This window comes from Saccopteryx leptura, chromosome 1 (assembly GCF_036850995.1).
Source record: "Saccopteryx leptura isolate mSacLep1 chromosome 1, mSacLep1_pri_phased_curated, whole genome shotgun sequence".
NCBI lineage: Eukaryota > Metazoa > Chordata > Mammalia > Chiroptera > Emballonuridae > Saccopteryx > Saccopteryx leptura.
In genome coordinates this window covers 15,998,827-16,070,915 of record NC_089503.1, presented here as the reverse complement: position 1 = coordinate 16,070,915, position 72,089 = coordinate 15,998,827, and the positions used below count along the sequence as shown (strand labels likewise).

At 36.4% G+C, this 72,089-nt stretch overlaps 7 protein-coding genes across 7 annotated transcripts in view; 3 read left to right on the top strand and 4 right to left on the bottom strand.

The window, feature by feature from the left end:
• The window catches only part of LOC136387941 (olfactory receptor 5L1-like), a 3,545-nt gene extending 317 nt beyond the window's left edge, over nt 1-3,228 (top strand). Inside the window, exon 2 of the mRNA XM_066360044.1 lies at nt 2,224-3,228. Within this exon, the coding sequence (XP_066216141.1) occupies nt 2,275-3,228 (954 nt within the window). The 5' untranslated portion in view covers nt 2,224-2,274. The remainder of the gene's footprint in view (nt 1-2,223) is intronic.
• A 7,810-nt stretch (nt 3,229-11,038) lies between these two features.
• On the top strand, nt 11,039-11,962 carry LOC136388662 (olfactory receptor 5L1-like). Its single transcript, XM_066360485.1, has one exon. It carries the CDS (start codon nt 11,039-11,041, stop codon nt 11,960-11,962), a length of 924 nt encoding a protein of 307 aa, XP_066216582.1.
• A 13,841-nt stretch (nt 11,963-25,803) lies between these two features.
• On the top strand, nt 25,804-34,105 carry LOC136387940 (olfactory receptor 5L1-like). Its single transcript, XM_066360043.1, has 3 exons — nt 25,804-25,822; nt 28,723-29,697; nt 34,055-34,105. The coding sequence occupies exons 2-3, from the start codon at nt 28,774-28,776 to the stop codon at nt 34,103-34,105; spliced, it is 975 nt and encodes a 324-aa protein (XP_066216140.1). The 5' UTR covers nt 25,804-25,822; nt 28,723-28,773.
• A 134-nt stretch (nt 34,106-34,239) lies between these two features.
• On the bottom strand, nt 34,240-35,207 carry LOC136388661 (olfactory receptor 5W2-like). The gene has a single exon (XM_066360483.1). The coding sequence runs from the start codon at nt 35,205-35,207 to the stop codon at nt 34,269-34,271; it is 939 nt and encodes a 312-aa protein (XP_066216580.1). The 3' UTR covers nt 34,240-34,268.
• A 5,829-nt stretch (nt 35,208-41,036) lies between these two features.
• Nucleotides 41,037-41,975, bottom strand: LOC136388660 (olfactory receptor 5AR1-like). The gene has a single exon (XM_066360482.1). The coding sequence runs from the start codon at nt 41,973-41,975 to the stop codon at nt 41,037-41,039; it is 939 nt and encodes a 312-aa protein (XP_066216579.1).
• Nucleotides 41,976-54,065: 12,090 nt separating this feature from the next.
• LOC136388659 (olfactory receptor 5AR1-like) lies at nt 54,066-55,897 on the bottom strand. The gene is made up of 2 exons (XM_066360481.1): nt 55,804-55,897; nt 54,066-55,556 (listed from the first exon to the last, which is right to left on the bottom strand). The coding sequence occupies exon 2, from the start codon at nt 55,535-55,537 to the stop codon at nt 54,599-54,601; it is 939 nt and encodes a 312-aa protein (XP_066216578.1). The 5' UTR covers nt 55,538-55,556; nt 55,804-55,897; the 3' UTR covers nt 54,066-54,598.
• Nucleotides 55,898-65,408: 9,511 nt separating this feature from the next.
• LOC136388657 (olfactory receptor 5AR1-like) lies at nt 65,409-66,562 on the bottom strand. Its single transcript, XM_066360480.1, has one exon. It carries the CDS (start codon nt 66,553-66,555, stop codon nt 65,617-65,619), a length of 939 nt encoding a protein of 312 aa, XP_066216577.1. The 5' UTR covers nt 66,556-66,562; the 3' UTR covers nt 65,409-65,616.
• Nucleotides 66,563-72,089: the final 5,527 nt, after the last annotated feature.

Below are 72,089 nucleotides of genomic sequence, written 5' to 3'. Positions count from 1 at the left end.
TTCTAATTAGAGAATGATTTAATTAACCATAATCCTGTGCACTTGCTATTTCAAATGTTTTTTGTCTTTCAGTATTGAGAGACAGTAGATGGTAAAATTAGAATAATTTCCTGTGGAACACCAGATTTGATATAAACAAATGATAGTCTCTCTCTCTCTCTCTCTCTCTCTCTCTCTCTCTCTCATTTCTTTCTACCTTTCTTCACACCAATTTTTGTCATGGTATCTAGCTCTCTTACTGTCACCCTAATTCTGAGGGTTAAATTTATGAGCCCACTAGTTGGTCATGGGGAATCAGGACATGTCGACTTTCTCTGCTGAGTAAATAAGATGAATTATTTTGATTTGTTTGGGTTTATTAAAAAATTGTTTCTTATTATCAGCCTAAAACGTTAAGAAGAAGTGTTTCCAAGTTGATTTTTCTGTATTAACTCTGAGTGGGAAAATAATGCAGTTTTTCTGAGTTAAGTAATGAGAAAACTATGGCTTCAGCAGGTGATTTGTTTTTAATTCTTTAAAATTTCATTACATATATATTTATGACATCATGAGTATACTCCTCTAAGAACGAGGGCAGAGAATACAATTTCTCACATTCCTTATGTCTTTCCTTTTCTTTATATCCCTGCCCCCACAAATGCACAGCTTCCCTCATTATCAACTTCCCTTACGAGAGCGGTACCTTTATTAGAATTGATTAACGTGCATTGACACATTATTATCCCCCGAGGTCCATAGTCTACCTCAGGGCTCACTCTTGCTGTTGTACATTTCATGTCTTTGGACAAATGTATGATGACTTTTATCCACCATTATTGTATCATATAGAGTGGTTTCACTGCCCTTAATATTCTCTATACTTCACCTGTTTATAGCTCTTTCCCCCCTCCCCAATTTCTGATGCAATTGATCTTTTTACTGTTTCCACAGTTCTGCCTTTTCCTGAAGATCATATAGTTGGAATCTTAGAGTATGTAGCCATTCCAGATTTGCTTCTTTCACTTAGAAATGTGCATTTAAGTTTCTTGCTTGTCTTTTCATGGCTTGAGAGCTTATTTCTGTCAGTGCTGAATCTTATTATCTGGATGGACCACAATGTATTGTATATTAATATTCTTTAAGGACAGATCTGATTGGTAAATCACAGTTATAGAATATACAGTGTAATTACTTCCCCCAGCCAACTACAAGAGAGAAGTACATGAGTTCTAACTTACCTTTTTCTCTATGTGGTTAAAAGATTTATCTTTTAGGGTATGTAATCAAATTGAAGTGATAACATAAGGTATTTCTACCAAATACACTCAGACCTCAACATATACCTTTTATTTAATACACATATACAGCAAATGTACTAGTTATTTAAAAGAAAATAACTATCTTCTCAAAATTATTTCAAATAACAAAACTTTCTGCTTTATATATAATATAGCATAGTTTAACAACTGCCCTAGTTTTTCTCATTATGAATATTATAAACAATGCTGTAATGTTACCTTGGATAGTTTTTCACAATTTGTGAATGTAACTAAACATTTCTAATAACAACTTACTAGGAAAAACCTCATAAATATATCAGATAGCTTTGATTATTGTCAGAGGTAAGGATATATGTTGTCAAATTGTTTTCTAGAAAAATTTTTACAAGAGTTGTATCTTTCTGATTCATTTCAATATTGATCAATAGTATTCTATTCAATTAAGTCACTGTTAATTTGACAAGTAGAAATGATGATGGACTATAGTATATATTTAAAATATTTTTTTATTCAGTTTTGTTCTAAATTTGAAGAGTACTGATGAGCCACTAACCTCAAGGAGACCTGTCACACTTTCCAGGGAGAAAACTGTATAGGACCCCACCGGCTGAAATTTTAGACTGACCTAAAAAATTAGTGTATGCAAGATCACAGTAACTTAGCAGAATGTGTTACATTTTTCTGGGATAGAAGTTGATCTCGTGTGGCTACAAAGTATATCATTGGATCTATTTCAAAGTCCATCAGAAACACTTATGTTAACTCACTAACTCAATTTATTGTGTTAGATAACAGGAATCATACATGTTTCTGCTACTTCTTTAACTTTGGTCCGTGGGATCTGCTGACACTGTACATTTAGAATTGTTTGCCAATTGTATTTCAAATACACAAAAACATCAGTATGAAAGTTTCTCTTAAGTTAACATAAATGTGCCATTTTTTCCTCTTATTCCCATTTCAGAACACACACAAAACATATCTTTTGTTTTTCTAAACTTGACATGTGGTGGCAATGGGGGAGGAGAACTGCACCACTGTGACAGAGTTCATCCTTCTTGGATTATCAGATGTCCCTGAGTTGAAAGTCTTTCTCTCCCTCCTGTTCCTTCTCATATATGGAGTTACACTTTCGGCTAACCTGGGCATGATCACACTGATTCACATCAGCTCTCGACTTCACACCCCCATGTACTTTTTTCTCAGTCACCTGTCATTTGTGGATTTCTGCTACTCTACGGTCATTGTGCCAAAGATGCTGTTCAATATCTTCAGCAAGGATAAGACCATCTCCTTCCTCGGATGCATGATACAATTCTACATGTTTTGCACATGTGTAATCACTGATGTGTTTCTGCTGGCCATGATGGCCTATGACCGCTTCTTGGCCATATGTAGCCCACTGCTATACATGGTGACCATGTCCCGCAAGCTCCAAATACTGCTGGTCTCTGGCTGCTACATCAGTGGGACTGTGTGTTCTCTGATCCACTTGTGTTTAGCTCTTGAGATTCCATCCTACAGATCAAATGTGATTAACCACTTCTTTTGTGATCTACCCCCGATTCTTAATCTTGCTTGCTATGATGTTTCCTTAAATGAACTCATGGTTTTCATTGTGGCCACTTTCAATGAGATCATCACCATTGTGATCATCTTTACCTCCTACTTGTTTATTCTCATCACCATCCTCAGGATGCGCTCCGCAGAGGGAAGGCGCAAAGCCTTCTCCACCTGTGCCTCCCACCTCACAGCCATCATTGTCTTACAGGGAACAATCCTTTTCACGTACTGCCGGCCCGGTTCTGGCAACAGCGTGGATACTGACAAGATGGCTTCAGTATTTTACACGGTAGTGATCCCCATGCTAAACCCCCTGATCTACAGCTTGAGGAACAAAGATGTGAAAGAAGCTCTCAAGAAAGTGTTGGAGTCCAGATTAACTCTGAGATGCTCTGTTCTTAGCTGAATTCAGGGTTTTATTAGACACTTTAAAGAGGGCTTATTGGGGTGCATGTTAAGGAAAAGTAAAATTGGGAAAGGTTTTACATGATAGGGATCTATGCATGATTTTCTGTTTTCTATATTTCTGCCGTATTAAAGCCACTTGAGCTCCTATCTGACTGTGGTCACTATTAGCTTGGTACCCTCATCTGCTTTTCTTTGCATCCCAGCACTGGTCATGCACTGGATATTCACAAGGTGACCTCTGTGTGCTACATATTAATTATGCCTATATTGAACTCCCTAATTTACAGTCTAGAAAACAGATATGTCAAACATATCTTTTTGGAAAGTGATTAGCTAAAAAGGTCTTTCTTAAGGATGAAATGGGGTCTGACCCCTTTTCAGATATGTCTCTTTTTGATGTTTGGTTCTCACTGCTGGAAAAGTCAGTTTAATATGAATTTCCTCAAATCTGTGGGTAATCAAGATAAGGTATGATGCCATGGACAATGCCTTCTTTTCTTTCATCCCCAGGAGTAGAAGGACTGAGAGGGAGTTAATTGGCTAAGGTCACAAAGCTGACAAGAAATAATATAATAGAATTATAAAATTAGCTCAGTTTCACTTCAAATTTAGTTTTTATCTTGAACCTTCTCCCGTCATTATAATTTCCTTAAGATAAATAATAATAATAACAATAAAAATCCCTGTTATCCTAACCATCTATAAAGGCTATTAAGTTAAAGTATTTAGAAAATATTTAAAAGACAATGAAATAATTTTTTTATCTTAAATCTCTGTTCAAACAGTAATGCAATACTTGTAACTTGCTGAAAATTGCATGTTTTAAATCTGTTATTTTATTTTCATGCTGTTTTGAAGTATATAATAGCTCATTTTATATAATACAGGAATAAGATTAGAGAAGAGGATTTAAATAAAAACACTTGCCTGACCTGTGGTGGTGCAGTGGATAAAGTGTCGACCTGGAAATGCTGAGGTAGCCAGTTCGAAACCCTGGGCTTGACTGGTCAAGGTACACATGGGAGTTGATGCTTCCAGCTCCTCCCCCCTTTTCTCTTCTGTCTCTCTCTCCTCTCTCTCCCTCTCTGTCTCTCTGCTCTCTAAAAATGAATAAATAAAATAAAAAATAAAAACACTTATGTAACCCATTACTCTGTCCACATGCAGGTTGAAAAGAATACTTTCATGTTTCTTTCTTGACAGCAACCTAAAATAAAATGACTATTTGTGAGAAAATGAATCTGTGTTGTTTTTCATAAGTGGATAAGTATTAATTGATTACAGAGCAAACAACATTTGAAATTTACTAGTTTTGGGGATAGGTTATAGAATTGCCTAGTATGCAGCTATTAACCGATGACCACTATTAAAATTTTGTTTATAATATGGTCTAATTTTTTACAGATATGCAGAAAGTGAATATATAGTTAAAAATGTAATACTAATGTAAATACCATCTCATTATTTGTTTTTATTCTATTAAAACATTAAGTTAATAAGGCTACCATTTAACTTAAACTGTATATATTGGGAATTTCAGCTCTTTCAATTTGTTTTGACTAATGTAATGCTATAAACACAGCAAGGGAAATGGAGTCCTTCTCTCCTCGGCCGTGGAAAAGCCCAGGTCCTTGATCCCCAACTCCCATTTATGCAGTTTCTCTGCAGGTGTCAATAGCACCACGTCTGTTCTCCAGGGTGAGGGCAGGGAGGGACTCCTCATCTGGTGTGAAGACTATGACGTGTAACATAAACCTAGAGCTGCTAATCTGGGGACATCTGCTGATATAACTGAGCCAGAATGAAGTTATTTCAGATGCTTTCCCTTTTGTAACTATAGAACAAAAAAAACCATTATTTCATTTACCTAGATTTTTCTTGGAGAATTAATAAACTCAGTGAGATTAAAACATCTTACATAAGGATTTGATTACATGTACCACCTAAATCGCTCAACTTCATAACAGAAGACACAAAACTCACATCCAAGAAGCTCAGAGAGCACAAAGCAGAGAGAAAGAAAAGTTAAAAAAATTGAATACAGGAACCATTGTGCATTTGTCTCTTTACAATGTGGGGTTGGGGTACACACACATATAGTGAAAAATTTGCATATAAGTTTTGGTTCCCCCAAAACATAAATACCTTCATTACCTGCTGGTTCCAGGTCCATTGTGGGGACCAAAATCTGCAGATTCTAATGTCCCCTGTATAAAATGGCATAGATTAATATATATATAGTTGGCGCTCTGCCTCTGTAGATTCCAGGATAGGTATTTATTTGGAAAAAAACAGTGTGTAAGCAAAACCACATTGTTCATACTCATGCTGTTCAGGGTCAACTGAGTAATGAACAGGACTGTTCAACCTCATCTTTGTTGACATTTTGTATTGATAACTTCTGCTGTGAAGTACTATCCTGTGATAGTAGGCTGCTTAGCAGTACCCATAGCCTCTACACATTCGATGCCAGCATCACTGTCTTGTAGTTGTGCCAATCAAAATATATATTTCATCATTGTCAAGTGTCTGCTGTGTGTTTGGTTGTGGGATGTGGTTGGTGGGATTAGGTTCAAAACCAACTCTACTTTAGAAAAACTGATGTAAAGAGAAAAAAGTAAGCACTTGTCTGATAAAGGATTTGTATCTAGAATATAGACAGGATTTTAAAGATAAACAGCACACCTCTCAAGAAAACAAAGTATAAAGAAACATAAATAAATTGTGAAACTAACCAGGTGGCTCAGTGGATAAAGTATTGTCCCTAACTCTGAGGTCCTCGGTTTGAACCCCAGTCAGGACATGTGTGAAAAGCAGTGAGTACAGAACCAAATGGAACACTCAGTGGAACAAAGAGCTGATACTTCTCTCTCTGTCTGTAGTCAATGGAAAAATTAAAAAAGAAAAGAGCAAGAGATATTATAAAGTAATTTGAATTGAATGCAAGTAAAACATAATCTACAACATTTTAAAAGATGCATTTTATGATCATAGATTACATCTTTTAAAATGTGTATAATTTTGTTAACCAGTGTTACTCCAATAAAGTCAATAAAAAAGGGAAAATACATTTTGAAAGAGGGAAATTTAGAGCTTTAAAAGAAAAGAAATATTTCAAAACTAGAACCTTAGATTTCATATTTAGAGACTACAATAACAAAGAACTAAAAACAATCAAATGAACAACAACAAAAATCAAATAAAAGGATGGATATAATAAAGATTAGAGTATAATCCAATAATACAAAGGTGATAAACAATATACAAATCAATAAATGTAAATTTTGAAAAGATCAATAAAATGGACAACAATTTATCTGAATTTACAGAGAAAATGAGATGACATACTAAATAACGTGATCAGGGGAAACGGACCTTGTACATATTGAAATGATTTTAATAAATATTGTAAACAAGTTATGCCAACTAATTAGTCAACTTAGATGATAAGAACAAATACCTAAAATGATAGATTTACCAAAAACTGACAGTAGAAGAAACAGAAAATCTAAACAAATGTATAACAAGAAAATAAATTTGATTTATAATTAAAATATTCTACCATCTTATCAATATCCAACAGAGATGACTTCACTGGTTAGTTTAACTAGACATATTTATTAGAAATAATAAGAATTGTTGTTTAACTTATGTCAAAAATGGAGGAGATCTCTTTCCAATTCATGTTATTTAGCCAGTCAAAAAAGAAATACAAGGAGAGACAACACAACATAAGATCCCTCGCAATTGTAGATAAAGAATGCTTAAAAGGTTACCAAATAAATCTGATAATACACACTAAATATTATAAAAGAATAATAAATCACAACCCACACACATACCACCACCACCAGCACTAATAATTGAATTCATCACAGTCACAGGATATACAGTCAAAACAGGAAAACAATTTTATTTTTATATAGTTGCAAAATATCTGAATGTGAAATTAAGAAAACAAATTGATTAATAATGACATGAAAGAATACTTAGAAATAAATTTAACAAAAGAACAATACTTAAATCCAAAATTGCAAAACATGGTGTTTGTCCTTGTATAAGGTAGACATATACATCAATGTAATAGCATTGATAATTACAAAATAAACAGATTAACAGTTGAATGATTTTTGACAGAGCTACCAAGGCTATTTAATGGGAAAGGATCTTCTTTTCAATAAATGATAAAAAGCAATTGATTATTCATATAAAAAAGGTGGAACTGAAACCTAGACTTCACATCATATATAAACATTAACTCAAAATGGACCATGGATATAAATTTAAGAGCCCAAAGCACTGATATATCTCAGGTGAAAGGTTTATGTCCATAATATATAAAGAACATTTACAAGTAGAGCACAGAAAGTCAATAGATAAAATATTTGCGTAGACTTTTCACCAAAGAAGAGTGAGTTTAAGGTGCCTCAACTAAAAGAGAAACAGAAAAATTAAAAATTGAAGGCAGCTTTCAAAACAGTAGTCCAAGTTATTTCTGCTTCGACCCATGCTTTTATATTCATGAAAGTAATACATGTAATATGGGCTGGTGAGGGTTTCTTTTTAGTTGTGAAGGATGTTTTATTTTCAGTCCATTCAAGTTACAACTCATTGCTTGTGCCTCTACCATCTCCTTTGTAAGACAGACCTAGAAATAGTATTTTTTCTCTTGATGGTTATCATGATGATTAAATAATTTAATATTATCTAATATTTAGAATAGGTTCTAACACATACAAGGGCCTGAGAAGTGCGGACTATTAATAGCTATCTGACCAGCAGGTTATCTCCTTCCCAGTATTTGAAGGGATTCCGATGGGGCTTTAGTCAATGTTCCTTGCTGGAGTTTAGGGGACTTTGTAATATTATAAGAAAGAAAGAATTGACAAAAATATTCATGTTATTTTATTATGGAAATGTGATCTGTGATCCACATATATGACAGTAGGATGGAATGTCATATAGCACCATGAAATGTGGAAGGAGAGATGTTTGGTTTTGAAAAATTATTTTTCAAATTAAGGCATTTAAAAAAATTCTAGATGATATTCCATAGAGATTAATTATATGTTTTATACCTCATATAGTATTAGTTCGGTTTTACTTTATTTTTTTAGCATTAGAGATTAATAATTGACTTGGAACTTAGGGGACCCGTTCCCCAGGGGATAAAATTAGAGTATAAGTCTCTAGTCATGCACCATATTCATCCTACCTATTCAGCACGACAGAGGAACTGCCTGTCACTCAGGTTTGTGAGCTACAACTAGGCTCTGGTTACTTGGAAATGGAAATGGCTATATTTATCCAGAAAACAATTATTTAAATATACGTTTAAATCATATGTCTTCTTTTCTTTTAAATTTTTATTTATTGATTGTTTTAGAGAAAAAGAAGGGGGTGAAGAAATATCAATTTGTTGTTCCACTTATCTATGCATTCATTGATTCATTTTTGACTGTAGCTTGACCAAGGATAAAACCTGCAACCTTGGTATATCAGGACACCATGTTAACCAACTGAGGACCTGGCCAGGTCACTCATGTGTCTTCTAATTAGAGAATGACTTAATTAACCATATTCCTGTGCACTTACTGTTTCAAATGTTTTTTGTCTTTCAGTATTGAGAGACAGTAGATGGTAAAATTAGAATAATTTCCTGTGGAACACCAGATTTGATGTAAACAAATGATAGTCTCTCTCTCTCTCTCTCTCTCTCTCTCTCTCATTTCTTTCTACCTTTCTTCACACCAATTTTTGTCATGATATCTAGCTCTCTAACTGTCACCCTAATTCTGAGGGTTAAATTTATGAGCCCATTAGTTGGTCATGGGAATCAGGACATGTAGACTTTCTCTGTTGAGTAAATAAGATGAATTACTTTGGTTTGTTTGGATTTATTATAAAATTGTCTCTTATTATCAGCCTAAAACGTTAAGAAGAAGTGTTTCCAAATTGATTTTTCTGTATTAACTCTGAGTGGGCAAATGATTCATTTTTTCTGAGTTAAGTAATGAGAAAACTATGGTTTCAGCGGGTGATTTGTTTTTAATTCTTTAAAATTTCATTACATATATATTTATGACATCATGAGTATACTCCTCTAAGAATGAGGGCAGAGAATACAATTTCTCACATTCCTTATGTCTTTTTTTTTCTTTATATCCCTGCTCCCACAAATGCACAGCTTCCCTCATTATCAACTTCCCCTACAAGAGCGGTATCTTTATTAGAATTGATTAACGTGCATTGACACATTATTATCCCCCGAGGTCCGTAGTCTACCTCAGGGCTCACTCTTGCTGTTGTACATGTCATGTCTTTGGACAAATGTATGATGACTTTTATCTACCATTATTGTATCATATAGAGTGGTTTCACTGCCCTTAATATTCTCTATACTTCACCTGTTTATAGCTCTTTCCCCAAACTTCTGATACAATTGATCTTTTTACTGTTTCCACAGTTCTGCCTTTTCCTGAAGATCATATAGTTGGAATCTTAGAGTATGTAGCCATTCCAAATTTGCTTTTTTCACTTAGAAATGTGTATTTAAGTTTCTTGCTTGTCTTTTCATGGCTTGAGAGCTTATTTCATTCGGTACTGAATCTTATTATCTAGATGGACCACAGTATATTGCATATTAATATTCTTTAAAGACAGATCTGATTGGTAAATCAGACTTATAGAATATACAGTGTAATTATTTCCCCCAGCCAACTACAAAGAGAAGTACATGAGTTCTAACTTACCTTTTTCTCTATGTGGGTAAAAGATTTATCTTTTAGGGTATGTAATCAAGTTGAAGTGATAACATAAGGTATTTCTACCAAATACACTCATACCTCAACATATACCTTTTATTATTACACATATACAGCAAATGTACTAGTTATTTAAAAGAAAATAACTATCTTCTCAAAATTATTTCATATAACAAAACGTTCTGCCTTATATATAATATACCATAGTTTAACAACTGCTCTCGTTTTTCTCATTGTGAATGTTATAAACAATGCTGTAATGTTACTTTGGGTATAGTTTTTCACTATTTGTGAATGTAACTAAACACTTCTAATAACAACTTACTAGGAAAAACCTCATATATATATCAGATAGCTTTTATTATTGTCAGAGGTAAGGATATATGTTGTCCAATTGCTTTCTAGAAAAATTTTTACAAGAGTTGTATCTTTCTGAGTCATTAATATTGATCAATAGTATTCTAATCAATTAAGTCACTGTTAATTTGACAAGTAGAAATGATGATGGACTATAGTATATATTTAAAATATTTTTTTATTCTGTGTTATTCTAAATTTAAAGAGTACTGATGATCCACTAATCTCAAAGAGATCTGTCTACTTCCCAGTGAAAAAACTGTATAGGACCTCACCAGCTGAAATTTTAGACTGACCTAAAAAAATTAATGTATGCAGGATCACAGTAACTGAACAGAATGTGTTACTTTTTTCTGGGACAGGAGTTGATCTCATGTGGCTACAAAGTATATCATTGGATCTATTTCAAAGTCCATCAGAAACACTTATGTTAACTCACTAACTCAATTTATTGTGTTAGATAACAGGAATCATACATGTTTCTGCTAATACTTTAACTTTGGTAAGTGGGATCTGCTGACACACAGTACATTTAGAATTGTTTGCTAATTGTATTTCAAATACACAGTAACATCAGTATGAAAGTTTCCCTTAAGTTAACATAAATGTGCCGTTTTTTCCTCTTATTCCCATTTCAGAACATACACAAAATATCTTTTGTTTTTCTAAACTTGACATGTGGTGGCAATGGGGGAGGAGAACTGCACCACTGTGACAGAGTTCATCCTTCTTGGATTATCAGATGTCCCTGAGTTGAAAGTCTTTCTCTCCCTGCTGTTCCTTCTCATATATGGAGTTACACTTTCGGCCAACCTGGGCATGATCGCACTGATTCACATCAGCTCTCGACTTCACACCCCCATGTACTTTTTTCTCAGTCACCTGTCCTTTGTGGATTTCTGCTACTCTATGGTCATTGTGCCAAAGATGCTGTTCAATATTTTCAGCAAGGATAAGACCATCTCTTTCCTTGGATGCATGGTACAATTCTACATGTTTTGCACATGTTCAATCACTGATGTGTTTCTGCTGGCCATGATGGCCTATGATCGCTTCTTGGCCATATGTAGCCCACTGCTGTACATGGTGACCATGTCCCGGAAACTCCAAATACTGCTGGTTTCTGGCTGCTACCTGTGTGGGATTGTGTGTTCTCTGATCCACTTGTGTTTAGCTCTTGAGATTCCATCCTACAGCTCAAATGTGATTAACCATTTCTTTTGTGACCTACTCCCGATTCTTCGTCTTGCCTGCTATGATGTGTCCTTAAATGAACTGATGGTATTCATTGTGGCCACTTTCAATGAGATCATCACCATTGTGATCATCTTTACCTCCTACTTGTTTATTCTCATCACCATCCTCAGGATGCGCTCCGCAGAGGGAAGGCGCAAAGCCTTCTCCACCTGTGCCTCCCACCTCACAGCTATCGTTGTCTTACAGGGAACAATCCTTTTCACATACTGCCGGCCCAGTTCTGTCAACAGTGTGGATACTGACAAGGTGGCTTCAGTGTTTTACACAGTAGTGATCCCCATGCTGAACCCTCTGATCTACAGCTTGAGGAACAAAGATGTGAAAGAAGCTCTCAAGAAAGTTTTGGGGTCCTGATTAAATCTTTGAGATGCTCTTTTCTTAGCTAGATTCAGTGTTTCATTAGACACATTAAAGAGGGCTTATTGGGGTGCATGTTAAGGAAAAGTAAATTGGGAAAGATTTTACATGTTAGCGATCGATGCATGTTTCTTTTGTTTTCCATATTTCTGTCATATTAAAGGCACTTGACCTTCCCATCTGACTCTGATCACTATTAGCATAGTAGTATCCTCATCTGCATTTTTTTTGCATCCCAGCACTAGTACTGCAGAGTTGTATCTTTCTCAGTCATTATTAATATTGATCAATAGTATTCTAATCAATTAAGTCACTGTTAATTTGACAAGTAGAAATGATGATGGACTATAGAATATATTTAAAATATTTTTTTTATTCTGTGTTATTCTAAATTTAAAGAGTACTGATGATCCACTAATCTCAGAGAGATCTGTCCACTTCCCAGTGAAAAAACTATAGAACCTCACCAGCTGAAATTTTAGACTGATCTAAAAAATTAGTGTATGCAGGATCACAGTAACTGAACAGAATGTGTTACTTTTTTCTGGGACAGGAGTTGATCTCATGTGGCTACAAAGTATATCAGTGGATCTATTTCAAAGTCCATCAAAAACACTTATGTTAATTAACTAACTCAATTTATTGTGTTAGATAACAGGAATCATACATGTTTCTGCTAATACTTTAACTTTGGTCAGTGGTATCTGCTGCAGTGGATATTAACAAGATGAGCTCTGTGTGCTATATATTGATTTTGCCTATATTGAACTCCGTAATTTACAGTCTAAAAAACAAATATGTCAAACATATCTTTTCGGAAACTGATTAGCTTAGAAAATCTCTCTTAAGGAAGAAATGGGGCCTGACCTCTTTTCAGAAATGTCTATTTTTGATGTTTGGTTCTAACTGTTGGAAAAGTCAGTTTAATATGAATTTCCCCAAATCTGTGGGTAATCAAGATAAGGAATGATGCCAAGGGCATTGCCTTCTTTTCTTTCAGCCCCAGGAGTGGAAGGACTGATAGGGAGATAATTGGCAAAGGCCACAGAGCTGACAAGTAAATAATATAGTAGAATTCTGAAGTCAGGTCAGTTCCACTTCAAATCCAGTTTTTACCTTCAACCTTCTCCCATCATTATAATTTTCTTAAGATGAATAAGAATAATAACAATAAAAATCTCTGTTATCCTAACCATCTGTAAAGGCTATTAAGTTAAAGTATTTAGAAAATAATTAAAAGATAATGAAATATTTTTATTCATCTTAAATCTCTGTTCAAACAGTAATGCAAGACTAGTAAATTGCTGAAAATTGCAGGTTTTTAATGTGTTTTTTTATTCTCATGCTGTTTTGAAGAATATAATAGCTCATTCTATATAATACAGAAATAAGATTAGAGAAGAGGATTTAAATAAAAACACTTGTGTAACCCATTACTCTGTCCACGTGCAGGTTGAAAAAAATATTTTCATGTTTCTTTTTTGACAGCAACCTAAAATAAAATGACTATTTGTGAGAAACTGAACCTGTGTTGTTTTTCATAACTGAATAAATAATTAATTGATTACAGTGCAAACATTTGAAATTTATTAGTTTTTGGATAGATTATAGGATTGCCTAGTATGCACCTATAATTAAACCATGACCACTATTAAAATTTTGTTTAAAATATGGTCCAGTTTTTTTCACAGCTACACAGAAAGTGAATATAAATATTTAGACAATGGAATGCTGATGTAAATATGTAAGTACCATCTCATTATTTGTTTTTATTCTATTAAAACATTAAGTTAATAAGGCTGGTTTTTAACTTAAATTGTATCTATTGGGAATTTCAGCTCTTTCAATTTGTTTTGACTAGTGTAATGCTATAAACACAGCAAGGGAAATGGAGTCCTTCTCTCCTTGGCCGTGGAAAAGCCCAGGTCCTTGATCCCCAACTCCCATTTATGCAGTTTCTCTGCAGGTGTCAATAGCACCACGTCTGTTCTCCAGGGTGAGGGCAGGGAGGAACTCCTCATCTGGTGTGAAGACTGTGACATGTAACATAAATCTAGAACTGCTAATCTGGGGACATCTGCTGATATAACTGAGCCAGAATGAAGTTATTTCAAATGCTTTCAACTTTGTAACTATAGAAGAAAAAAAATCATTCTTCATTTTCCTAGATTTTTTCTTGCAGAATTTATAAATTCAGTGAGAATGTCTTACATGAGGATTTGATTACTTGTGCCATCTAAATCACTCAACTTCATAACAGAAGACACGAAAATCAGATCCAAGAAGCTCAGAGAGCACAAAGCAGAGAGAAAGAAAAGTAAAAAAAAATTGAATAAAGGAACTATTGTGCATTTGACCCTTGACAATGTGGGATTGAGGTACCCACATACGTATAGTGAAAAATTTGCATATAAGTTTTGGTTCTCCCAAAATGTAAATACCTTCAGTACCTGTTGGTTCTAGGACCCTTGTGGGTACCAAAATCTGCAAATGCTAACTAAGGTCCCCTGTATAAAATGGCATAGATCAATACATATAGTTGGCACTTTTCCTCTATAGATTTGGGACAGGTATTTGTTTAGAAAAATCCTGTGTGTAAGCACAACCACACTGTTCATACCCATGCTGTTCAGGGTCAACTGAGTAATGAACAGGACTGTTCAACCTCATCTTTGTTGACATTTTGTATTGATAACTTCTGCTGTGAAGTACTATCCTGTGCATTGTAGGCTGCTTAGCAGTACCCATAGCCTCTACACATTAGATGCCAGCATCGCTGCCTTATAGTTGTGCTAATCAAAAATATTTTATCGGGATGACGTCAGAGTAATGGCGGGGTAGGAAGCGATACCGATAAATCTCCCCCAAAACTCAACAAGATCTTCAACCAGAAACAGAAAAACCTATACTTGGAGCCTCCAGATGCTTCGCAATACACCCAAAGGTATGGTCGAGTGAAAAATTGGCTAAATATATAACCAAACCCCGAAGGAAATAGGGAGTAAGAAATGCTCCGCCTTCCTCACTAACCTAAACAGGGCGGCTTTCTCTGGTAACTGTGAATATAGAAACTGAGGCGGGCAAAGGGGGTGAATAGATCCAGGCCGCAGCACAAACGGCCGAACCAGGCTGTGGCACGGAGATCCAAGCCGAGAAAAAACTGATCCTGTGGCAACCCGGGCAATACAAGCTAACACTCGCGCCAAACCCAAACAAAGAAAGACAAGCGGGGCAGCCATTTTACCCGGTCTCCTGGTCGGCATGCGCGCAGTTAGTGGGCGAGAGATTTCTTCCTAAGCCCCGGGAGTGGGTGCCCGTGTTGCCCCACGGAGAGGCAGGGTCAGAGGCCTTTCTGTGGGCCAAGGGCAGAGTCTCTGGGCAGCCCCAGCGCCCTGGGAAAGCCACGCACGGGAGGGAGTGAGAACTAATTCCAATGGTGGAGATTTTCCGTGGTGGAGGGGGTTTCACTCAGAGGGAAATGCGGCAGGCATCATATCCTGGTCTGCACGCGCAGATAGTGAATGAGAGTTTCCTCCGAGTGCCTCAGCAGTGCGCGCCCATGTTATCGCACAGAGGGGCAGAGTCAGGGGCCTTTGTGTGGGCCAAAGCAGAATCTCGGGCCGCCCCAGTGCCTTGCAAAAGCCGTGCACGGGGACGGAGCGAGACTCAATTCCAACGCTGCAACTTTTCCATGCGGTTGGGGGTTTCACTCAGAGCGTGAGACTGCTGGCCGGATATCCTGGTCTGCGCGCGCAGCCAGTGAGTGAGAGTTTCCTCCAAGCACCCCGGAAGTGGGTGCCCACCTGTGTTACTGGACAGAGTGGCAGACAGAGCCAGAGGTCTTTGAGTGGGCAGAAAGCCCGCCTGATTATGCTAGCAGCTCTGACTGTCTGAGCCTTACCCAGAGCCCTGTGCTGAGTGGAAATAGAGTGGGGAGTTGCCAGCTCTTTGAGCCTCTTACTATCCAGGCAGAGGAAGCAGCAACCCCATAGCTGGATTATCAGGCTACTAATTGAGGAAGGAAAGACTAGGAGAAAGGCTCCAGGAACACGGACTCTCTCACTGTCGGAGCCTATAAATGCTAATGAGCCTCGACTGCCAACGAGACTAAAGCACAATACATGACATTGCCATAGAGACTTATCAACTGCAAACCTCTACCTGAGCGTGCCAAAGGGGCAGAATCCTAGGGGTACAGAGTCACCAACCAGGAAGAGGGAGAGAAAAGAAAAAGCAAGAAGATAACTTCTCAAAATCAAGAATAATCTGCAGACTTTATAACATATCCCATTTTATTATATTTGTTTGTTTGCTTCTCTTATCTTCATTCTTGATACTTTTTTTCCTCCTCCAATTTGGCCGATTAACTCTCCGCCGGTCTTACTCTCTCCTCTCCTTGAACTACACTACCCATAAGTGTTACATCTCCCATTATCTTTTCTCTTCTCTTCCTTTCTCTCTATGAGGGTTGCACTCCAAAACCCTTAACTCTCTCTCTCTCTCCTTTCTTTTTTCTTCTTTTAGTGGTTCCCTCTTTTTTTTTCTCTCTCTCTTTCTTTTCTCCCTCTATATTAGTTTCTTCCTTTCTCCTTTACATCTCCTCTCATTCAAACCTCAATAACAAAGAAATTATCTTATCGGGGACTCAAACTTATGTTTGTGGCATTTTGGGGGGTTTTTACTTCACCTTTTAAACTCACTAGCAGTGCTCCCATCCCTGGCTCTCCATTTTATCTAGTTCTTGTTCCACTAAATACAATAGTAATTTTTTAATTTGTCCCCCCATTTTTCCGTTTTCCTCTTATTCCTCTCATCATAACTCTTAGACAACCAACACCTAAAAGCAAATCATTTTATTCTTGACCCAAATTTTTTCCTTATTTGCTTTTTGTGGGTCCATACGCTCTTTTTTTTTCTTTTTTATTTTTCGTTTTCCTTTTTTTTTTTTTGCCCCTTTATTACTTTTCCCCAATTCAGGCCCTCCATCACAGGCATTGTTTGTTATAATTCACAGTTCACCACAAGATTTTCTCAAGAAAGAGGGGAGAGAAGAGGAGAGGAAAAAAGGAGGGGGGGGAATAATTTCCTTTTTTAAAAATTTTTATTTTATTTTATTTTTCTTTATTTCATTATTAATTTTTTTTTAAAAAACTTTTCGATTTTTTATTTTTTTTATTATTTTTTTAACTTTTTATTCTTTATTAAATCTCATTAATATTATCAACAAAACCACCCTCAGATGCCATTAAGGAAGAGAAAATCGAATATCATGCTTACAAAAGAAAGAGAGGTAACACAGCTAGATGAGGAAAAATCTATGGAGAAAAAATTTAATATATTGGAAACCTTGGAGCTAAATGACAGAGAATTCAAGATAGAAATCCTAAAAATCCTCTGAGATATACAAGAAAACACAGAAAGGCAATTTAGGGAGCTCAGAAAAACAACTCAATGAACACAAAGAATATATGTCCAAGGAAATTGAAACTATAAAAACAAATCAAACAGAGATGAAAAACTCAATTCACGAGCTGAAAAACGAAGTAACAAGCTTAGCTAATAGAACAGGTCAGATAGAAGAGAGAATTAGTGAAATAGAAGACAAGCAACTTGAGGCACAACAGAGAGAAGAAGAAAGAGACTCAAAAATTAAAAAAAATGAGATAACCCTACAAGAATTATCTGACTTCATCAAAAAGAATAACATAAGAATAATAGGTATATCAGAGGGAGAAGAGAGAGAAAATGGAATGGAGAACATACTCAAACAAATAATAGATGAGAACTTCCCAAGCCTGTGGAAAGAACTAAAACCTCAAGTTCAAGAAGCAAACAGAACTCCGAGTTTTCTTAACCCCAATAAACCTACTCCAAGGCATATCATAATGAAATTGACACAAACCAACAGCAAAGAAAAAATTCTCAAGGCAGCCAGGGAAAAGAATACAACATATAAAGGAAGGCCCATTAGATTATCATCAGTTTTCTCAGCAGAAACTCTACAAGCTAGAAGAGAGTGGACCCCAATATTTAAAGTCCTGAAAGAGAGGAAATTTCAGCCACGAATACTATACCCATCAAAGCTATCCTTCAAATATGAAGGAGAAATAAAAACATTCACAGATACAGAAAAGATGAGGGAATTTATCATCAGAAAACCCCCACTCCAGGAATTACTAAAGGGGGTTCTCTAATCAGATACAAAGAACAAAAAAAAAAACAGAGCCACAAATAAAAGATCCAAGAAGAACACAATAAAACCAAATTTAAACTGACAAAATCAAAAAGAAAGAGGGGGAGAAGATGGAGATAAACAGTAGCAAAGGACGATGGAGTGCAAAAGTACTCACAAAATAGTTCGCTACAATGAACAGGGTAGGGACCCTTTTCATTACTCAAAGGTAACCACCATTGAAAAAACCACCACAGAAGCACATGAGATAAAAAAGATAGCAACAGAGGAAAGACGTATGGAATACAACCAAATAAAAACAAAAGATAGAAAAACGAAAGAGAAGGATCAAACAAGACACAAAACTAACAGAAAGCAAGATATAAAATGGCAATAGGGAACTCACAAGTATCAATAATTACACTAAATGTAAATGGATTAAACTCACCAATAAAAAGGCACAGAGTAGCAGAATGGATTAAAAAAGAAAATCCAACTGTATGCTGCCTATAGGAAACTCATCTAAGTAACAAGGATAAAAACAAATTCAAAGTGAAAGGCTGGAAAACAATACTCCAAGCAAATAACATCCAAAAAAAAGCAGGTGTAGCAATACTCATATCGGATAATGCTGACTACAAGACAGGAAAAGTACTCAGAGACAAAAATGGCCATTTCATAATGGCTAAGGCGACACTGAATTAAGAAAACATAACAATTCTTAATATATATGCACCAAACCAAGGAGCACCAAAATATATAAGACAGCTACTTATTGATCTTAAAACAAAAACTGACAAAAATACAATCATACTTGGAGACCTCAATACACCGCTGATGGCTCTAGATCGATCATCCAAACAGAATCAACAAAGACATAGTGGCCTTAAACAAAACACTAGAGCACCTGGATATGATAAACATCTACAGGACATTTCATCCCAAAGTGACTGAGTATACATTTTTCTCCAGTATACATGGATCATTCTCAAGAATTGACCATATGTTGGGCCACAAAAACAACATCAGCAAATTCAGAAAAATCGAAGTTGTACCAAGCATATTTTCTGATCATAAAGCCTTGAAACTAGAATTCAACGGCATAAAAGAGGAAAAAAATCCCACAAAAATGTGGAAACTAAACAACATACTTTTAAAAAATGAATGGGTCAAAGAAGAAATAAGTGCAGAGATCAAAAGATATATACAGACTAATGAAAATGACAATACGACATATCAGAATCTATGGGATGCAGCAAAAGCAGTGATAAGAGGGAAGTTCATATCACTTCAGGCATATATGAACAAACAAGAGAGAGCCCAAGTGAACCACTTAACTTCACACCTTAAGGAACTAGAAAAAGAAGAACAAAGACAACCCAAAACCAGCCGAAGAAAGGAGATAATAAAAATCAGAGCAGAAATAAATGAATTAGAGAACAGAAAAAGTATAGAAAAAATTAATAGAACAAGGAGCTGGTTCTTTGAAAAGATCAACAAAATAGACAAACCCTTGGCAAGACTTACCAAGGAAAAAAGAGAAAGAACTCATATAAACAAAATCCAAAATGAAAGAGGAGAAATCACCACGGACACCGTAGATATACAAAGAATTATTGTAGAATATTACGAAAAACTTTATGTCACTAAATTCAACAACCTAGAAGAAATGGATAAATTCCTAGAACAATACAACCTTCCTAGACTGAGTCAAGAAGAAGCAGAAAGCCTAAACAGACCTATCAGTAGAGAAGAAATAGAAAAAACCATTAAAAACCTCCCCAAAAATAAAAGTCCAGGCCCTGACGGTTATACCAGCGAATTTTATCAAACATTCAAAGAAGACTTGGTTCCTATTCTACTCAAAGTCTTCCAAAAAATTGAAGAAGAAGCAATACTTCCAAACACATTTTATGAGGCCAACATAACCCTCATACCAAAACCAGGCAAGGAGGGCACAAAAAAAGAAAACTACAGACCAATATCTCTAATGAATACAGATGCTAAAATACTAAACAAAATACTAGCAAATCGAATACAACAACATATTAAAAAAATAATACATCATGATTAAGTGGGATTCATCCCAGAATCTCAAGGATGGTTCAACATACTTAAAACGGTTAACGTAATACACCATATCAACAAAACAAAGAACAAAAACCACATGATCTTATCAATAGACGCAGAAAAGGCTTTCGATAAAATACAACACAATTTTATGTTTAAGACTCTCAACAAAATGGGTATAGAAGGAAAATATCTCAACATGATAAAGGCCATATATGATAAACCATCAGCTAACATCATATTAAATGGCACTAAACTGAAGGCTTTCCCCCTTAAATCAGGAACAAGACAGGGTTGTCCACTCTCTCCACTCTTATTTAATGTGGTACTAGAGGTTCTAGCCAGAGCAATCAGACAAGACAAAGAAATAAAAGGCATCCATATAGGAAAAGAAGAAATAAAGATATCACTTTTTGCAGATGATATGATCCTATACATCGAAAACCCCAAAGAATCCACAAAAAGACTACTAGAAAAAATAAGCCAATACAGTAAGGTCACAGGATACAAAATTAACATACAGAAGTCAATAGCCTTTCTATATGCCAACAATGAAACAATTGAGAACGAACCCAAAAGAATAATCCCCTTCACGATTGCAACAACAACAAAAAAAATACTTAGGAATAAACATAACAAAGAATGTAAAGGACTTATATAATGAAAATTATAAACCATTGTTAAGGGAAATCGAAAAAGATATAATGAGATGGAAGAATATACCTTGTTCTTGGCTAGGAAGAATAAATATAATCAAGATGGCTATATTACCCAAAGCAATATACAAATTTAATGCAATTCCCATCAAACTTCCAATGACGTTTTTTTAAAGAAATAGAGCAAAAAATCATCAGATTTATATGGAACTATAAAAAACCCCGAATAGCCAAAGCAATCCTAAAGAAAAAGAATGAAGCTGGGGGCATTACAATACCTGACTTCAAACTACATTATAGGGCCACGACAATCAAAACAGCATGGTATTGGCAGAAAAATAGACAATCAGACCAATGGAACAGAATAGAAAGTCCAGAAATAAAACCACATATATATAGTCAAATAATTTTTGATAAAGGGGCCAACAACACACAATGGAGAAAAGAAAGCCTCTTCAATAAATGGTGCTGGGAAAACTGGAAAGCCACATGCAAAAGAATGAAACTGGACTACAGTCTCTCCCCCTGTACAAAAATTAACTCAAAATGGATCAAAGGTCTAAACATAAGACCTGAAATAATTAAGTACATAGAAGAAGACATAGGTACTCAACTCATGGACCTGGGTTTTAAAGAGCATTTTATGAATTTGACTCCACAGGCAAGAGAAGTGAAGGCAAAAATTAATGAATGGGACTACATCAGACTAAGAAGTTTTTGCTCAGCAAGAGAAACTGATAACAAAATAAACAGAAAGCCAACTAAATGGGAAATGATATTTTCAAACAACAGCTCAGATAAGGGCCTAATATCCAAAATATACAAACAACTCATAAAACTCAACAACAAACAAACAAACAAACAATCCAATAAAAAAATGGGAAGAGGATATGAATAGACACTTCTCCCAGGAAGAAATACAGATGGCCAACAGATATATGAAAAGATGCTCATCTTCTTTAGCTATTAGAGAAATGCAAATCAAAACGGCAATGAGATACCACCTCACACCTGTTCGATTAGCTGTTATTAGCAAGACAGGTAATAGCAAATGTTGGAGAGGCTGTGGAGAAAAAGGAACCCTCATACACTGTTGGTGGGAATGTAAAATAGTACAACCATTATGGAAGAAAGTATGGTGGTTCCTCAAAAAACTGAAAATAGAACTACCTTATGACCCAGCAATCCCTCTACTGGGTATATATCCCCAAAACTCAGAAACATTGATACGTAAAGACACATGCAGCCCCATGTTTATTGCAGCATTGTTCACAGTGGCCAGGACATGGAAACAACCAAAAAGCCCATCAATAGATGACTGGATAAAGAAGATGTGGCACATATACACTATGGAATACTACTCAGCCATAAGAAATGATGACATCGGAACATTTACAGCAAAATGGTGGGATCTTGATAACATGATACGAAGCAAAATAAGTAAATCAGAAAAAACCAGGAACTGTATTATTCCATACGTAGGTGGGACATAATAGTGAAACTAAGAGACATTGATAAGAGTGTGGTGGTTACGGGGGGGAGAGAGGAATGGGAGAGGGAAAGGGGGTGGGGAGGGGCACAAAGAAAACAAGATAGAAGGTGACAGAGGACAATCTGACTTTGGGTGGTGGGTATGCAACATAATTGAACGACAAGATAACCTGGACTTGTTATCTTTGAATATATGTATCCTGATTTATTGATGTCACCCCATTAAAAAAATAAAATTATTAAAAAAAAAAAACAGGAAAAAAAAAAACAAAACCCTATCTCACAAAGGGGCAATTTCCAAATAAAGCTCCACTGTTTAATGTTTAAGAAAAAAAAATATTTTATCGTTGTCAAGTGTCTGTTGTGTGTTTGGTTGTGGGAGGTGGTTGGTGGGATTAGGTTCAAAACCAACTCTACTTTAGAAAAACTGATCTAACGGGGAAAAAGTAAGCACTTGTCTGATAAAGGATTTGTATCTAGAATATAGACAGGATTTTAAAGTTAAACAGCTCACTTCTAAAGAAATCAAAGTAAAAAAGAACATAAATAAAATTGTGGAACTGACCACGTGGCTCAGCGGATAAAGCATTGTCCCCACCTGTGAGGTCCTGGGTTCAATCTCCAGTCAGGTCATGTTTGAAAAGCAATGAGTACAGAACCAAATGGAACAACTCGGTAGATCAGTGAGTTGATGCTTCTCTCTCTCTCTCTCCCTTTCTCCTTCTCTCTTTGAAGTCAATGGAAAAAATTTAAAAAAAAGAGCAAGAGAAATTATAAAATAATTTGAATTGAATGCAAGTAAAACCTAATCTACAACATTTTTTTTTTTTTTTACGTAGACAGAGGGAGAGACTCAGAGACAGGGACAGACAGACAGGAATGGAGAGATGAGAAGCATCAATCATTAGTTTTTCGTTGCGCATTGCAACACCTTAGTTGTTCATTGATTGCTTTCTCATATGTGCCTTGACCGCGGGCCTTCAGCAGACCGAGTAACCCCTTGCTGGAGCCAGCGACCTTGGGCTCAAGCTGGTGAGCCTTGCTTAAACCAGGTGAGCCCACACTCAAGCTGGCGACCTCGGGGTCTCGAACCTGGGTCTTCCGCATCCCAGTCTGACACTCTATCCACTGCGCCACTGCCTGGTCAAGCTCTACAACCTTTTAAAAGATGCATTTTATAATCATAGATTACATCTTTTAAAATGTGTATAATTTTGTTAACCAGTGTTACTCCAATAAATTCAATAAAAAAGGGAAAATACATTTTGAAAGAGGAAAATTTAGAGCTTTGAAAGAAAAGAAATATTTCGAAATTAGAACCTTAGATTTCATATTTAGAGACTACAATAACAAAGAACTAAAAACAATCAAATGAACGACAACAAAAATCAAATAAAAGGACGGATATAATAAAGACTAGAATATAACCCAATAATACAAAGGTGAAAAACAATATAAAATCAATAAATGTAAATTTTGAAAAGATCAATAAAATGGACAACAATTTATCTGAATTTACAGAGAAAATGAGATGACATACTAAGTAACGTGATCAGGGAAGACAGACCTTGTAGATATTGAAATGATTTTAATAAATATTGTAAACAAGTTATGCCAACTAATTAGTCAACTTAGATGATAAGAACAAATACCTAAAATGATAGATTTACCAAAAACTGACAGTAGAAGAAACAGAAAATCTAAACAAATGTATAACAAGAAAATAAATTTGATTTATAATTAAAATATTCTATCATCTTATCAACATCCAACACAGATGACTTCACTGGTTAGTTTAACTAAACATATTTATTAGAAATAATAGGAATTGTTGTTTAACTCATGTCAAAAATGGAGGAGATCTCTTTCCAATTCATGTTATTTAGCAAGTGTTAACCTGATACCAAAGTAAAAAAAAAAATACAAGGAAAGACAACACAACATAACATCTTTTGCAATTGTAGATAAAGAATGCTTAAAAAGTTATCAAATAAATCTGATAATACACACTAAATATTATAAAAGAATAATAAATCACTACCCACACACACACCACCACCACCAGCCCTAATAATTGAATACATCACAGTCACAGGATATACAGTAAAATAGAAAAACAATTTTATTTTTATATAGTTGCAAAATATCTGAATGTGAAATTAAGAAAACAACTTGATTAATAATGACATGAACGAAAACTTAGAAATAAATTTAACAAAAGAATAATTAAAATCCAAAATTGCAAAACATGGTGTTTGTCCTTGTATAAGGTAGACGTATAAATAAATGTAATAGCATTGATAATTACAAAATAAACAGATTAAAAGTTGATTGATTTTTAACACAGCTATCAAGGCTATTAAATGGGAAAGGACCCTCTTTTCAATAAATGATAAAAAGCAATTGATTATTCATATAAAAAAGGTTGAACTGAAACCTAGACTTCACATCATATATAAACATTAACTCAATATGGGCCATGGATATAAACTTAAGAGCAAAAAGCACCGATATATCTCAGGTGAAAGGTTTATGTTCATAATATATATATAAAGGACATTTACAAGTAGAGCATAGGGAGTCAAATAGATAAAATATTTGCATGGACATTTCACCAAAGAAGAGTGAGTTTAAGGTGCCTCAACTACAAGAGAAACAGAAAAATTAAAAATTGAAGACAGCCTTCAAAACAACAGTAGTCCAAGTTATTTCTGCTTCGACCTATACTTTTATATTCATGAAAGTAGTACATGGGATATGAGTTGGTGAGGGTTTCTTTTTAGTTGTGAAGGATGTTTGATTTTTCAGTCCATTCAAATTATAATGCAGTGCATGTACCTCTACCATCTCCTTTGTAAGACAGACCTAGAGATAGCATTTTTTCCCTGATGGTTATCATGATGATTACATAATTTAATATTATCTAATATTTAGAATAGGTTCTAACACATAACAAGGGCCTGAGAAGTGTGGACTATTAATAGCTATCTAACCAGCAGGTTATCTCCTTCCCAGTATTTGAAGGGATTCTGATGTGGCTTTAGTCACTGTTCCTTGCTGGAGTTGAGGGGATTTTGTAATATTATAAGAAAGAAGGAATTGATAAAAATATACATGTTATTTTATTATGGAAATGTGATCTGTGACCCACATATATGCCAGTAGGATGGAATGCCATATAGCACCATGAAATGTGGAGGGAGAGATGTTTGGTTTTGAACAACTGTTTCTCAAATTAAAACATTAAAAAAAATTCTTGATGATATTCTATAGAGATTAATTATGTGTTTTATACCTCATATAGTATTAGTTCGGTTTTACTTTATTTTTTTAGCATTAGAGATTAATAATTGACTTGGAACTTAGGGGACCCGTTCCCCAGGGGATAAAATTAGAGTATAAGTCTCTAGCTGTGCACCATATTCATCCTACCTATTCAGCACCACAGAGGAACTGCCTGTCACTCAGGTTTGTGAGCTACAACTAGGCTCTGGTTACTTGGAAATGGAAATGGCTATATTTATCCAGAAAACAATTATTTAAATATACGTTTAAATCATATGTCTTCTTTTCTTTTAAATTATCGTTTATTGATTGTTTTAGAGAAAAAGAAGGGGGTGAAGAAATATCAATTTGTTGTTCCACTTATCTATGCATTCATTGATTCATTTTTGACTGTAGCTTGACCAAGGATAAAACCTGCAACCTTGGTATATCAGGACACCATGTTAACCAACTGAGGACCTGGCCAGGTCACTCATGTGTCTTCTAATTAGAGAATGATTTAATTAACCATATTCCTGTGCACTTACTGTTTCAAATGTTTTTTGTCTTTCAGTATTGAGAGACAGTAGATGGTAAAATTAGAATAATTTCCTGTGGAACACCAGATGTTGATGTAAACAAATAATAGTCTCTCTCTCTCTCTCTCATTTCTTTCTACCTTTCTTCACACCAATTTTTGTCATGGTATCTAGCTCTCTTACTGTCACCCTAATTCTGAGGGTTAAATTTATGAGCCCATTAGTTGGTCATGGGAATCAGGACATGTAGACTTTCTCTGTTGAGTAAATAAGATGAATTACTTTGGTTTGTTTGGATTTATTATAAAATTGTCTCTTATTATCAGCCTAAAACGTTAAAAAGAAGTGTTTCCAAGTTGATTTTTCTGTATTAACTCTGAATGGGCAAATAATTCAGTTTTTCTGAGTTAAGTAATAAGAAAACTATGGCTTCAGCAGGTGATTTGTTTTTAATTCTTTAAAATTTCATTACATATATATTTATGACATCATGAGTATACTCCTCTAAGAATGAGGGCAGAGAATACAATTTCTCACATTCCTTATGTCTTTCCTTTTCTTTATATCCCTGCCCCCACAAATGCACAGCTTCCCTCATTATCAACTTCCCCTACAAGAGCGGTACCTTTATTAGAATTGATGAACCTGCATTGACACATTATTATCACCCAAGGTCCATAGTCCACCTCAGGGCTCACTCTTGCTGTTGTACATTTCATGTCTTTGGACAAATGTATGATGACTTTTATCCACCATTATTGTATCATATAGAGTGGTTTCACTGCCCTTAATATTCTCTATACTTCACCTGTTTATAGCTCTTTCCTCCCAACTTCTGATGCAATTGATCTTTTTACTGTTTCCACAGTTCTGCCTTTTCCTGAAGATCATATAGTTGGAATCTTAGAGTATGTAGCCATTCCAGATTTGCTTCTTTCACTTAGAAATGTGCATTTAAGTTTCTTGCTTGTCTTTTCATGGCTTGAGAGCTTATTTCTGTCAGTGCTGAATCTTATTATCTGGATGGACCACAATGTATTGTATATTAATATTCTTTAAAGACAGATATGATTGGTAAATCAGACTTATAGAATATACAGTGTAATTACTTCCCCCAGCCAACTACAGAGATAAGTTCATGAGTTCTAACTTACCTTTTTCTCTATGTGGTTAAAAGATTTATCTTTTAGGGTATGTAATCAAATTGAAGTGATAACATAAGGTATTTCTACCAAATACACTCATACCTCAACATATGTCTTTTTTTTTTTTTCTTAAGCTGGAAACCGGGAGAGACAGTCAGACAGACTCCCGCATGCGCCCTACCGGGATCCACCCAGTACGCCCACCAGGGGGCGACGCTCTGCCCACCAGGGGGCGAAGCTCTGCCCCTCTGGGGTGTTGCTCTTTTGTGACCAGGGCCACTCTAGAGCCTGGGGCAGAGGCCAAGAAGTCATCCCCAGCGTCCGGGCCATCTTTGCTCCAATGGAGCCTGGCTTCAGGAGGGGAAGAGAGAGACAGAGAGGAAGGAGAAGGGGAGGGGTGGAGAAGCAGATGGGCGCTTCTCCTGTGTGCCCTGGCCGGGAATCGAACCCGGGACTTCTGCACGCCAGGCCGATGCTCTACCACTGAGCCAACCGGCCAGGGCCTCAACATATATCTTTTATTTAATACACATATATACCAAATGTACTAGTTATTTAAAAGAAAATTATCTTCTCAAAATTATTTCAAATAACAAAACTTTCTGCCTTATATATATGATAATATACCATAGTCTAACAACTGCTCTAGTTTTTCTCATTGTGAATATTATAAACAATGCTGTAATGTTACTTTGGATACAGTTTTCCACAATTTGTGAATGTAACTAAACATTTCTAATAACAACTTACTAGGAAAAACCTCATAAATATATCAGATAGCTTTTATTATTGTCAGAGGTAAGGATATATGTTGTCAAATTGTTTTCTAGAAAAATTTTTACAAGAGTTGTATCTTTCTGATTCATTTTAATATTGATCAATAGTATTCTAATCAATTAAGTCACTTAATTTGACAAGTAGAAATGATGATGGACTATAGTATATATTTAAAATATTTTTTTTTATTGTGTTATTCTAAATTTAAAGAGTACTGATGAGCCACTAATCTCAAAGAGATCTGTCACTCTTCCCAGTGAGAAAACTGTACAGGACCCCACCAGCTGAAATTTTAGACTGACCTAAAAAATTAGTGTATGCAGGATCACAGTAACTGAACAGAATGTGTTACATTTTTCTGGGACAGGAGTTGATCTCATGTGGCTACAAAGTATATCACTGGATCTATTTTAAAGTCCATCAAAAACACTTATGTTAATTAACTAACTCAATTTATTGTGTTAGATAACAGGAATCATACATGTTTCTGCTAATACTTTAACTTTGGTCAGTGGGATCTGCTGACACACTGTACATTTAGAATTGTTTTCTAATTGTATTTCAAATACACAGTAACATCAGTATGAATGTTTCCCTTAAGTTAACATAAATGTGCCGTTTTTTCCTCTTATTCCCATTTCAGAACACACACAAAACATATCTTTTGTTTTTCTAAACTTGACATGTGGTGGCAATGGGGGAGGAGAACTGCACCACTGTGACAGAGTTCATCCTTCTTGGATTATCAGATGTCCCTGAGTTGAAAGTCTTTCTCTCCCTGCTGTTCCTTCTCATATATGGAGTCACATTTTTGGCCAACCTGGGCATGATCGTACTGATTCACATCGGCTCTCGACTTCACACCCCCATGTACTTTTTTCTCAGTCACCTGTCCTTTGTGGATTTCTGCTACTCTACGGTCATAGTGCCAAAGATGCTGTTCAATATCTTCAGCAAGGATAAGACCATCTCCTTCCTCGGATGCATGATACAATTCTACATGTTTTGCACATGTGCAATCACTGATGTGTTTCTGCTGGCCATGATGGCCTATGACCGCTTCTTGGCCATATGTAGCCCACTGCTGTACATGGTGACCATGTCCCGGAAACTCCAAATACTGCTGGTCTCTGGCTGCTACGTCTGTGGGACTGTGTGTTCTCTGATCCACTTGTGTTTAGCTCTTGAGATTCCATCCTACAGATCAAATGTGATTAACCATTTCTTTTGTGATCTACCCCCGATTCTTAATCTTGCCTGCTATGATGTTTCCTTAAATGAACTAATGGTATTCACTGTGGCCACTTTCAATGAGATCATCACCATTGTGATCATCTTTACCTCCTACTTGTTTATTCTCATCACCATCCTCAGGATGCGCTCTGCAGAGGGAAGGCGCAAAGCCTTCTCCACCTGTGCCTCCCATCTCACAGCTATTGTTGTCTTAGAGGGAACGGTCCTTTTCACGTACTGCCGGCCCAGTTCTTTCAACAGCGTGGATACTGACAAGGTGGCTTCAGTGTTTTACACAGTAGTGATCCCCATGCTGAACCCCCTGATCTACAGCTTGAGGAACAAAGACGTGAAAGAAGCTCTCAAGAAAGTGTTGGGGTCCAAATTCACTCTTTGACATGCTCTTTTCTTAGCTAGATTTAGTGTTTCATTAGATACTTTAAAGAGGGCTTACTGGGGTGCATGTTAAGAAAAAGTAAAATTGGGAAGGATTTTACATGCTAGGGATCTATGCATGATTTTCTGTGTTCCATGTTTCTGTCATATTATAGCCACTTGACCTTCCCATCTGACTGTGGTCACTATTAGCATGGTACACTCATCTGTATTTTTTTGCATCCCAGCACTGGTCATGCAGTGGATATTAACAAAGTGACTTTGTATATATTGATAATGCCTATATTGAACCCCCTAATTTAGAGTCTAAGGCAGTGGGTTTCAAAGTGTGCACCAGGGAGTACTAGTGTGCCTTAGAAGATTTCCAGATGCACCCTATGGTATTACAGAGAAATATGTGCCTGTTGGGGACCAAAAAACCAACAGGGTTTTTGGAGTTTAGATTTTTGGGGAACAGAGGGGTGATGAATTGGCTGTAAGCTGACAGTCTGCCCAACCCCCCCCACCTCACTTGCCTGATTAGGTTGCAAAAGGCTGTTAAGCTGTGGTGCTGGATTGTTTACACTACCCCCCATATTCCCTGGAAAGACTGGAGGCAAGTTTCTTCTGTCCTTTGGTGTAAAGTTAAGATGATATGTATGGTGGGGTTTTCTTCATTCAACACAATTAAGTCTATAAAGAGAGGAATTCTTCAATGTATTGATGAGGAAATGAAAGTTTGCTTTTCAAATATATGCCAAACATTGAAGAAATTGCTAGGACACATCAGGCTCATGTTTCTCATAAACACAAGAAAGAAAAAACTTAACACATTTGCACCAGGACCTGCTGAATTTACTAAATCTTACTAAGAATGTGTCTATATATATAAAAAGATAACTTTTTGTTGTTTTTAAATTTTTTTTTTTTCATTTTTCTGAAGCTGGAAACAGGGAGAGACAGTCAGACAGAGTCCCACATGCGCCCGACTGGGATCCACCTGGCACGCCCACCAGGGGGCGACGCTCTGCCCACCAGGGGGCGATGCTCTACCCATCCTGGGCGTCGCCATGTTGCGACCAGAGCCACTCTAGCGCTTGAGGCAGAGGCCACAGAGCCATCCCCAGCGCCCGGGCCATCTTTGCTCCAATGGAGCCTTGGCTGCGGGAGGGGAAGAGAGAGACAGAGAGGAAAGCGCGGCAGAGGGGTGGAGAAGCAAATGGGCGCTTCTCCTGTGTGCCCTGGCCGGAATCGAACCTGGGTCCTCCGCATGCTAGGCCGACGCTCTACCGCTGAGCCAACCGGCCAGGGCCGTTTTTAAATTTTTAACCCCTCTTTTTATGAATTCTGAAAAGCATAACTAAAAATGTAACATCAAAATGTTTTTTTAAATGTTTTTTAATGTCAGAATAAATTTAATTTTGTGTTTATTTTGTTTAATTACCATAAAAGAACTCTTGGACTTTATATTTTTTCTTTAATATTTGACTTAATTTTATTATAACATATTTCTCAGAAAATTGTATATAGTGTGCCTACAATTATTTGTATTATTATAAATGTGCCCGACTTCAAAAGTTTGAAAACCACTGGTCTAAGGAATAAATATGTCAAAATGTTTTTGGGAAAGTCACTAGTCAAAAAGGTCTTTTTTTATAATTTTATTAATTTTAATGGGGTGACGTTAATAAATCAGGGTATATATGTTCAAAGAAAACACCTCCAGGTTATCTTATCATTCAATTATGTTGCATACCCATCACCCAAAGTCAAATTGTACTCCCTCACCTTCTATCTGGTTTTCTTTGTGCCCCTCCCCTCCCTTCTCTCCCTTCCTCTCCTCCCTCCCCCCCTCCCTGGTAACCACCACACTCTTGTCCATGTCTCTTAGTCTCGTTTTTATGTCACATCTATGTATGAAATCATGCAGTTCTTAGTTTTTTCTGATTTACTTATTTCACTCTGTATAATGTTGTCAAGATCCAAAATATACAAAGAACTCATAAAACTCAACAACAAACAAGCAAACAATCCAATAAAAAAATGGGAAGAGGACATGAACAGACACTTCTCCCAGGAAGAAATACAAATGGCCAACAGATATATGAAAAGATGCTCATCTTCATTAGTTATTAGAGAAATGCAAGTCAAAACTACAATAAGATACCACCTCACACCTGTTGGACTAGCTGTTATCAACATGACAGGTAATAGCAAGTGTTGGAGAGGCTGTGGAGAAAAAGGAACCCTCATCCACTGTTGGTGGGAATGTAAAGTAATACAACCATTATGGAAGAAAATATGGTTGTTTCTCAAAAAACTAAAAATAGAACTACCATATAACCTAGCAATCCCTCTACTGGGTATATATCCCTAAAACTCAAAAACATTGGTAGGTAAAGACACATGCAGCCCCATATTCATTGCAGCATTGTTACAGTGGCCAAGACATGGAAACAACCAAAAAGCCCTTCTATAGATGACTGGATAAAGAAGATGTGGTACATATATACTATGGATTAAAAAGGTCTTTCTTAAGGATGAAATGGGACCTGACCTCTTTTCAGAAATGTCTATTTTTTGATGTTTGGTTCCAACTGTGGAAAACTCAGTTTAATATGAATTTCCCCAAATCTATGGGTAATCAAAATAAAGCATGATACCATGGACAATACCTTCTTTTCTTTCAGCCCCAGGAGTAGAAGGATTGATAGGGAGTTAATTGGCTAAGGGCACAGAGCTGACAAGTAAATAATATATCAATAGAATTATGAAGTCAGGTCAGTTTCACTTCAGTCTAGTTTTTATCTTCAGCACTGTCCCTTCATTATAAGTTTCTTAAGATGAATAATAACAATAACAATAAAAAACCCTGCTATCCTAACCATCTGTAAAGGCTATTAAGTTAAAGTAATTAGAAAATATTATGAAATACTTTTATCTTAAATATCTGTTCAAAAAGTAATGCAAGACTAGTAACTTGGTGAAAATTTCATGTTTTAAATGTGTTGTTTTATTGTCATGCTCTTTTGAAGTATAAAATAGCTCATTAATGCAGGAAGATCTCAGATTAGAGAAGAGGTTTTAAATTAAAAAACTTGTATAACACATTACTCTGTCCACCTGCAAGCTGAAAAGAGTATTTCCATGTTTGTTTTTTTGACAAAAGTCTAAAATAAAATGATTATTCGTGAAAAACTGAATTTGTGTTGTTTTTCATACCTGGATAATGAATTGATTGCAGTGCAAACAACATATGAAATTTATTAGTTTTTGGATAGGTATGGATTGCCTAGTATGCACCTATTAAGCCATGACCACTATTAAAATTTTGTTTAAAATATGGTTCCAGTTTTTTTCCACAGATACACAGAAAGTGAATATAAATATTTAAACAATGGAATGCTGATGTAAATATGTAAGTACCATCTCATTATTTGTTTTTATTCTATTAAAACGTTAAGTTAATAAGGCTACCTTTTAACTTAAACTGTATCTATTGGGAATTTCAGCTCTTTCATTTTGTTTTGACTAGTGTAATGCTATAAACACAGCAAGGGAAGTCCTTCTCTCCTTGGCCCGCCGTGGAAAAGCCCAGGTCCTTGATCCCCAAGTCCCATTTATGCAGTTTCTCTGCAGGTGTCAATAGCACCACGTCTGTTCTCCAGGGTGAGGGCAGGGAGGGACTCCTCATCTGGTGTGAAGACTGTGATGTGTAACATAAACCTAGAGCTGCTAATCTGGGGACATCTGCTGATATAACTGGGCTGGAACGGTTGAAAATGGAGGAGCCAAGATGATTTTTACATCAAATATATCTTTTGCATGATTGTTATCACAGCCAATGACAGAAGAAAAGTACAGAACAGATTTTATCTAAGATGAAGATACTAGAGTCTAAATTAAACCAGAGAATTCCTTTTTACATCATATTTTAACCTACACCCATTGGTTGACTTAACAAATATCGTGAATGGCTGAACATCACTTACAGTGAAGGAGAAATGATGGTGAACAATGTAGGCAAGGGCTGTAGCTTTAGAGAACTTGGACTAGAGGGCCGGAGGTCTCTGTTTTATTTTTATTTATTTATTTGTTAATTTAATTTATTTATTTATTAGTTATATCCCTTTAAGTGCAAGGATAGAACACTTATAGGGTGATACAGGTACATAGGAAAGAGACAAACACACCTAATTTAACCCACCGACCTCCCCTCTGAGTGAGGCAGTTTATTAACTCCATATACATGAAGGCATCCTAAGGACAGGGTTGAATCGACATGAAGGTGTGGTTGCTGTTTGCTTGTCTCACTGGAACATACTCCTGAACAGATCAGAATATGTGAAAGGACCCTTTCTGACAACAAAGTGAACCTTTTACTCTATTACTTTACCTTATTTTGGAGAAAAAACTAAGATCAATAATTAATTCTCCTTACACTCATTTTAGGCACAAAGGGAAGAAATATGAAATATTCAGCAGTCTGTGCTGGTGAGACTATATAGGACCTAAGTCACAGTACGTGAACTTCAGCACTGAGAATCTTTGACAAAATACTTTGGAGTGTAAAACACAGTCTCACTCAGAACATAATTTAGTGCCAACTGCTTTTTTCAGGGCACCTTTCACATCCTTATTCCTTAAGCTGTAGATCAGTGGGTTTAACATGGGGATGACAACGGTGTAGAAAACAGAGGCCATTTTGTCAGTGTCCATGGAGTAACTGGAGCTGGGACGGAAATACATGAACAAGAGTGTCCCAAAGAGTATAGCCACAGCAGTTAAGTGGGAGGCACAGGTAGAGAAGGCTTTGCGTCTCCCCTTGGCTGAGTTCATTCTAAGGATGGTGGTTATGATGAAGCTGTAGGAGAGGAGAATCGTGAGGATGCTGGACCCCACAACACATCCAATGAACGTGAACATCACTATCTCATTGATGGTTGTGTCTGAGGAGGAGAGGGCTAATAAGGGTGGGATATCACAGAAAAAGTGTTTGATGATATTGGAATTGCAGAATGACAATCGAAATGTGCAACAGGTATGGATTGCTGAATCCGCCAAGCCTGTGATGTAGGCAATAGTCACGAACTGGGCACTGATGCTCCAGGACATGACAGTTGTATAAAGAAGAGGATTGCAAATGGCTACGAAACGGTCATAGGCCATGATGGCCAACATGAGACATTCTACATCTGCAAAGGCACCAAAAAGATACATCTGAATGGCACATAAATGATATGGAATCCTCTTTTGCACGGATAAGAAATCGACCAGCATCTTGGGAGAGACCGTGGATGAGTAGCAGACATCACAGAAAGACAGACTGCTCAGGAAATAGTACATGGGCGTGTGGAGTCTGGGGTCCAGGTTGATGAGCAGGATCATGCCTAGGTTGGCGATCACAGTGATGCCATAAACCAGCAGGAAGAGCACAAAGAGCCCTTGCTGCACATCCTGTCTGCCAGAAAGTCCTAAGAGTATGAAGTCAGTGAACACAGTGCAGTTCTCACCAGCCATCAGTCAGGTCTGGGGGCCCCTGGGTGTGGAGGAAGGAAATGGAGGTGGGTTGATTGACATCATATTACTATTTTAATATTTAACTATTGATTCAGTTTTTCTGTAATTAGAAAAAGAGGTAAACAGTAAGTCTGCTTTAGTTAAAATCACTCTTCTGGAAATACATTTAATTTCTATAAATTGATGAGCTGAAAATGCTAATAATATTGCCTATATCTGTATAGCACTGTATAGTTTATAGTGCACTTTCATTCAAAATAAATCATGGTAATTTCACTAAAACCTATGTAGTACTTGTGATAATTTATGCCACTTTTATAGTACATTAAGAAATTGATGTCCTTCTTGGAAATAGTTCTTAGAATTAGTTGGTCCAGATAACCCACATATTCTGACAAGATTGCTTTTGTTTTTAATGTTATAGAAATGTTATATCCTGTAACAGAGATGTGTAGTGAGTAAGAGATGCAGATAATGAATATATTTCTTTGTTATTCCCTCATCAGCCAGACTTGTGAAGCAGGCAGAGCTCTTACAAGTTTCTAGATATAAAATTTCTCTGATATCCCATGAACCCCTCAGGTCCTATCTAGCCTCAAACACAAGGGACAGAGATAGTGTGTGATTTACGACCCACTGAAGCAGTGAGGGTGGTACTTTCTAGGGGAGAAGTTTGAATGGTCTCCATGAGTGATATGTTAGAGTTTACATGAAAGGATGTCTCAGAGCTAACCATGCCTTTTTGACAGCTGCTGTTCAGGAGAGACTGTGAAAAGCTTTTGGGATGCTACTAGTACAGGTGACTGAGAGGAAAAAAACAGAACTGTATGAGTTCTTCAACTCTAATCTACTAGAATTCCCATAGTGTATTCGCCAACAGATCAGATCAGTAAGCCACATTTGAAAATGCTCATTGGTCCAGTGTCTCATTACCCCAGAAATATTCATGTCTAAAGTAAAATTCCATCACATGTTTCTAGAAATTGTAATATTATTTTGTTGTTTTCATTGCTTCTCATTGAACATCTTCAAATTCTGCCTCCCTTCTGTGGTGTTGATGGTTTTTGGGAGATCAATGGAATTCTATGTCTCACTGCTGCATCTTACCCAATCAGTTATGTTGTATATAATATCATACATGACTTCCTTGGTTCTGTGGGAATATAAAGAAAGGGTAATTAAGGGTAGATGAAAGACAGAAAGAGAATATATTATATAAATAACAATCTGGAGATCAATGTGCAGAATCCCAAATCTTAGCCTAAACTCTTCTTAGATGAATCATCAAAACAGGTTTTTGATGGAAAAATGAATATATTTTATAAAATATACAAACCTATAGGTTAGAATTGTAAAGTAATAAAAAATGTTCTACCACGCCCCCATCCAAGCTTCCATTTTATTATATTTCTTGCTATCTAAGAATATGTAATTAATTAAAATAAAAAATATATCAGTATCTACATGGCTTTCTGGTGTCAATGGTGCCCCTAAGCATAATAATAAGTGAACAACTGTCTGCTTATAAACTCTTTCTTCCAAAAAATGGTTGTCTGATCCTGAGACATGGACTATTATCATATAAGTAGATGACAATGCTACCAAAGAAAACCAGGTTTAGTCAAGATTCCCTGATGCATGACACAGGAAAAAAAGAGACTGTGTGTTGCTAAAAATACCTCTGTTTTATGTGCAAGGCAGTATTTTAGCAAAATAAAAGATAATTTAATTAAATATTCTATGACTATTGAATGTTTTACTAATTTCACTAGTATATCTTGTAGACATATTCTATAAAATAAACTGCTAAATATTAAAATATTTTACTAATTGAATATATTGGGATGATACTGGGTTACAAAACCATACAGATTTTAAGTGCACAAATCAATACAACACCATCTACCCACTGCATTGTGTGTCCTCTGCCCCATGCAACGTTTCTTTCCTTCCCCACCTCCCTGCCTCCCTGCCCCCTGCCTCCCCAACTCCCTGCCTCCCCGCCTCCCTGCCTCCTGCCTCCACATAGCCGACTCTCCTCTCTCTCTCTGGCTATCAACACACTGTTGTCTGTGTCTGTGGAACAGCTGTCAATCTGTTCCATGTGTCCGTGCCTCTGTCTCTATTTTGTTCATCATTTTATTTTGTTCATTGGATTACAGAAATAACTGAGATCATATGATATTTGTCTTTTTCAAACTGGCTTATTTCACTTAGCATAAAAATTAATAATGAATCTACAGTCTGTTAGTAATTCTTATTATAGAACCATTTAAAGTTATATATATATATACCCCTTTGTATATTTTTAAGTCATTTAAAGAAAAGCAAGTGAATTTTCAGAATGTAATGTCCCTGCACCAAACCCTGAACAACAACAAAATAAACATTTCAGAGACAGTCCTTGAGCTTTGACAATAATAAATGTCCAATGTGGAAGGTAGTTTTGAATGTTTTCACCAAAGAAAAAGACTTGATTTTACCACTGCCCACGGCACTGCAGATCAGCGAACAGACGGAAATGTTTGCGAGACTGCTCTGGGGTCCGGCGGCGTAGTGCGTGCTGACACTGAACCACGCCGGACGGAACTGTTACGCCGCTTACCTCTCAGGTCCGTGGCAGCATTTACAACCCATTTGTTTGACTGACCTTTGCCAAAGGACAGGTAGATCCCTTTTCAATCCAAAGAGATGTGACACAAAGAAGTGAAACCAAAATATGTGAAAACTTACATGTCTTTTTTATTTTAAGCTGTCTTTTCCATTGAAATGAACATAAATACAAGAAAAATAAGTGTCCTCGAGATATCGAGGATCCTGCCTTGTTTCTGTGCATGGGTATGTTTATGTGTGTCTGTGGATATATGAAAATTTGAATATGGGTAGCGGTCTAATTTTTATTGTTTCTAGACTTAAAAACTATGGTATGAATGAACATATATGGATAGTTCTTAATGTTTTATCTCTATTATTATTTGAAAAAGACAAGGGCAAATCTTAAATCTACATGTGCAATATCTTTTGCAGAGTAGTAAAGAGTAATGGTTTACTTTTCAACCTTGATTAAAATGTAAATCAGATATTTAATTTTTATATACAACTGACAAATGAAATCAGGCAAATTAACACAGATCTAACAAGGAAATATCATTGTTTAGCTATTAGATTGAAAAGTCTATTTAACTGAGTAAGCAAATATAAAATGATTCATTAACAAAATTATTAATTCTTGATTCTTCATTTTTCTAAGAGTAAGCTTTTTCTTCCCCCTCTGTTCTTTTTAAGCCATTTAGAAACCTACCTGAAATGTGCAAGTCTTTCTATCCTTATCTCTGGTACATGAACAATAGGCAGGTTGCATTTTATTTCTACCCAGTGACCTTTGGGATTTAAATCTCTAAAACCTCTGCTTGCATCCATTCTTCTGTTTTGAGAACATCATTAATTAGATTCTGGTTCTGTTTCCCCCTGGGAGTGCTGCAACAACTTGAGCAAAGGCTGAACGTTATTTCTTCACTCTTTTTACTAAATTGATCAATGTCAGAAATTTACCAGAATTTATTTCAATGCTGTGCTTCCATGGTTACCACAGTCTCTACCCTCCTCCATGAAACCAGATGTCTAATGAAACTGAAGTAGATCCTTTACTTAATGTTTTTTCCCCTTTGCATTATTCATCCCCTTTTCTCCATTTCTGAAACAGCTTCTTCTTATTTATTTTCATTTTTTATTTACACAACATATTTATTACCATAGTATCTGTTAGCAAAAATAGCATAAAAATTAAAACCTAAAGTCTAATCAAAAATATATATAAAAATTAAGTTGGATTGCCTATAATATATATTTAATGTACTTCTCCTTGTTACTGAATTTATTGCGGTGACACTGGTTAACCAAATTAGTCAGGTTTTGGGTGCACAATTCTACAATACATCATCTGTATACTTTGTGGGTTCAACACCCCAAGTCAATTCTTTGTCCATCACCATTTATTTTCCCCTCCCCACTGCCCTCCCCACCGGCAATCACCACACTGTTGCTAGTGTCCATGTCTTTTTCTTTTTTGCCTTTATTGACCTATCCCCCCACTCCCCTCACCTAGTCCCCTAATCCCCCACCCACTGCACTCCCTCACAGCTAGGAATCTGTCTCAATTTATGGTAATCCTTTTATTCGTCACTGTCTGATTTCTTTCCTGGAAGTAGATATTAACCACTCTCATTGCAATGATTTTTTTAAAATGTTGAAGGTGTGGGAAGCATTTCTCTCCTGTTTTCTTTGACTGGCCTAATAATTAAATCAACATTAAAACAAATTAACAGGAGAAAAAACATTAAATTTAAAATTTTTAATATTTAATTTTGCATGTGTGCGATCCCCACACCAAATATGAGAGTCAAAAAGTGACCAAAGGAGGCAGCTTATATATATTTTGACGAGAAAACAGTATATGTGTGAAGGATGGAAGACTTGAGAGGACAGAGGGGTTTGAGTTTGGGTCAGTGAAGAAGTGACAAGTCTTGTTTGTAGGCTCTAAATTCCCTGTCTCTGGTGATAAGAGAGTAAATGTAAATCATTGCCAATTGATATTAATGTGAATACTGTTGTTCTGTTTTTCTATTAAATACTGTTCTTAATAACTGTTCCTTTACAACTTAAACTTTATAAATTGGGCATCTCGGCTTTTAAAAAAATAATAATTTTATCTACTATAATGCTATAAGAACCTCAAAGGAGATGGAGTCCTTTTTTACAATAACATAGAGAATATCTCTCTATTTACCCCCAACCTCCATTTTTGCTGCTTCTGTACACTTGTCAATAGGACCTTATCTGTTCTTCAGAATGAGGGGAGGAAGAGAGCTCCACAGGTTGATTTGAAGATTAATGGGTGCAATACAAAGCTAGAGCTGCTGATCCCGGGGGTGTCTGCTTCCGCAACTGGGGCAGAGGAAGAAGGAATAGAGGATCCGACAAGTTCTCTACATCCAGAGATCCCTGTCCCCGGTACCTATCCCTCATAGGCCAAAAGAAGAAGTTCAGATAGCTTTGTGTAAGATGACATTCTGAAATAAAATAAAACACAATCATTATTTTTTAAATTTACATAGGCTCTAAAGTAAAATAAAATAAAAAGATTTTTTTTGAAGAAGAATAGACCAAGCCTCAAATACATTAATTTTGTAGGGGACAGTCATTCATTTATTCAATAAATGTTTTTAAATATCATACAGAAGCTGAACAGTGTTAATAGATAGCAAGGTAGAAATATTGTGAACAAGACAGAAATGAGACCCACATTTATAGACTATGAGTTAGAGCAGCAGCTTTTTAATTAATTTATTCATTCATTTACTACTTCCATATTTCTGTGATGTTGGATTATTCATAGGCTAATACTGGTACGTGGGAAGAATATGAACAAACCTGATATAATTCACTAACAATACATTCTGTTTGAACAAATTTATTAAACTCATTAAAAAAATGGAATCATAGAAGAATAAGTTAACTAGACAGTGGTGCAGGGGTCGCTTTGCCCAGGGTATCTTACTGGGGCCCACCCATGAAGAGAGAGGAGCTGTATAAAAAGACCCGACCATTTTTTTTTTTGCAAGTGAACTTATTAATACTCTTTCTGGTTTAGAAAGAAGATTCATGTCAATAATGACCGCTCTTTACATTCCACTTAGGTTCAATGAGAAGCAGTGAAAACCATCTAGAGGCTGTATTGGTGAAATTATAGGAAACTATGTCTAAGTACCTGAACATTAGCTCCCTGAACCTTTCAGTAAATAAAGGTACTTTGGGGTAAAAAACACAGTTTCAGTCAGAACATAATTTAGTCCCAATTGTTTTTTTCAGGGCGCCTTTCACATCCTTATTCCTTAAGCTGTAGATCAGTGGGTTCAGCATAGGGATGAAAACTGTGTAAAACACAGAGGCTATTTTGTCCGTGTCCATAGAGTAAATTGAACTGGACCGAATATACATGAAAATTAATGTCCCGTGAAATATAGCCACAGCAGTTAAGTGGGAGGCACAGGTGGAGAAGGCTTTGCGTCTCCTCTCGGCCGAGTTCATTCTAAGGACGGTGGTTATGATGTAGCTGTAGGAGAGGAGGACAGTGACCATACTGCATCCTATTACACAGCTACTGGAAATGAGCAGCGTTATTTCACTGATGCTTGTATCCGAGGAGGAGAGGGCTAGTAAGGGTGGGACGTCACAGAAAAAGTGATTGATGATATTGGAATTGCAGAATGACAGTGTAACTGTGCAAGAGATGAAGATTGTCATGTCCACCAAACTTTCAATGTACACAATAGCCAAAAGCTGGAGACACTTCCTATTGGACATGGCAGTTGGGTAAAGAAGTGAGTTGCAAAAGGCTACATAGCAGTCATACGCCATGGCAGCCAACATAAGACATTCCACATCTGCAAAGATCCCAAAAAAGAACATCTGAATGAAGCATAAATGATATGGAATCCTCTTCTGTTCAGATAAGAAGTCGGCCAGCATCCTGGGAGAGACCGTGGAGGAGTTGCAGACATCACAGAAAGACAGACTGCTCAGTAAATAGTACATGGGCGTGTGGAGTCTGGGGTCCAGGTTGATGAGCAGGATCATGCCTAGGTTGGCGATCACAGTGATGCCATAAACCAGCAGGAAGAGCACAAAGAGCCCCTGCTGCACATCCTGTCTGCCAGAAAGTCCTAAGAGTATGAAGTCAGTGAACACAGTGCAGTTCTCACCAGTCATCCCTCAGGTCTGGGGGCCCCTGGGTGTGGAGGAAGGAAGTGACAATGGAGTATTAACATCATCTTACTATCTTAAGTCTGGTCTTGTCTATTTTTCAGTAACTTGTAAAAGAGAGAAACAGTGGTAAATCTTGTGTTCAGGTAAAATGAGTCTTCTGGAAATATATGTAAGTTAACAGAAATCGGTAAAGTGATAATGATAACAGTATAGCTTACATATGTGTGACATACTCTCATCTAAGGCAAATGATGTGATTTCCATATCATCCAGTGTAGGGTTATGGGTATTTTTCTACTTCTATTTTATAGATTAAAAAATTGATGTCTTTAGAATTGAAGAAGTTGTTCTTACATTTAGTTGATTTAGATATCAATGCCTCCTGATAGATCGTTGTTGTTGTTTTAAAAACTTGGTAGAAATATTGTTTTCTCTGTAACAGAGAAGAAATATTAATTGAGAGGTGCAGGTATTGAGTATATTCTTTTTTTTTTTTACAGTATCCAAAATTGTAGAGTAGGTAGAGCTATGGGAGCTTCCAGGATATAACATCCCCCTTTTTCCCATTATCTCCTCATCCTATTCAACCTCAATAAACAAGGAGTAATGAAAGTCTGAGATTTATGACCCAGCGGATCACGGAGGGTAATGGTAGATGGAGTTGGGGGGTGTAAGTGTCTCCATGAACAATATATTCGAGTGGACACAGAAATATGCCAGGGTGAACCATGCTCCCTCTGACCGATGCTTAATTACTCAGGGGAGATCATGAGGCATTTTGGTACCTAATGGTAGGGATACTAGTAGCACAGGCGACAGAGGCAAGAAAGAGAGTATAGTTTAGTGTGTGAGTCCCTCTGCTCGCATCTACCAGAATCCACATAATCTATTCACCAACAAATCAGATATGTAATACGCATGATAAAAATACCCATGTCTGAACCCCATAAACTCAGAGCCATTCATGTCTGAACTGTGTGTGTTCCATCTCAATTCTCTAGGTTTACTGTTTTATTTATTTATTTATTACTTTTTAAATCCAGGTCTTCTTGTCTATCTCTGAAATCTCTAACCTTTGCTTTATAAAAGTTGGCCCAATTAAATTTTATATCCCATTGTTTTACTTTACCTGAACTTATTATGTTTTATATAATCACAGACATGTCCTCTCTTCTGTGAGTATATCAGGGAGGTGGAGTTGACGGTAGATGAAAACAGCTAAAGAAAATCTGAATAATGGTCTAGTGATCAGTGTGCTGGTTTCCAAACCCTTGGTGTAACCAACCTCATTTAAATATTCATCCTAGAAGCCCATCTTTAAAGAAATAGTGCTTTCCTTAAAAATGAAGATTTAAAAGAATATATACAAATATAGGTAAGAGCTTAAAATCAAACAAAAATATTTGAGTACTTCCACAATTCATGCTGTCTCCTGTATTCACCATTATGTGTATTTTAAATAGGTAGATAAAAGTACTGTAATGAAAAGTTTGTATAATATTTCATACATGCCCTGTTTTATAACATTCTTTCAGTAGAAAAAGGATAAAAGATCTAAACATATCTAAATTAGACATTATTAAAACAGCAAAAAGCCTTAGTCTCTGCCCCAGGACTACTGACGTTGCATTCAGCTCTATCTGCCGGAGGGTCCAACACTGTCCCCAGACGGACTGAGGGCACAACCCCTCCTCTGTGTTTGCTCCCTGGGTGTTGAAACACTTGGACTTTCAGAAATAAGTGACAGATATAATATTTCATCATTTGATATTTCATATAGGGAAGATGACTGAAAAAGAAATACTGACCTTTTAACAATTGTTCTTACATGTCTGTCTACTGTCCAATATTATACTTATTGAATGTAGTAAAATGATGCCGATCAATAAGTATTCTTAATTCTCAGTTCACCAATGCCGATACCAGCATTTTGTGTTAATTCCATGTTACAAAGCCAATACACACCTACTGAAACTCACATTTGCACACACATACACAAACACAATTCCATTATAAACATTCACAATGTAAATATTTTTGAAAAAGAAAAGCAAAAAAACCCCTCGAAACAAAAAAAACCCCAAAGCTGACCAGAATCACACTACCTATGGATAACTATATTTTGTTGTCCATATTATTGGATTTTTAATTTTTAAGCACAGTGATGTCTAAAGAAATATACTTTATGTCTATATGCAAGTATTATGAATACAAGTCATGCATTCCTTTGTACTCATATGAATTAATTTCTTCAATCTACTTTTTCTGCTAATAGGCACTTAGTTTATAAAAACTCTAACATGAGTAAAATTATACATACTTTTTTTTTTTTGTATTTTTCTGAAGCTAGAAACTGGGAGAGACAGTCAGACAGACTCCCGCATGCGCCCGACTGGGATCCACCCGGCATGCCCACCAGGGGGCGATGCTCTGTCCACCAGGGGGCGATGCTCTGCCCCACCGAGGGGTCGCTCTGCCTGGACCAGAGCCACTTTAGCGCCTGGGGCAGAGGCCAAGGAGCCATCCCCAGCGCCCGGGCCATCTTTGCTCCAATGGAGCCTCGGCTGCGGGAGGGGAAGAGAGAGACAGAGAGGAAGGAGAGGGGGAGGGGTGGAGAAGCAGATGGGCGCTTCTTCTGTGTGCCCTGGCGGAGAATCGAACCCGGGACTTCTGCATGCCAGGCCGACGCTCTACCACTGAGCCAACTAGCCAGGGCATACTTTTATCATATCAATTTTTTAAAAAAAATGAATTATAAAAATGGTGTTTGTTTATGTATTTATTGTGATTTGTAGAAAACATTTATTCAAGCTGGGGACAGTGAAACAAGGAAGGGCCCGGGAGAGAGGAGGCTACAGAGAGCCCAGGCGGGGCTGCTCTGGCTCACTGAGCAGTCAGAGAAAAGGGGCCTCGGGGACAGGGTCAGGGGTGAGCCCGGGACGAGCTGCCGCTGCCCACCGCGCCCCTGGCTGCAAGTCTCATGGGGTCCCTTAGAGCTTAGCAGAAAGAAAGGGGCAAGGAAAATGCGCCTGGGGGAAAGGATGCCTAGTGAGGATGGGGGGAAGGCGCAGGCATGTTCCTGGGAGGGAGAGCACTAAGAAGGGTGTTTAAAAGCAAAGAGATTGACCTTCAATAAAGGACATTTTGGCCTTTTTGCCACAGTCAGATAGTCAAATTATCTAATTGTTAACACATACTGTAATATCTTTCATATATTTCCCGTTGGACTTGTCTCTAACAACCTCATAGTATGAAACAGAATTTGAAAACCAGACGGACGGGTTTCCATCTGAGTCTCTTTGACATTGTTTCACTGAAGTCATAGACATTGTTCCATAGATCACTGAATACAGTGCAATGAAACAAATGTCTTAAAATACAGCTCTCTTAAATACTCTTTAGAATATTATTGTGTGTTAAAGTGACATTTAAAATTTCACAGAGTTAATGGCCCCTCGACTCCTAGATTCTGAAAGAACTGAGAGACCACTCGAGTCCGACGTCTAAAGCAAGGTGGCGCTGGTCAAGGGCCGTCGAAGCAAATCGGACTGGCTGCAACATTGGGAGGTGACCTGTTTTATTTACATCAGCTGATCGATCAACTATGACCACTGATGATGTGCAGAGAGTGATGTAGAGGGCAGCTGCATGACATGCTTCCAGGAAACAGTGCCAAAAAAAGGAACTGGTGTCCTTTGATGCTGTACAACCTGGAAGCTTTGGGGGATAATCTGTACATTGTCCATTCATTGAGTAATAGTTTATGTTGAGTTTGAATCATTTCTGTATACTTACAAATATAGATTGGTTGTGTTCCTTAAACATGAGGTGTTGATCAAAATTCCAAAAAGTGTATAATAATTGTGGGCATTAGCTGCACATCTTGAGCATTATTAAAATTAATTTAATTGCCTGAGATCTGTAAAGGCAGAATTTGTTTAAACAACAAGAAAGATCAGATGTGTAAGGCAGGTAGAGTTTGTGCATTCCAAAAGTTCAGGAAGTTTCATGTTTCTTCTGAAACCTCACCTGGAGTAAACAGAAACAGATTTGCTGTTATTTTTGCTCACTTGTTTTTTTTTTTGTTTGTTTGTTTTTGTTAGGGAGTCTCCCCTAGCTTCTAAAGGTAGCATAATCTCAGGCAAAATTCAATGAAATTAATATATTTTTAATTTTTGAAAAATTGATTTTAGTGACCAGTTTTAATGTCCTTTCATAACGGATTGCTGTTTGTATGATAATGCCAATACCAAAACACTAAATGGACTCCTGTGGTGGGATATATTGTTAAGGCAAATCTCAAACCACCTAAGTAGTTTTCCACCAGGTAGATTGCAAGCAGTGCTGTATCGGTGGGACCTGGGGGCTTTGCTACCATTCTCGACTTCTCTGGTGTATATTGGAGGAGGAGACATTATCCTTGGTTGCCTTCTGTTTCCTTCCATACTCATACTCATTTTCCCCTCAGGGGCTCTGTCTACAGGGATGCCAATTTCTTTAGGCTATATTCCCTTTAGGCAGGATCCAAACTTTAACTTGGTAAACATGGAAACCCCTCTGGACACGTAGTCTAACTCTGATTCCCCATTAAATTTGGAGCATGGGTAGCAATATATTGCTGGAAATTGGTTAATATAAATAAATTCTTTCCCAAAGGATTTATTTTCTAATAGAACAGCTTTCTTTACAATAGAATTTAAGACATTAGAGACAAACAAGTGAGAAAAAATTCTATATCTGCATGGCCTTCCTGATATCACTGATACCCCTAAGCATAAAACTGCATAGACAACTATCTACTTATAGTCTCCTTCTTTCAAGTAATGGTTGCCTGTCCCTGAGATGTAGACCACTATCACATAATTTCAAAGCGTGATAATGCTACTAAGGAAAACCAGGTTTAGTAAGGCTTCCTGTTGCAAGAAACAAGGAAAGTAAGGACTATGGGTTGCTAAAAATATTTCTGTTCTATAAGTAAGGTAGTATTTTGGTAAATATAAGCTAATCATTTATTAAAATATTCTATAAAAATTGTATGCTATATTAATTAAAAAAGTATCTGTTCAAATTGTATTATGTACAAAAAACTCATAGAGATTTAAAAATTAATAATAAAATCATGCAGTTGTCTATAATATGATGGTAAATAGTCTTTGTTATTCTAAAACCTTATTTTAGTTATATATATAATATATATAATCAACATATATATTAGAAAAACTTTTGCTATCTTTTTTTTTTTTTTTTTTTTTTATTTTTCTGAAGCTAGAAACGGGGAGAGACGGTCAGACAGACTCCCGCATGCACGCGACCAGGATCCACCTGGCACGCCCACCAGGGGGCGATGCTCTGCCCACCAGGGGGCGAAGCTCTGCCCCTCCAGGGCGTAGCTCTGCCTCGACCAGAGCCACTCCAACGCCTGGGGCAGAGGCCAAGGAGCCATCCCCAGTGCCCGGGCCATCTTTGCTCCAATGGAGCCTCGGCTGCGGGAGGGGAAGAGAGAGACAGAGAGGAAGGAGAGGGGGAGGGGTGGAGAAGCAGATGGGTGCCTCTCCTGTGTGCCCTGGCCGGGAATCGAACCCTGGACTTCTGCACGCCAGGCCGATGCTCTACCACTGAGCCAACCAGCCAGGGCCACTTCTGCTATCTTATACATAAATTTATCTATTAAAAAAGCAAGTGAAAACAGAAATAAAAGCATTCCTGCCACAAAACCTTAAAAAATATTATAACAAGCATATCAGACACAGCTTGTGAGCTTTTAACATAAATAGATATCCAATAAGATAGTTTTGTATGTTTTTCCAAAGGAAAAGAAATGACAATGATTTTGCATAAAAGTTAATAAATAGAAATTATAATTTTGCTGTTGGGGTATATGGTTTAGTGTTGACTGACACCTGACTCACCTTTATAGAACTATTCTAACACTCTTTATTACTGGCTTGCTACATCATTTATTACCTATCTGTGTGACTGACCTTTGCATAGAACACATTTCTTGAAAACAAATGAGACATGATTAAAAATTAAAAACAATAGACATTAGTGCATATATTTGCACATCTTTGTATTTTAAGTTGTTTTCCATTAAAATAAAAATGAGAGGTAAAATGGATGTTCCTTAGACATATAGAATTTTGTCTTTTCTATGTACACATTGTGTATGTGTTTGCTGATACAGGAAAACTTTAATGTAGATGGTGTCTACATTTTTTTCTAGGTGTATGTTATAGTAGGTGGTCCATATAAACTTGGATTTACACATATCAGTATTTATAATGTGTTATCTCTATTATTTGATAAAAAGCAAATATTAAATTAGCATGTACAATGATATCTGTGCACAGTGGTAAAAATGTTTTACTTATCAACTTTGATTACAATATAAATTAGAGAAATATTCAATTTCTTGATACTAATGACAAATGAGGTCAGACAAATTCACACAGATCTAACAAAGAAATACCCTTGGCCATTAGATTGAAGAATTTCTCTGAGAAAGCAGTTATCAAATGATACATTTACAATTTACTCAATACTTGTTTCCTTATTTTTGCGAAAAAAGTTTCATCTAGCCCCATATTTAATTGAGCCATTCAGAAACCTACCTGAAATGAGCAAGTCTTTCTATCCTTATCTCTGGTATATGAACAATAGGCAGATTGCATTTTATTTCTACCCAGTGACTGTTGAGACTTAACTCTCTAAAGCCTCTGCCTTCATTCTTCTGTTATGAGAGCATAATTAATTACATTCTGGTTCTGAATTTTCCCCTGTGAATACTGCAACGACTCTAGCAATGGTTGAAATTTTAATTCTTCACTCTTCTCACCAAGTTGATCAATGTCGGAAATTTACCAGGATTTATTTTAATGTTATGCTTCAAGGCTCCCGTGGATCTATATTCTCCTCCAGTGAAACCAGATGTCTGATGAGATTTAAATAAATACTCAATGATTTTTATCTTCTTTTTGCTTTGCTAGCAATCTTTTAAAAATTTTCTATTTTTCAATTACAGTTTACATTCACTATTATTCTGCATCAATTTCAGAAGCATAGCATAGTGGCTTATCTCTTTTTTATTCATCCTGTTATTTCCATTTCTAAAACATCTCTTCACCTTTCATTTAGAAATGTGGTAATCTCACATATTGCTACTTTTTTATTTACTTATTTATTTAACTTATTGGAGGGTGACTTTGGTTCATATAAACTATACAGATTTCAGTGTATAACTCAATAAAACATCCTCTGCATACTACATTGTGTGTTCAGTGCCCACAATAAAGTCTCCACCCCATTTACCCCCTTTGCCCCTCCCACAGCCCCGCCTCCTCCTTTCACTCTAGCTATCCTTATGCTGTTGTCTGTGTCCCTGTGTTTTGTACGTATGTGTTTTTGTGCTTAATCCCTTCACCTTTTCCTCATCCAGCCCCACAACCCGCTTCCCCTCTGACAGCTGTCAGTCTGTTCTAAGTATCTAGGTTTCCATTTCTATTTTGTTTGTTAAATTATTTTGTTCATTAGATTCTACAAATAAGTGAGATCATATGGTATTTGTCTTTCTCTCATTGATTTATTTCACTTAGCATAATAGTCTCCTGGTCCATCCAGGCTGTCTCAAAGGATAAGATTTCCTTTCTTTTTTTTTTTTTCCCCCGCTGAGTATTATTACAGTGTGTAAATGAACTGCAGTTTTCTTTATCCACCTATCTAGTGATGGGCCCTGGGGCAGTTTCCAAATCTTGGCTATTGCAAAAAAATACTGCAATGAACATAGGTGTGTATATATTCTTACAGATTAGTGTTCTGATTTTCTTCAAATATATTTCCAGAAGTGGAATCATTGGGTCAAAAGGCAGTTCCTGTTTAATTTTTTGAGGAAACTTCATACTCTTTCCATAGTGGCTGCACCAGTTTGCATTCTCACCAACAGTGCAGGAGGCTTCCCTTTTGTCCACACCGTTGCCAGCCATTGTTGTTTGTTAATTTATTGATGAGCGCCATTCTGACAGGCATGAAGTGATATCTCATTGTGGTTTTAATTTGTATCTCTGATCAATGACGTTGAGCATTTTTTCATATGTCTTTTGGTCATCTGCCTGTCTTCTTTGAAGATGTGTGTATTCAGATCCTTTGCCCATATTTTAATTGAGTTGTTTATCTTCTTAGTGATATATGAGTTATATGATTTCTTTACATGTTTTAGAAATTAATCCCTTATCAGATTTATCATTGGTGAATATATTCTCCCATTTAGTGGGTTGCCTTTTTGCTTTGTTGATAGTTTCTTCTGTTGTGCAAAAGTTTTTTAGTTTGATGTAGTCCCATTTGTTTATTTTTTCCTTTGTTTCTCTTGCCTGAGGAAATATATTAGCAAAATATTGCTACTGAAATTTTACAGCCCATGTTTTTCTGTAATATGGTTTCATGACTTACATTTAAGTCTTTAATTCATTTCGAGTTTATTCTTATATAAGTTGGTGGGCTAGTTTTATTTTTTCATGTATCTGTTTAATTTTCCCAACATCATTTATTGAAGAGATTGTCTTTACTCCTATTGTATGTTCTTGCCTCCTTTGTCAAATATTAATGGAACATAAAGGCATGGGTTTATTTCTGTGCTCTCTACTCTGTTCCATTGATTTATATGCCTATTCTTCTGCCAATGCCATGATGTTTTGATTGCTATGTCCTTGTAGTATAGTTTGATATCAGGTAGTGTGATAAAAATTTATAATAATGAAATTCTGAAGTGTCATAAATCAAATCTAATGGTGAATAAACTTGATCTTAGAAAATATTTGATATGTAATTTACATATAAAGAATACTTAAATGGGGAGATAAACAGATAAATTTAAAAAGATACTCCTGGCATCTGGGCCTAAAAACCAGAAAATTATCAGAGTCATCAAAATCTTCAACATGTTATCTCCTAATTACTTAATATTTTACCCTAAGGGAGTAATTACATTCTTGGGTTTTATCATGGCATATTATCTTTATATGTATTTTTGGAACCATACAAAAGTAAATGCCTATAATAGATACTATTCTATTGAACAACACACTTGTGCAATCCATCCATGTTGTTGTATAGAGTTGCAGTACATTCATTCTCATTGTTGTAAATTTTACTTTGTACAAATAGACCATCTTTTATATATCTACTTTAATGTAGAAAGGCAGTTATTTTTATTATTGCTATTATCAATAATGTTATGGTGATGAAGTCATTTATCTTGAGAATAAGATGAAGATACGTTTGTGCATGTATGTGCATAAAATTCAGATTTAGTAAATATCATCATAAGTTCTTCAAGAAGTTCGCCAGTCCATACATTAGTTATCACAATAGTTAAATGAGACCAGTTTGATATTCTTGGGGCAACTATGCAATCATCTCTGTCATCATTGTCACTTCCATTTCAGGTAAGATTTACCTGGAGATGTAATGTGCTGTTTTGTTGTAAATATATTTGCAACCATATGTTATTTGTTTAAATCTCCCAAAAGATAGGAGTGGGTCTATGCATGGATAAATTCAAATCAACATAGATACAGGTTGTGGTAGCTGAAATATGTAATGAAGGTTATCTAGTTTAAGCCCCTCTTTTTACAGAGTGGATATGATGCTCAGAGAGAAAAAAATGATTTGTTAAAGGTCACAGTTATGTGACTTGAGACAAGATATTCAGGCTCAATATCATTGTCATTTTTTCTCCAGTTCACAACATGTTTCTACAGAGTATTTCAAGCTTGGTTAAGTTTGCTGCCTCTTAGGGTTGAGCCACATACTCAGAGATATAGTGAGAATTATTAGTTTTGAATTAACTAATTTCTCCAACCAGCATTTTATTACTCCGGAGCTAATTGCTTGTATTATTATACATGGGCCCTACATGTCATCCCTGGTTGCACTAACGCTTAGGGATACCAGAGAAAACATAAGGAGCTCTGCTGAAGGAATTCACTCATACCATTAACTCATTCTGCACAGTTACTGAAGAAGACTATGCTCTCGGAACCAGAGCTAGAAACTAGAGCACAAAAATGATGATGGTGTGGTCAGCTTCTGGGAAATGATGAACAGACAATGATTGCTGGAAAGTCTGAAGAAAATGCTAAACCCAAAGGTGAATTTGAGTAGAGGGGGAGAGGAGTAACTAGAGAGGAAAGCTTTCTGACAGTCAAAGTGTATTTTGGTTCTGAATCTAGATTACAGGGCCATTTACCGTAATGGAGACTATCTTTCCAAGAAGCGGTTTGTCTATGCATATCAGTGGTGAAGCCGGGTCTGGCCAATGTGGGGTTTCCATAGACAAGAAGGGAATGGTGGCCTGAGGGTGATGAGGACCAAGTGCTTTGTCCTAAGTGCTGAGCAAGAAATGTCAACAGTGCATGAGTTTATCACAAAAAGGAAATATTGGTTCCTTGAAGCTAAGTTTGCCATTAGAGCCAAGGCTCTTGGAATAGGGACAAACAGAATAACATAAAATGAGGTATTCTGGGGCTAATTATCCAAATGAATTTCTTGGTAATGTGATGTCTGGAACATAGATGACTGAAGTGGGTTGAGGCATCAGGCCTGGACTTGGGAATGGTTGGCCAGCGTAGTTAGCCATGAAGAAAACTCCGCTCAGGTTTATCCAAGAGTGCGCGTAGGGTCAGGATAAATGTGTCCTAAGGTAGATGGCAGGGAGCTCCAAACATCACTTGAGTTAGAAACTGCAGCTCAAATCTGACAGATTGGATGAGCAAGTTCTAAATGTGGTAGTGGTAGAACTTGCAGACTCCAAGACTAAATCTTATAACATATTGCCATAAATGGCACTATGGCTGTAGTCCTTGATGGGAACTTAGTTGGCTTTTTATTATCTTAGAAACTTTCTTAATCAATCACAGTGTTTTATATATATTATGTAAAAAGAATGAGGACGTAATTGAAAAAGCTTTATAATTTATTACTCTGTCCTCCAGAAACAAGGAGAGATTCCATATTTTCTACATAATCACAACCTAAAAAGTGAATGAGCCTGACCTGTGGTGGCGTAGTGGCTAAAACATCGACCTGGAAATGCTGAGGTTGCCGGTTCGAAACCCTGGGCTTGCCTGGTCAAGGCACATATGGGAGTTGATGCTTCCGCTCCTCCCCCCCTTCTCTCTCTCTCTCTCTCCACCCCCTCTCTCTCTGTGTCTCTCCCTCTCCTCTCCAAAATGAATAAATAAAAAAAATTTTAAAAAAGTGAATGAATACTCTGAAAATCTGAAATAGTATCAATTTTCATAACTGGATTAATAATTGATAATAAAGCAAACATCATGTACAGTTACTTTAAATTATTAAAATAGATTTTAGCATTACTTAACATCCAACCACTAAGCAATGACCATTATTAAAATGTTTAGGATAGAAGGTGATGGAGGACAATCTGACTTTGGGTGATGGGCATACAACATAATTGAATGACAAGATAACATGGAGATGTTTTCTTTAAACATATGTACCCTGATTTATTAATATCACCTCATTAAAATTAATAAAAGAAATATTTAGAATACAGTTTCAGTTTATTCACAGATACACAGCAACCATTTCAGTCATTGCAAATAGAATACTAATGTACATACTATTTTGTTTTTTATTTTCATTGTACATAAATTTATGTTAATAACTCTGGGTATTTCAGTTGACTTAAACAATTATTTAGTATAGTCCTATGAAGTCCTCTTTTCTGGTGGCCAGTAGAGAAGGTCAAGGTCCTACGCCCCCAACTTCCATTTAGGCAGTTTCTGTACAGTTGTCAAGAGCATGTATCTGTTCTCTGGAGTGAGGGCAGGAAGGGGAATCCACAGTCTGATGTGAGGACTGTGAAGTGGGATATAAACCTAGAGCTTCTGATCCTGCTGATCCTTGGCAGAATGATGAGAAATAGAGGAACGGACGAGTTCTGCACATCAAATGATCCCTGTCTCTGATACCTACTCAGCCTAAGCCAAGAAAGAAGCGCAGGTGGGTTTTGTGTAAGATGACAGACTAGAACAAAATAAAACATAGAAAGTCTTTTTTCTTTTTCATTGACAGAGGCTCCCTTTCCCATTAGTGTCTCAAGGAACACATATTCATTCAATAAATGTTTCTAAATGACATCCTGAAAATGAGCATTGTAAACAGCATTGTAGAAATAATGGTGAACAGAGCAGGCAAAGGACTTACATTTATGGATATTTGAGTTAGGCAGAAGGATTTTAACTTATTTGCTACTTATTATTTCTAAGTGTTATGATGAAAAACTTAAAGGATAATTATACGGAAGGTAAATTTAATTGATATGAGGGGAGATGTTACTATTCCCATATCTCTCTGGGACATACCAAGTAATAAAACAGAGTGGTATAAAGAGACCGTCTTGGCAAAAAAACAGAATAAATCTAATAGCACTCTTCCTTACGTTGAAGAGATTAAGTTTAGTAATGACTGTTTCCTACACTCAGTTTAAACCCAAAGATAGGTAAAGAACTATCCAGAACTGTACTTGTGAGACCACAGGACACTGTTTCACAGAACCTGGACTTTAGCTCTTACCATCTCTAGATAAAAACATTGTGGGGAGCACACTTTCATCCAGAACATAATTTAGTGTCAATTGCTTTTTTCAGGGCACCTTTCACATCCTTATTCCTTAAACTGTAGATCAGTGGGTTTAGCATGGGGATGACAACGGTGTAGAAAACCGAGGCCATTTTGTCTGTGTCTGTGGAGTAACTGGAATTGGGACGGAAATACATGAACAAGAGTGTGCCGTGAAATATAGCCACAGCAGTTAAGTGGGAGGCACAGGTGGAGAAGGCTTTGCGTCTCCCCTCGGCTGAGTTCATTCTAAGAACGGTGGTTATGATGTAGCTGTAGGAGAGGAGGACAGTGACGATGCTGGACCCCACAACACAGCTACAGGAAATGACCGATGCTATCTCACTGCTAGTAGTATCTGAGGAGGAGAGGGCTAGTAAGGGTGGGATGTCACAAAAAAAGTGATTGATGACATTGGAATTGCAAAATGATAATGGAAAAGTACAAGAAGTGAAGACTGTTACATCGAGCAAACCTGCGATATAGGCAATGGCCACGAGCTGGGTGCAGAGTCTCCTGGACATGACAACTGTGTAAGAAAGTGGATTACAAACGGCTACGTAACGGTCATACGCCATGACAGACAACATGACACATTCGACAGCTGCAAAGAACCCAAAAAAGAACATCTGAACGAAGCATAAATGATATGGAATCCTCTTTTGTTCAGATAAGAAGTCGGCCAGCATCCTGGGAGAGACCGTGGAGGAGTAGCAGACATCACAGAAAGACAGACTGCTCAGGAAATAGTACATGGGCGTGTGGAGTCTGGGGTCCAGGTTGATGAGCAGGATCATGCCTAGGTTGGCGATCAGAGTGATGCCATAAACCAGCAGGAAGAGCACAAAGAGCCCCCGCTGCACATCCTGTCTGCCAGAAAGTCCTAAGAGTATGAAGTCAGTGAAGACAGTGCAGTTCTCACCAGCCATCACTCAGGTCTGGGGGCCCCTGGGTGTGGAGGAAGGAAACGGAGGTGGAAGGTTAACCTCATCTCTCTTAGTAGTTAAACTGATGGTCCTTTCTTGTTTTCAGTAATAATAAGAAGAGCCCAACAGCACAATTCTGCCTTTAACATACTGATTCTCCTGGAATATTTTCAATTCAGTATAAATTGGTAAAATTATTATAATACAGCTTATATTTTATAGCACTGTATAGAGTTTGTAGGACATTTTAAATCATGTTATTTACATACCAGCCTATGTAATATTTTTTAATTGTTGCTTCATCTATCTTGTAGATTAAGAAATTGATGTCCTCAGAGTCAAGCAAGTAGTTGTTATAATTATTGCTCCAGCTGTCCCACATCTTGTTACAAGGTGGTTTCTTTTCTTGATATAGTTTAAGTGTTGTTATATGCTGCAATAAAGAAGCATACTGAAGTGAGAGATACAGGCAATGAACCTATTTCTGTTTTCCCCCCATTATCCAATATTGTAGAGCAGGCAGATATTTTTTTTTCTTGATATGACATGTCCCCACTTTTCCATTATCCCTTTATCTTAGGTAGCCTCAGTAAACAGAGGATGGAGCCAGTCTGTGATCCAGGACTCCCGAGGCATGGAGGGGTGGCTTAAGACTGGGTTTCAAGGGTCTCCATGAGCGATACATTATAGTGTCCAGCCTGGAATATGCCAGGGCTGATTGCTCTCCCTCTGACTGCATTGCTCAGGGGAGAATATGAAGAATATTTGGCACCTGACTGTAGGCATCCCGGTAGCATATGTGACTGAGAGAGAAGAAATGGAGTATGGATTACTGTATGAGCTTCCCTGTTGCAACCTGGTAAAATCCACCCAATCTATTCACCAACAGATCAAATATGCGAGACACTAGATGAACGTCCTTATGTGTCCACAGTGCCATAACCTCATGGAATTTATATGTGAACTGTGCCCTACCTTAATTCCTTAGAAATTGTAATATTGCTTTTATTATTATTTTTTGTTTGCCTTTCTCTTAAATATCTCTAAAATCTGCTTTCCTTTGGTTAAAAAGAATTGGTCCTTTGGAGGCCAGTTGAATTGTATGTTCCATTATATTTACACAAACCAGGCTTATCATATATAATATAATGCATGACCTCTTCTGCTCTTTGGGAATATAAGAAAAATAAAGTTGAATGTGGAACAAAGAATTGCATCTGAATAATGACGTAGGCATCAATATGCAGGTCTCTAAAACAGGGTGTCAACTCATCTAATTATCTGTGCTTATAGACACATCTTTAAACAAAATTTTTTATTTCAAAATGTAAAAGTACAGGTAAGAGATTCAAAACAAAACAAAAAGCTTTCCAACCACCTTCACAATCCAAACTTACATTTTATTGTATTCCCTGCCACTTATGTATGTCTTTAAAACAGATTGATAAAAGTAATTAAAATAAAGGTTTGTATAATATTTCACACCCTCCATTGGTTTTTTATCACATGCTTTCTTGCAAGTAAAGATACAATACTGTAGAAATCTAAAATATAAATTAGGAAACTCACAGGAAATATCTGTCCCTGATCCAGAACACTGACATCGCTGCATCCAGTCTGTTGCCGGAGAGTTCAGCCCGGCTCCTCTCTGACCCGGATTATATAACCATCTCTGTGTCTGGGTCTGGGTGTTAAACACTTGGTCTCTCAAGAATAAGTGTCAGATATAATTATATATGTCATCATCTGTTATTTCCTACTGGCTTGGTGATTGAGAAATAATTTAACTTTGGATGATGGTCACACAACGCAATTAGCAGTTCAAATGCTATAGAGCTGTTTACCTGAAACCTACCATATGTGTTCTTGTAGACCAACATCACTCCATTAAATTTAACTTCTAAATAAAAAAAATGATGTTATTTTTTCCCTCTATATCTCACTGCCTAATATACTCATTTAGCAATAGTTAAATGACTGCATTGAACATTCTTATTTCCAGCTCATGAGTCCTTACATAGGCATTTTGTTTTCATTCCATAATCTAGAAAACAACCACCCATGTTACACTTGAGTAGAAGTTATTTTAAGTGAGCCAGTGCATGAATGGTAAATGAATGAGAAAGCCTGAGACATTGCTGTACATTATTGTAGACTTTATAAATACTGTGCATTTTGGCTACAGTAAATTTATTTGAAAAACATAAGAATAAATTAAGCACGAAAGAAAATGATACAATCAAGAGACGTGGTAAACACAAGACAGGTCAGGTTGCTGCCAGTGTAGCAAAGCATATGGTTTTACAGCAATGTATTTTTTATAAATAGAAAGAGTACACTCTATGTAAGAATAAAAAGCATAGTTTCACTATCACATGCACAAGTAACACGGTCATTTACAATATTAGCATTATCAAATATTATGCATGGTACATAATTATATGTGCTGTCCTTTTATACACTAGCAACACAGTAGGTTTGTTTACACCAGTATTACATCAAACACATGAGAAATGCATTGTGCTATGACATTGCAATGGCTACAGTGTCACTAGTTATAGGAATTGTGCAGCTCCCTTGTTATATGTGTGGTCCATCATTGCCAGAAATGTTGTTATTTGGTGTGTATGTGCAGAGGTTAAAATATATAATAATAAAATTCTGAAGTATAATAATCTAATGCTGAATAAACTTGCTCTTAGAAAATGTTTTTTTTTTTTTACAGGGACAGAGAGTCAGAGAGAGGGATAGATAGAGACAGACAGACAGAAATGGAGAGAGATGAGAAGGATCAATCATCAGTTTTTCATTGTGACACATTAATTGCTCATTGATTGCTTTCTCATATGTGCCTTGACCATGGCCTTCAGCAGACCGAGTGACCCCTTGCTTGAGCCAGCAACCTTGGGTCCAAGCTGGTGAGCTTTTTTTTTTTTGGCTCAAACCACATGAGGCCGCACATAAGCTGGCGACTTCAGTATCTCGAACCTGAGTCCTTCCGTATCCCAGTCAGATGCTCCATCCACTGCGCCACCACCTGGTCAGGCAGAAAATGTTTTTGATATGCAATTTACATATAGTGAGTACTTAAAAGGGGAGATATACAGATAAATTAAAACAAATACCCTGGAACCAAGACCTAGACCAAAAACCAGAAAATTACCAGAACCACCAAAGCCTTCTACATGTTGTCTCTGAAATTATTTAATCTCTTATCCTAAAAAAGTAATTACACTCATTTTATTATGACCTATTACTTTCATATTTTTAGACCAGTACATAAATAAATTCCTGTATCAGATACTGTTTTATTGAACAGCACACTTGTGCATTCCACCCATGGTGTTGCATGGAGTTACAGTGCATTCATTCTCATTGTTGTAAATTTTATTTTGCACAAATAGACCATCATTTATTTACTTTACTGTTGATAGGCACTTATTTTCCCTTTTTCTATTATCAATAATGTTATTATAAACATTCTTTTTCTCTGTTCAAATTAAATGTATTTTGAATTTTCTCATAATTGAGAAACTGAACATTCAGTAATTTGCATAGTGTTTACTTCCAGGTGACTTCTTCATTGGGTCTCAATTCACAATTAAGTAACAAACACTTATTTGGGAAAGCAGGTGGTTTTTCATCATCTTTTCCATCTAGATAAACTCTAAGGACAGATCCTATGCAGACAAGTCTATGTACTGAGTTTTCATGCACAATCTGGATTAAATTCATCATGAATGCCATGGTCCTGGTGCCAGCAACAACTGCTAACACTAACATTCTTGTATGTGTCTCTTGGAGGCACTGGAGTCACTTATCTTGATTATGAAACCGGGAGTTGAATATATATTTTTGCACGTGTATAATGTATAAAATTCAGATTTAGCAAATATCACCATACATTTTCCCAAAGTATGCCAATCCAATCTTTGACTATCACTGTTAATAAAATGAATCCGGTTTGATGACATTGGAGCTTCTGCAACTCTGCAATCATCTCTGTCATCATTGTCACTTCCATTTCAGGTTAAATTTACCTGGAGAGGTAATGTGTTGTGAATATATTTGCAAACATCTAGTTTATTTTTTAAAGCTCCCAAAAGATAGGAGTGAGTCTATGCATTGATAGAATCATATCAACGTAGATATAGAAAGTGGCAGCTGAAATACACAATGAAGGTTATCTAGTTTAAGCCCCTCTTTTGACAGAGTAGATATGATGCTCAGAGAGGAAAAATGATTTCTTGAAGGTCACAGTTAGAGTGAGTTGAGACTAGATATTCACTTTCAATAGTATTGTCATTGCTTCTCCTATTCATAGCATGTTTCTACAGAGGATTTTAAGCTTGGTTAAATTTGCTGCGTCTTAAGGTCGAGGCACACACTCAGAGATATAGTGAAAATTATTAGTTTGAATTAACCAATTTTTTCCAATCAGCATTTTTATCACTCCGGAGCTAATTGCTTGTATTATTATACCCGGGTCCTACTTGTCATCCCTGGTTGCACTAACTCTTAGGGATACCAGTGCCAGAGCAAACATAAGGAGCTCTGCTGAAGCAAGTCACCTACACCAGTGGTCCCCAATCCTCGGGCCGCAGACCAGTACCGGTCTGTGGGCCATTTGGTACTGGTCCGCAGAGAAAGAATAAATAACTTACATTATTTCCGTTTTATTTACATTTAAGTCTGAACAATGTTTTATTTTTTTAAAAATGACCAGATTCCCTCTGTTACATCCGTCTAAGACTCACTCTTGATGCTTATTTTGGTCACTTGATACATTTATCTGTCCCACTCTAAAGGCTGGTCCATGAAAATATTTTCTGACATTAAACCAGTCCATGGCCCAAAAAGGTTGGGGACCACTGACCTACACCATTAACTCATTCTGTGCAGTTACTGAAGAAGACTATGCTCTGGGTCCCAGAGCTGGAAACTAGAGCACAAAAATGATGATAGTATGGTCTGCTTCTGGGAAATGACCCACAGAGAACGATTGCTGGAAAGTCTGAAGAAAATGCTAAACCCAAAGGTGAATTTGAGTAGAGGGGGAGAGGAGTAACTAGAGAGGAAAGCTTTCTGACAGTCAAAGTGTATTTTGGTTCTGAATCTAGATTACAGGGCCATTTACCGTAATGGAGACTATCTTTCCAAGAAGCGGTTTGTCTATGCAGATCAGTGGTGAAGCCGGACTCTGGCCAAAGTGGAGTTTCCATAAACAAGAAGGGAATGGTGGCCTGAGGGTGATGAGGACCAAGTGCTTTGTCCTAAGTGCTGAGCGAGAAATGTCAACAGTGCATGAGTTTATCACAATAAGTAAATATTGGTTCCTTGAAGCTAAATTTGCCATTAGAGCCAAGGCTCTTGGAATAGGAGCAAAGAAAATAACGTAAGACAAGGTGTTCTGAGACTAATTATCCAAACTGATTTCTTGGCAACGTGAGGTCTGGAACTTAGATTACTGGAGTGGGTTGAGGCATCAGAACTGGACATGGGATTGGTTGGCCAGCATAGTTTGCCATGAAGAAAACTGTGCTGAGGTCTCACCAAGAATAATAGTAGAGTTAGGATAAATGTGTCCTAAGGTAGATGGCAGGGAGCTCCAAACATCACTTAAGTCTAGCAACTGCAATAGAAATCTGACAGATTGGATCAGCAAAGTCTAAATAGTGGTGGATCCTGCTGACTCCAAGACCAAATCTCATGATATAATTTGGTAAATGACACTATGGTTTTTCTCAGTAACCATGGTTGTAGTCCTTGGTAGAAACTGAGTTGGTTCTGTATTATTTTAGAAACTGTCTTATTCAACCACACACACACACACACACACACACACACACACACATACACACGTAAGGCATTTATTAACAAAATAAATAGTAACAAAAACAAAAGTTCACAAAAAATTGTGGACTTTTTTTTTTTTTACTTTTATTTTAAGAAAATGATCAAGATGTGAATAAATTTAAGTTAAGAACTGGACTTTGAAGTGAGACAGGCCTGAGATCAAATCTGAAATCTGTCACTTGTTTGTTAGCTGCATTGCTTAGATTACCTAATCTTTTTGAGCTGTTTCCTCATTTTTATTTTTATTTTTTGTATTTTTCTGAAGTTGGAAACGGGGAGGCAGTCAGACAGACTCCCGCATACGCCGGACCGGGATCCACCCGGCATGCCCACCAGGGGGTGATTCTCTGCCCATCTGGGGCATCGCTGTGTTGCAACCAGAGCCATTCTAGCACCTGAGGCAGAGCCACAGAGCCATCCTCAACGCCCGGGCCAACTTTGCTCCAATGGAGCCTTGGCTGTGGGAGGGGAAGAGAGAGACAGAGAGGAAGTAGAGGGGGAGGGGTGGAGAAGCAGATGGGCACTTCTCTTGTGTGCTCTGGCCGGGAATCGAACCCAGTACTCGTGCACGTCAGGCCGACGCTCTACCACTGAGCCAACCAGCCAGGGTCTGTTTCCTCATTTCTTAAATATGGATTTAATCTATTCATGATAATGATATATACATATCTGTATATATCTTTTTATGTAAATCTAAATATACCCTTTATATATATCCACATATATATCTTTTGCATATAGAGAGTATTGGGTGATAAGTGGTGATGGATAAAAACTTGACTTGAGTGGTGAACACACAGTGTGGTGTATACAGATGTGTTGTGAAGTTGGAACCTAAAACCTGTATGATTATGTTAACCAGTGTCACCCTAATAAATTCATATAAAAATAATTTTCTGACCATATGTGAAGGCTATTAAACCATGTCTTTTAAAAAAAGTTAAGAGAAAAATGGTAAGAAATCTGAATAGACATTTTTCTAAAGAAGTCATACAAATGTTCAACAAAAGTGCTCAATACTAATTATTAAGAGAATGCAAATCAAATCCACATTGAGATATCATCTCACACCTGCTAGATTTGCTTATATCAAGAAGACAAGAAACAAGTGTTGGTGAGGATGTTTTTGTGTACTATTTTTGGGAATATAAATTGGGACAACCACTATGCAAAACACTATTGAGGTTGTTTCAAAACCTAAAAGTACAACTGCCATATGATCCACCAATTCCAATTCTAGATATTTTCCAAAGAAATCAAAAACCCTAACTCGAGAAGATATAAATATCCCCATGTTCAATGTAGCATTACTTGGGACAGCTAAGATATAGAAGTAGCCTATGTGCTCTTCAATAGATGAGTGTGTAAAGAAAATGTGGTATATAGATACAATGGCATATTATTCTGCCATGAAAAATAAATGAAATCTAGCCATTTGCTACAACATGGTTGGACCATAAGGGTATTATGCTAACGAAAATAAGTTAGTTAGAGAAAGACTGATACCATATAATGTTATTTATATGTGGAATTGAAAAACAAAACAAATGAACAAAAATAATATAAACTCTAGATGCAGATAACAGATTGGAGGATTGAAGGTTATTAGAGATGGGGTGTGGAAATTTGACAAAATGGGTGATGGAGGTCAAAAGTACAAACTTCCAGTTATAAAATAAATAACTCATGCCGTGTAATATGCAACATGGGGACTATAGTTAATGATACTGTATTATATATTTGAAAGTTGCTAAGAGATATCTTAAAATTTCTCATCACAAGAAAATATTATATTTATGTGTGATGATGGTGTTTCTCTAGACTTATTGTGACAATTATATTGCAATGCAAATATATTATTTTGTATAATTGAAACTAATATATTATATGTCAATTATATCTTAATAAAATGTAAAATATATCTTTCTTCATTACACATGTACATAAACAATGGATGGTAAACCTAATTTTACACAAAATGAATAGGCTTAGTTTTTATAGACATAAATATATTTAATATTTTTAATAAAACCCATTGTTTCTTTCTTTGTGACAGAGACATAGGGAGACACAGAAAGAAGGACAGATAGAGACAGACAGACAGGAAGGGAGAGAGATGAGAAGCATCAATCCTTTTTTGCAGCTCCTTAGTTGTTCATTGATTACTTTCTCATATGTGTCATATGTGCCTTGACTGGGGGACTACAGAATGAGTGATCCCTTGCTCAAGCCAGAGACCTTGGGTTTTAAGCTAGCAACCTTTGGGCTCAAGCTAGTGACCATGGGGTCATGTCTATGATGCCACGCTCAAGCCAGTGACCCCCGCATTTAAACTGGGGAGCCTGCGCTCAAGCCCTATAAGCCTCAAGATGGCAAAATTGGGGTTTTGAACCTGGGTCCTCTGCATCCCAGTCTGATGCTTTATTCACTGCACCACTGCTTGGTCAGACTAAAACCTATTAAGCTGGGGAAAGATTCGAATAGTGATTGAGAAGTTCTGCTATGTGATGAGTCTATGTACATGTAAATTATTTGAGTATAAAAGAAAATATTTAAGACATAATAAAGTATTTTTACTTTTTCTTAAGACTGTGTTCAACAAGTAATGCAAGATAAATAATCAACTGAAAATTGCATGCTTTTAATATGTTGTTTCATTCTTATGATGTTTGAAGTACATAATATTAAGCATACTTTATAAATTAAAGAGATAAATATAATATATATATGGGAAGAGGACCTAAATGTAAAACTTTTATAATCTGATACTCTGTCCTACAAGAACAAGAGGAGAGAGCTCCCATGTTTCTTACATAATAGCATCTAGAATACAAGTGAGTACTCTGAAAACCTGAAATCGTATCATGTTTTTCATAACTAGATGAATAGCTAATCGATAATAGGGCAAACATCACGCAGTTACCTTAAGTTATTAAAATATATTTTAGCCTTATATAACATCCAACCATTAAGCAATAACCACTATTAAAATGATGTATAGAATACAATTTCAGTTTATTTCACAGGTACACAGAATGCCAAGTTAAGCCACTGCAAAAGGAATAGTAATGTAAATACTATTTTGTCCTTTTTTTCCTCATTGAACATAAATTTTTGTTAATAACTCTAGACATTTAAGGTTTTTCCCTCATAATGCTATGACCATGTAAAGGGAGATGAAGTCCTCTTTTCTAGCAGCCTGTAGAGAAGGTCAAGGTCCTACGCCCCCAACTTCCGTTCAGGCAGTTTCTGTTCAGTTGTCAAGAGCATGTATCTGTTCTCTGGAGTGAGGGCAAGAAGGGGAATCCACAGTCTGATGAGAGGACTGTGAAGTGAGATATAAACCTAGAGCTTCTGATCCTGCTGATCCTTGGGCAGAATGATGAGAAATAGAGGAACGGACGAGTTCTGCACATCAAATGATCCCTGTCTCTGAAACTACTCAGCCTAAGCCAAGAAAGAAGCACAGGTGGATTTTGTGTAAGATGACAGACTAGAACAAAATAAGACATAGAAATTCTTTCTTCTTTTTCACTGACAGAGGCTCCTTTTCCCATCAGTGTCGCAAGGAACACATTCATTCACTCAGTAAATGTTTCTGAATGACACCCTGAAAATGAGCATTGTAAATAGCAATGTAGAAATAATGGTGAACAAGATGGGCATGTGCTTTACATTTACAGAAATTTGATTTGGTAAGAATAATTTAATTTATTCTTATTAATTTATTTGTTACTTATTACCTCTAAGTATTACAATGGAAAATTTATATGATGATAATAGTACATCGAAAGAAGACAAAAAAAAAAAGCTAACTTAAACCAATAAAACTCCCTTCCGGCTGTGTAAGTTTATTAAGTCTATGGTTTAAAATAACGGAGCTTCCAGGAGGATCAATTTAATTCATATGAAGGGAGATGCTACTATGCCCACTATCTCTCTAGGAAATAACCATGAATAGAGCAGAGTGGTATAAAATGACACGATTTGCAAAAAAAAAAAAAAAAAAAAAAAAGAAAAAAAAGAAAAAAGAATACATTCAATACTCCTCCTCCTTAGTTTAAAGAGTTTAAGATTAATAATGACTGTTCCCTACACTTAATTTAAGCCCAAAGGTAGATGAAAAACTACCAAAATTACACTGGAAAGATGATAGGAAACTGTCAAAGTACCTAAACTTTAGCTCCTACCATCTCTAGATAAAAACATTTTGGGGGAGCACGCTTTCACCCTGAACATAATTTAGTGCCAATTGCTTTTTTCAGGGCACCTTTCACATCCTTATTCCTTAAACTGTAGATCAGTGGGTTTAACATGGGGATGACAACGGTGTAGAAAACAGAGGCCATTTTGTCTGTGTCCATGGAGTAACTGGAGTTGGGACGGAAATACATGAACAAGAGTGTGCCGTGAAATATAGCCACAGCAGTTAAGTGGGAGGCACAGGTAGAGAAGGCTTTGCGTCTCCCCTCGGCTGAGTTCATTCTAAGGATGGTGGTTATGATGTAGCTGTAGGAGAGGAGGACAGTGATGATGCTGGACCCCACAACACAACTACAGGAAATGGTCAACGCCATTTCACTGATGGTTGTATCCGAGGAAGAGAGAGTTAGTACGGGGGGGATGTCACAGAAAAAATGATTGATGACATTAGAATTGCATAATGATATTGGAAATGTGAAAGAAGTGAAGATTGTCATATCCAGCAAACCTGCGATGTAGGCAATGGCCACGAGCTGGGTGCAGAGTCTCCTGGACATGACAACTGTGTAAGAAAGTGGATTACAAACGGCTACGTAACGGTCATATGCCATAACAGACAACATGATGCATTCCACAGCTGCAAAGAACCCAAAAAAGAACATCTGAATGAAGCACAAATGATATGGAATCCTCTTTTGTTCAGATAAGAAGTCGGCCAGCATCCTGGGAGAGACCGTGGAGGAGTAGCAGACATCACAGAAAGACAGACTGCTCAGGAAATAGTACATGGGCGTGTGGAGTCTGGGGTCCAGGTTGATGAGCAGGATCATGCCTAGGTTGGCGATCAGAGTGATACCATAAACCAGCAGGAAGAGCACAAAGAGCCCCCGCTGCACATCCTGTCTGCCAGAAAGTCCTAAGAGTATGAAGTCAGTGAACACAGTGCAGTTCTCACCAGTCATCCCTCAGGTCTGGGGGCCCCTGGGTGTGGAGGAAGGAAATGGAGGTGGAGGGTTAACATCATTTATCTTATTAGTTAAGCTGCTGCCCTTTCTATTTTTCAGTAACAAAAATAAGAGACAGACAATGCTTTGTTGCCTTAAGTATACTGACTCTCCTAGAATATTTCCAATTTAATATAAATTCGTGGAATGATGATAATACAGCTACATTTGTATAGCACTTTATACATTTGTTAGCACACTTTGTTCCAAATTAAATCATGTTATTTTTATACCATCCTATGTAGTATTTTTGTTAATTTTTGCATATCTATTTTAGAGATTAAGAAATTGATGTCCTTAGAGTTAAGCAAGTAGCTCTAACAATTTTTTGGTCCAGGTAAACCACATCTTGTTACAAGTTTGTTTCTCTTCTTGATGTAGTGTAAGTGTTGTTATATCCTGCAATAAAGAAGCATAGTGAAGTAAAAGATGCAGGTAATGAATGTATTTCTGTTCTTTCCCCATTATCCGATATTGTAGAGAGGCAGATAAATGGTTTGTTCCTTGATACAACATGTCCCCACTTCCCCATCATCCCTTTATCTTAGCTAGCCTCAGTAAACGGGATGGAGAGAGTCTGTGATCCAGGACTCCTGAGGCATGGATGGGTGACTTAGTCTGGGTTTGAACGGTCCCCATGAGCGATACATTATAGTGTCCAGCCTGGAATATGCCAGGGCTGACCTCCCTTTGACTGCATTGCTCAGGGGAGAGTACAAAAAATGTTTGGGACCTGATTATAGGATTCATGTTAGCACAGGCGACTGAGAGGCTGAAACAGAGTATGGATTACTGTGTGAGTCCCTCTGATTTAGTCTTCTAGGGTCCACCTAATCTATTCACCAACAGATCAAACGTGCAAGGGACCAGGCGAATGTCATCATGTCTCCACAGTGCCATAACCTCATGGAGATTTATGTGTGAACTGTGCCCTATCCAAGTCCCTAAAATTTTTAATATTGCTTTATTTTTTTTATCCTTTCTTTTGAATATCTCTGAAATCAGCTTTCCTTTGGTTAAAAAGAGTTGGTTTTTGGGAGGCAAATTGAATTGTATGTTTTATGAAATTCACACAAACCAGGCATATCATATATAATATAAAGCATGACCTCTTCTATTTTGTCAGAATATAAGACAAATGGAGTTGAATGTAGAACTGTCACATAATTACATCTGAATAATGACATCTGATCAATATGCAAGTCTCCAAAACCTGGTCTTAACCCATCTAATCATCTGTGCTTGTAGACACATTTTAAGAGAAAAATTTTCATTTCAAAATGTAAAAGTACAAGTAAGAGGTTAACAAAACAAAACAAAAAATTATTCAACCGCCTTCACAATCCACACTTATATTTTTATTATCTTCCTTGCCATGTATGCATGTTTTTTAAAACAGATTGATAAAAGTAATTGAAATAAAAGTTTGTATAATATTTTATATCCTCCACTGGTTTTATAACATGTTTTCTGTCAAATTAAGATAACAAACAAAGGTATTTAATATACAAAGTAAAAAACTCACAGGAAAGATCTGTCCCTGATCCAGAACACTGACATCGCTGCATCCAGTCTGTTGCCGGAGGGTTCAGCCCAGCTCCTCTCTGACCCAGGTTATATAACCATCTCTGTGTCTGGGTCTGGGTGTTAAACACTTGGTCTCTCAGGAATAAGTGTCAGGTATAATTATATATGTATTATGTGTTATTTCCTACAGGCTGAGTGATAGAAAAAGAAACATAGATTTTTAAAAAATTTTACTTTTGTCTCTCTTTACTTTACTGCCTAATAGCATACTCATTTGGCAAGTAAGGAAATGACTATATTGAGCATTCTTTCTTTCCAGCTCACCAACCCAAATATAGGCATTTTATTTTTATTGTATAATTTAGATCAAATAGCCACTGAAATGACAAATAAAGATATACCTACACACTCTCACATTAAGCACATTCACAAAATAATGATTCTTTAAAAATAGAAAAAACCAACTATACTCATACTTCCTAATAAAAACCAGATTTTGTTGTCTATTATGGGATTTCTTTACTATTAAACAAAAAAAGTCAAAATAAACATAGCTTACATCTAAATAATTATTATGAACAATGTCAATGCAATTTTTGCTATGTTACTTTATACATTCTTTCCTCTGCTAATGGCCTGTAGGTTTATATCTAATCTTCATACCAGAAAAAATCTGATATAGGTAAAATTATACATGCATGATTTATCATAGCTAGGTTTTTCTTTAAAATAAATTCTAAGAAATGGTCTTTAAATGTGTAGAAATTTGATTGAAAAATAAAAGCAATTTTGGCCCTTTTATCCTAGTGGGATGTTTTATATAATGTAACAAGCACCACATATTTTCATATATTTTATGATCTATACATACTGAGTTTTAAATTTAATTTTTATTTGTGTGGAATTTATTGGGATGACATTGTTTTGCAGAACCATACCGGTTTTCATTGTACAGCTCACTATGACATCATCTGCCCACTGCATATTGTGTTCTCTGCCCCTACAAAGCCTCTTTCTATCACCATCCTCACCCCACTTTGTCCATCTCCAAATAGTCCCTGCCTCCTTTTCTTTCTGGCTATTGCCACACTGTTCTCCATGTCTATGTGTTATGTAGAAAAGATGTTTGGCCAATCCCTTCACCTTCTTTCATCCAGTCCCCCAATATTCCTTCCCTCTAACAGCTGACAGTCTATCCCATGTATCAACACCTCCGATTCTATTTTGTTCAGTAGTTTAATTTGTTCACTAGATTGCATATATAAGTGAAATCATATGGTATTTGTCTTTCTCTGACTGGCTTATTTCACTTAGCATGATACTCTTCAGGGCCATCTAAGATTTTCTTCTTTTTTACAGCTGAGTAGTATTCCCCTGTGAAAATGTATCAATAACACAGCTTTTTTATCCGCTCATCTACTGATGGGCAGTTGGGCTGCTTCTAAATCTTGGCTATTGTGAATAATGCTGCAATGAACATAGGGGTGCATATATTTTTTAGAATTACTGTTTTGTGTTTTTTCAGATATATAGCCAGAAGTGAGATGGCTGGGTCAAATGGCAGTTCCATTTTTAATGTTTGCAATAACTCCTTACTGCTTTTCCCAGGGCTGCCCCAATCAGCATTCCCACTCACAGTGCACAAGAGTTGCCTTTTCTCCACATCCTCACTAACATTTGTTGTTTGTGGATTTATTGATGATAGCTATTCTGACAGGTGTGAGGTGCTATCTTATTGTGGTTTTAATTTGTGTTTCTCTTGATGATCAGTGATGTTGAACGTCTTTTTATACGTCCATTGGCCATTTTTGTATCTTCTTTGTTGACGTGTCTGTTCACATCCTTTGCCCATTTCTTAATTGTATTATTTTTTATGGTGTTGGGTTTTATAAGTTTCTTATAAATTTGGAATATTACACCCTTATCAGATGCATTGGAGGATATGTTCTCCAGTTCAGTGGATTTCTTTTCATTTTGTTGATGGTATTTTTTGCTGTGCAAATACTTTTTAGTTTGATGTAGTCCCATTTGTTTATTTTTCTTTTGTTTCTTTCTCAAAGAACTGTGTTCTTTCTCAAGATTGATGTTGTTATTTAGGGTCTTTTGTAGTTCGATATAAAATTTTGGAATATTGATTCTAGTTCTGTGAAATAGGCCATTAGTATCCTGATAGGAATTGCTTTGAATCTATAGATTGCTTTGGGTAGTATGAACATTTTAATGATGCTAATTTTTCAAAGCAATGAAAATAGTATATGCTTCCACTATTTGTATCTTCCAATTTCTTTCTTTATTCTTATACTTTTCTTAGCACAGGTCTTTTACATTCTTGGTTAAATTTATTTTTAGGTATTTTATTCTTTTTGATGCAATTATAAATGGGATTATTTTCTGAGTTTCTCTTTCTGATAGTTCATTATTGGCATTAATGCAGCTGGTTTCTTAATATTTATTTTGATTTCTGATACTTTACTGAATTCATTTACCAGCTCTAGTAGTTTTTTGGTGGAGACTTTAGGGTTTTCTATATACAGTATCGTGTCATTTGTGGCTAATGATAGTTTTACTTCCTCATTTCCAATTCGGATGCCTTTTATTTTCTTTCTTGCCTGAGTGCTGTGGATAGTACTTCCAGTAATATGTTGAATAACAGTCATGAAAGCAGTCATCCCTGTCTTGTACCTGATCTTAAGGGAAATGCTTGCCATTTTTACCCATTGAGTATGATGTCAGCTGTCAGTTTGTCATATATGCTTTTTATTATGTTGAGGTATATTCCCTCTGTTTCAACTTTGCTGAGAATTTTTATCATAAGTGGGTGTTGTATTTTATCACATGCTTTTTCTGCATCTATTGATATAATTATGTGGTTTGAATCCTTCATTTTATTTATATGATATATTCTGTTTATTGAATTATGGATATTGTACCAAATTTGCATTCCCAGAATAAATCTCACTTGATCATGGTGTATGATCTTTTAAATGTATTTTTTGGATTTGGTTTACTAATATTTTGCTGAGGACTTTAACATATATATTCATCGGGATATTGGCCTATAATTCTCTTTGTACTGTCTTTATCTTGTTTTGGACTTAGAATAATTCTGGTCTCTTAATATGAGCTTTGAAATCTCTACTCTTGACGTTTTTAGGAGAGTTTGAGAAATATTGGTGTTAGATTTTCTTTGAGTGTTTGGTAGAATTCTTTTGTTAACCATTTGGTACAGAATTTTTATTTGTTGGGAAGTTTTTGATTATTGCTTCAATTTCACTATTTGTAATCTGTCTATTTAGATTCTCAAATTCTTTCTGATTCAGTTTTGGAAGATTGTATGTTCCTAAGAATGTGTCCATTTCACCCAGATTGCCCGATTTTTAGCATATAGTTGTTTGTAGTATTTTCTTATAAATGTTTATATTTCTTTGGTGTCAGTTGTTACTTCTCTCTTATTTCTGATTTTATTTATTTGGATCCTCTGTTTTTTCTTGATCAGTCTGATTAAAGATTTATCTTTAATGTTTATCTTTTTAAAGAAACAGCTTGTGGGTTCATCAATCTTTTGTATCATTTTTAAAATTCTACTTCATTTATTTCTTCTCTAATCTTTACTATGTCCTTCCTTCTACTTTGGGCTTTGTTTGTTGTTCTTTTTAAAAAAATATTTCAAAGTGTAGAATTAGATTGCTTATTTGAGATATTTCTTGTTTCTTGAGATAGTCCATTAGTGCAATGAATTTTCCTCTTAAGACTTCTTTTATTGTGTCCCATAGATTTTGAGTTGTTGCAATTTCATTTTTATTTATTTCAAGGTATATAAAAATTATTTTCCTTGATCTAATTTTTAACCCATTCATTGTTTAGTAACATGTTATTTGGATTCCAGAACTTTATAAGTTTTCAGTTTTTTTTTTGTGATTGACTTATAGTTTTATACCATTATAGTCTGAAAAGATGCTTAATAT

Excerpts from the sequence above, each read along its gene's own strand:
- LOC136388659 (XM_066360481.1), bottom strand. The coding sequence starts at position 55,537 with ATGGCTGGTGAGAACTGCACTGTCTTCACTGACTTCATACTCTTAGGA.
- LOC136387940 (XM_066360043.1), top strand. The coding sequence starts at position 28,774 with ATGGGGGAGGAGAACTGCACCACTGTGACAGAGTTCATCCTTCTTGGA. Across the intron at positions 29,698-34,054 it reads AGAAAGTGTTGGGGTCCAAA|AAAGTGAACCTTTTACTCTA; the intron begins TTCACTCTTTGA and ends CTTTCTGACAAC.
- LOC136388660 (XM_066360482.1), bottom strand. The coding sequence starts at position 41,975 with ATGACTGGTGAGAACTGCACTGTGTTCACTGACTTCATACTCTTAGGA.
- LOC136388661 (XM_066360483.1), bottom strand. The coding sequence starts at position 35,207 with ATGGCTGGTGAGAACTGCACTGTGTTCACTGACTTCATACTCTTAGGA.
- LOC136388657 (XM_066360480.1), bottom strand. The coding sequence starts at position 66,555 with ATGACTGGTGAGAACTGCACTGTGTTCACTGACTTCATACTCTTAGGA.
- LOC136388662 (XM_066360485.1), top strand. The coding sequence starts at position 11,039 with ATGGGGGAGGAGAACTGCACCACTGTGACAGAGTTCATCCTTCTTGGA.